The sequence below is a fragment of the Strix aluco genome, chromosome 35 (assembly GCF_031877795.1).
Source record: "Strix aluco isolate bStrAlu1 chromosome 35, bStrAlu1.hap1, whole genome shotgun sequence".
In the NCBI taxonomy this organism is placed as follows: domain Eukaryota; kingdom Metazoa; phylum Chordata; class Aves; order Strigiformes; family Strigidae; genus Strix; species Strix aluco.
Genome location: NC_133965.1, coordinates 811,759 through 881,302, shown reverse-complemented (window position 1 = coordinate 881,302; position 69,544 = coordinate 811,759).

Below are 69,544 nucleotides of genomic sequence, written 5' to 3'. Positions count from 1 at the left end.
ACATTGCTTCGCAGAATCGCTTTTGTGCAGAAAACAGTAACACTTGTTCAGAACGAAAGAAGGCACAGAGCCCCAGATTCTATGTTGTCCTGGAGAGCTTGCAGAGCACTGGGATAAGGCAGGCAGAGAATTCCCTGCTAGCACCTTCTCTGTGCCTGGGAAGCAGAAGTGTTCACATTGCTTCGCAGAATCGCTTTTGTGCAGAAAACAGTAACACTTGTTCAGAACGAAAGAAAGCAGAGAGCCCCAGATTCTATGTTGTCCTGGAGAGCTTGCAGAGCACTGGGGAAAGGGTGGCAGAGAATTCCTTGCTAGCACCTTCTCTGTGCCTGGGAAGCAGAAGTGTTCACATTGCTTCGCAGAATCGCTTTTGTGCAGAAAACAGTAACACTTGTTCAGAACGAAAGAAAGCAGAGAGCCCCAGATTCTATGTTGTCCTGGAGAGCTTGCAGAGCACTGGGGAAAGGCAGGCATAGAATTCCTTGCTAGCACCTTCTCTGTGCCTGGGAAGCAGAAGTGTTCACATAGCTTCGCAAGAATCGCTTTTGTGCAGAAAACAGTAACACTTGTTCAGAACGAAAGAAAGCACAGAGCCCCAGATTCTATGTTGTCCTGGAGAGCTTGCAGAGCACTGGGGAAGGCAGGCAGAGAATTCCTTGCTAGCACCTTCTCTGTGCCTGGGAAGCAGAAGTGTTCACATTGCTTCGCAGAATCGCTTTTGTGCAGAAATCAGTAACACTTGTTCAGAAGGAAAGAAAGCACAGAGCCCCAGATTTTATGTTGTCCTGGAGAGCTTGCAGAGCACTGGGGAAAGGCAGGCAGAGAATTCCTTGCTAGCACCTTTTCTGTGCCTGGGAAGCAGAAGTGTTCACATTGCTTCGCAGAATCGCTTTTGTGCAGAAAACAGTAACACTTGTTCAGAACGAAAGAAAGCAGAGAGCCCCAGATTTTATGTTGTCCTGGAGAGCTTGCAGAGCACTGGGGAAAGGCAGGCAGAGAATTCCCTGCTAGCACCTTCTCTGTGCCTGGGAAGCAGAAGTGTTCACATTGCTTCGCAGAATCGCTTTTGTGCAGAAAAGAGTAACACTTGTTCAGAAGGAAAGAAAGCACAGAGCCCCAGATTTTATGTTGTCCTGGAGAGCTTGCAGAGCACTGGGGAAAGGCAGGCAGAGAATTCCCTGCTAGCACTTTCTCTGTGCCTGGGAAGCAGATGTGTTACATTGCTTCGCAGAATCGCTTTTGTGCAGGAAACATTAACACTTGTTCAGAACGAAAGAAAGCAGAGAGCCCCAGATTCTATGTTGTCCTGGAGAGCTTGCAGAGCACTGGGGAAAGGCAGGCAGAGAATTCCCTGCTAGCACCTTCTCTGTGCCTGGGAAGCAGAAGTGTTCACATTGCTTCGCAGAATCGCTTTTGTGCAGAAAACAGTAACACTTGTTCAGAACGAAAGAAAGCAGAGAGCCCCAGATTCTATGTTGTCCTGGAGAGCTTGCAGAGCACTGGGGAAAGGCAGGCAGAGAATTCCCTGCTAGCACCTTCTCTGTGCCTGGGAAGCAGAAGTGTTCACATTGCTTCGCAGAATCGCTTTTGTGCAGAAAACAGTAACACTTGTTCAGAAGGAAAGAAAGCACAGAGCCCCAGATTTTATGTTGTCCTGGAGAGCTTGCAGAGCACTGGGGAAAGGCAGGCAGAGAATTCCTTGCTAGCACCTTCTCTGTGCCTGTTCACATTGCTTCGCAGAATCGCTTTTGTGCAGAAAACAGTAACACTTGTTCAGAAGGAAAGAAGGCACAGAGCCCCAGATTCTATGTTGTCCTGGAGAGCTTGCAGAGCACTGGGGAAAGGCAGGCAGAGAATTCCCTGCTAGCACCTTCTCTGTGCCTGGGAAGCAGAAGTGTTCACATTGCTTCGCAGAATCGCTTTTGTGCAGAAAACAGTAACACTTGTTCAGAACGAAAGAAAGCAGAGAGCCCCAGATTCTATGTTGTCCTGGAGAGCTTGCAGAGCACTGGGGAAAGGGTGGCAGAGAATTCCTTGCTAGCACCTTCTCTGTGCCTGGGAAGCAGAAGTGTTCACATTGCTTCGCAGAATCGCTTTTGTGCAGAAAACAGTAACACTTGTTCAGAACGAAAGAAAGCAGAGAGCCCCAGATTCTATGTTGTCCTGGAGAGCTTGCAGAGCACTGGGGAAAGGCTGGCAGAGAATTCCTTGCTAGCACCTTCTCTGTGCCTGGGAAGCAGAAGTGTTCACATTGCTTCGCAAGAATCGCTTTTGTGCAGAAAACAGTAACACTTCTTCAGAACGAAAGAAAGCACAGAGCCCCAGATTTTATGTTGTCCTGGAGAGCTTGCAGAGCACTGGGGAAAGGCAGGCAGAGAATTCCCTGATAGCACCTTCTCTGTGCCTGTTCACATTGCTTCGCAGAATCGCTTTTGTGCAGAAAACACTAACACTTGTTCAGAACGAAAGAAAGCACAGAGCCCCAGATTCTATGTTGTCCTGGAGAGCTTGCAGAGCACTGGGGAAAGGCAGGCAGAGAATTCCTTGCTAGCACCTTCTCTGTGCCTGGGAAGCAGAAGTGTTCACATTGCTTCGCAGAATCGCTTTTGTGCAGAAAACAGTAACACTTGTTCAGAACGAAAGAAAGCACAGAGCCCCAGATTTTATGTTGTCCTGGAGAGCTTGCAGAGCACTGGGGAAAGGCAGGCATAGAATTCCTTGCTAGCACCTTCTCTGTGCCTGGGAAGCAGAAATGTTCACATTGCTTTGCAAGAATCGCTTTTGTGCAGAAAACAGTAACACTTGTTCAGAACGAAAGAAAGCACAGAGCCCCAGATTCTATGTTGTCCTGGAGAGCTTGCAGAGCACTGGGGAAGGCAGGCAGAGAATTCCCTGCTAGCACCTTCTCTGTGCCTGGGAAGCAGAAGTGTTCACATTGCTTCGCAGAATCGCTTTTGTGCAGAAATCAGTAACACTTGTTCAGAAGGAAAGAAAGCACAGAGCCCCAGATTTTATGTTGTCCTGGAGAGCTTGCAGAGCACTGGGGAAAGGCAGGCAGAGAATTCCTTGCTAGCACCTTTTCTGTGCCTGGGAAGCAGAAGTGTTCACATTGCTTCGCAGAATCGCTTTTGTGCAGAAAACAGTAACACTTGTTCAGAACGAAAGAAAGCAGAGAGCCCCAGATTCTATGTTGTCCTGGAGAGCTTGCAGAGCACTGGGGAAAGGCAGGCAGAGAATTCCCTGCTAGCACTTTCTCTGTGCCTGGGAAGCAGATGTGTTACATTGCTTCGCAGAATCGCTTTTGTGCAGGAAACATTAACACTTGTTCAGAACGAAAGAAAGCAGAGAGCCCCAGATTCTATGTTGTCCTGGAGAGCTTGCAGAGCACTGGGGAAAGGCAGGCAGAGAATTCCCTGCTAGCACCTTCTCTGTGCCTGGGAAGCAGAAGTGTTCACATTGCTTCGCAGAATCGCTTTTGTGCAGAAAACAGTAACACTTGTTCAGAACGAAAGAAAGCAGAGAGCCCCAGATTCTATGTTGTCCTGGAGAGCTTGCAGAGCACTGGGGAAAGGCAGGCAGAGAATTCCCTGCTAGCACCTTCTCTGTGCCTGGGAAGCAGAAGTGTTCACATTGCTTCGCAGAATCGCTTTTGTGCAGAAAACAGTAACACTTGTTCAGAAGGAAAGAAAGCACAGAGCCCCAGATTTTATGTTGTCCTGGAGAGCTTGCAGAGCACTGGGGAAAGGCAGGCAGAGAATTCCTTGCTAGCACCTTCTCTGTGCCTGGGAAGCAGAAGTGTTCACATTGCTTCGCAAGAATCGCTTTTGTGCAGAAAACAGTAACAATTGTTCAGAACGAAAGAAAGCACAGAGTCCCAGATTCTATGTTGTCCTGGAGAGCTTGCAGAGCACTGGGGAAGGCAGGCAGAGAATTCCCTGCTAGCACCTTCTCTGTGCCTGGGAAGCAGAAGTGTTCACATTGCTTCGCAAGAATCGCTTTTGTGCAGAAAACAGTAACACTTGTTCAGAAGGAAAGAAAGCACAGAGCCCCAGATTTTATGTTGTCCTGGAGAGCTTGCAGAGCACTGGGGAAAGGCAGGCAGAGAATTCCTTGCTAGCACCTTCTCTGTGCCTGTTCACATTGCTTCGCAGAATCGCTTTTGTGCAGAAAACAGTAACACTTGTTCAGAACGAAAGAAGGCACAGAGCCCCAGATTCTATGTTGTCCTGGAGAGCTTGCAGAGCACTGGGATAAGGCAGGCAGAGAATTCCCTGCTAGCACCTTCTCTGTGCCTGGGAAGCAGAAGTGTTCACATTGCTTCGCAGAATCGCTTTTGTGCAGTAAACAGTAACACTTGTTCAGAACGAAAGAAAGCAGAGAGCCCCAGATTCTATGTTGTCCTGGAGAGCTTGCAGAGCACTGGGGAAAGGGTGGCAGAGAATTCCTTGCTAGCACCTTCTCTGTGCCTGGGAAGCAGAAGTGTTCACATTGCTTCGCAGAATCGCTTTTGTGCAGAAAACAGTAACACTTGTTCAGAACGAAAGAAAGCAGAGAGCCCCAGATTCTATGTTGTCCTGGAGAGCTTGCAGAGCACTGGGGAAAGGCTGGCAGAGAATTCCTTGCTAGCACCTTCTCTGTGCCTGGGAAGCAGAAGTGTTCACATTGCTTCGCAAGAATCGCTTTTGTGCAGAAAACAGTAACACTTCTTCAGAACGAAAGAAAGCACAGAGCCCCAGATTTTATGTTGTCCTGGAGAGCTTGCAGAGCACTGGGGAAAGGCAGGCAGAGAATTCCCTGATAGCACCTTCTCTGTGCCTGTTCACATTGCTTCGCAGAATCGCTTTTGTGCAGAAAACACTAACACTTGTTCAGAACGAAAGAAAGCACAGAGCCCCAGATTCTATGTTGTCCTGGAGAGCTTGCAGAGCACTGGGGAAAGGCAGGCAGAGAATTCCTTGCTAGCACCTTCTCTGTGCCTGGGAAGCAGAAGTGTTCACATTGCTTCGCAGAATCGCTTTTGTGCAGAAAACAGTAACACTTGTTCAGAACGAAAGAAAGCACAGAGCCCCAGATTTTATGTTGTCCTGGAGAGCTTGCAGAGCACTGGGGAAAGGCAGGCATAGAATTCCTTGCTAGCACCTTCTCTGTGCCTGGGAAGCAGAAATGTTCACATTGCTTCGCAAGAATCGCTTTTGTGCAGAAAACAGTAACACTTGTTCAGAACGAAAGAAAGCACAGAGCCCCAGATTCTATGTTGTCCTGGAGAGCTTGCAGAGCACTGGGGAAGGCAGGCAGAGAATTCCCTGCTAGCACCTTCTCTGTGCCTGGGAAGCAGAAGTGTTCACATTGCTTCGCAGAATCGCTTTTGTGCAGAAATCAGTAACACTTGTTCAGAAGGAAAGAAAGCACAGAGCCCCAGATTTTATGTTGTCCTGGAGAGCTTGCAGAGCACTGGGGAAAGGCAGGCAGAGAATTCCTTGCTAGCACCTTTTCTGTGCCTGGGAAGCAGAAGTGTTCACATTGCTTCGCAGAATCGCTTTTGTGCAGAAAACAGTAACACTTGTTCAGAACGAAAGAAAGCAGAGAGCCCCAGATTCTATGTTGTCCTGGAGAGCTTGCAGAGCACTGGGGAAAGGCAGGCAGAGAATTCCCTGCTAGCACCTTCTCTGTGCCTGGGAAGCAGAAGTGTTCACATTGCTTTGCAGAATCGCTTTTGTGCAGAAAACACTAACACTTGTTCAGAACGAAAGAAAGCAGAGAGCCCCAGATTTTATGTTGTCCTGGAGAGCTTGCAGAGCACTGGGGAAAGGCAGGCAGAGAATTCCTTGCTAGCACCTTCTCTGTGCCTGGGAAGCAGAAGTGTTCACATTGCTTCGCAGAATCGCTTTTGTGCAGAAAACAGTAACACTTGTTCAGAAGGAAAGAAAGCACAGAGCCCCAGATTTTATGTTGTCCTGGAGAGCTTGCAGAGCACTGGGGAAAGGCAGGCAGAGAATTCCTTGCTAGCACCTTTTCTGTGCCTGGGAAGCAGAAGTGTTCACATTGCTTCGCAAGAATCGCTTTTGTGCAGAAAACAGTAACACTTGTTCAGAAGGAAAGAAAGCACAGAGCCCCAGATTTTATGTTGTCCTGGAGAGCTTGCAGAGCACTGGGGAAAGGCAGGCAGAGAATTCCCTGCTAGCACCTTCTCTGTGCCTGGGAAGCAGAAGTGTTCACATTGCTTCGCAGAATCGCTTTTGTGCAGAAAACAGTAACACTTGTTCAGAACGAAAGAAAGCAGAGAGCCCCAGATTTTATGTTGTCCTGGAGAGCTTGCAGAGCACTGGGGAAAGGCAGGCATAGAATTCCTTGCTAGCACCTTCTCTGTGCCTGGGAAGCAGAAGTGTTCACATTGCTTCGCAAGAATCGCTTCTGTGCAGAAAACAGTAACACTTGTTCAGAAGGAAAGAAAGCACAGAGCCCCAGATTTTATGTTGTCCTGGAGAGCTTGCAGAGCACTGGGGAAAGGCAGGCAGAGAATTCCTTGCTAGCACCTTCTCTGTGCCTGTTCACATTGCTTCGCAGAATCGCTTTTGTGCAGAAAACAGTAACACTTGTTCAGAACGAAAGAAGGCACAGAGCCCCAGATTCTATGTTGTCCTGGAGAGCTTGCAGAGCACTGGGATAAGGCAGGCAGAGAATTCCCTGCTAGCACCTTCTCTGTGCCTGGGAAGCAGAAGTGTTCACATTGCTTCGCAGAATCGCTTTTGTGCAGAAAACAGTAACACTTGTTCAGAACGAAAGAAAGCAGAGAGCCCCAGATTCTATGTTGTCCTGGAGAGCTTGCAGAGCACTGGGGAAAGGGTGGCAGAGAATTCCTTGCTAGCACCTTCTCTGTGCCTGGGAAGCAGAAGTGTTCACATTGCTTCGCAGAATCGCTTTTGTGCAGAAAACAGTAACACTTGTTCAGAACGAAAGAAAGCAGAGAGCCCCAGATTCTATGTTGTCCTGGAGAGCTTGCAGAGCACTGGGGAAGGCAGGCAGAGAATTCCCTGCTAGCACCTTCTCTGTGCCTGGGAAGCAGAAGTGTTCACATTGCTTCGCAAGAATCGCTTTTGTGCAGAAAACAGTAACACTTGTTCAGAAGGAAAGAAAGCACAGAGCCCCAGATTTTATGTTGTCCTGGAGAGCTTGCAGAGCACTGGGGAAAGGCAGGCAGAGAATTCCTTGCTAGCACCTTCTCTGTGCCTGTTCACATTGCTTCGCAGAATCGCTTTTGTGCAGAAAACAGTAACACTTGTTCAGAAGGAAAGAAGGCACAGAGCCCCAGATTCTATGTTGTCCTGGAGAGCTTGCAGAGCACTGGGGAAAGGCAGGCAGAGAATTCCCTGCTAGCACCTTCTCTGTGCCTGGGAAGCAGAAGTGTTCACATTGCTTCGCAGAATCGCTTTTGTGCAGAAAACAGTAACACTTGTTCAGAACGAAAGAAAGCAGAGAGCCCCAGATTCTATGTTGTCCTGGAGAGCTTGCAGAGCACTGGGGAAAGGGTGGCAGAGAATTCCTTGCTAGCACCTTCTCTGTGCCTGGGAAGCAGAAGTGTTCACATTGCTTCGCAGAATCGCTTTTGTGCAGAAAACAGTAACACTTGTTCAGAACGAAAGAAAGCAGAGAGCCCCAGATTCTATGTTGTCCTGGAGAGCTTGCAGAGCACTGGGGAAAGGCTGGCAGAGAATTCCTTGCTAGCACCTTCTCTGTGCCTGGGAAGCAGAAGTGTTCACATTGCTTCGCAAGAATCGCTTTTGTGCAGAAAACAGAAACACTTCTTCAGAACGAAAGAAAGCACAGAGCCCCAGATTTTATGTTGTCCTGGAGAGCTTGCAGAGCACTGGGGAAAGGCAGGCAGAGAATTCCCTGATAGCACCTTCTCTGTGCCTGTTCACATTGCTTCGCAGAATCGCTTTTGTGCAGAAAACACTAACACTTGTTCAGAACGAAAGAAAGCAGAGAGCCCCAGATTTTATGTTGTCCTGGAGAGCTTGCAGAGCACTGGGGAAAGGCAGGCAGAGAATTCCCTGCTAGCACCTTCTCTGTGCCTGGGAAGCAGAAGTGTTCACATTGCTTCGCAGAATCGCTTTTGTGCAGAAAAGAGTAACACTTGTTCAGAAGGAAAGAAAGCACAGAGCCCCAGATTTTATGTTGTCCTGGAGAGCTTGCAGAGCACTGGGGAAAGGCAGGCAGAGAATTCCCTGCTAGCACTTTCTCTGTGCCTGGGAAGCAGATGTGTTACATTGCTTCGCAGAATCGCTTTAGTGCAGGAAACATTAACACTTGTTCAGAACGAAAGAAAGCAGAGAGCCCCAGATTCTATGTTGTCCTGGAGAGCTTGCAGAGCACTGGGGAAAGGCAGGCAGAGAATTCCCTGCTAGCACCTTCTCTGTGCCTGGGAAGCAGAAGTGTTCACATTGCTTCGCAGAATCGCTTTTGTGCAGAAAACAGTAACACTTGTTCAGAACGAAAGAAAGCAGAGAGCCCCAGATTCTATGTTGTCCTGGAGAGCTTGCAGAGCACTGGGGAAAGGCAGGCAGAGAATTCCCTGCTAGCACCTTCTCTGTGCCTGGGAAGCAGAAGTGTTCACATTGCTTCGCAGAATCGCTTTTGTGCAGAAAACAGTAACACTTGTTCAGAAGGAAAGAAAGCACAGAGCCCCAGATTTTATGTTGTCCTGGAGAGCTTGCAGAGCACTGGGGAAAGGCAGGCAGAGAATTCCTTGCTAGCACCTTCTCTGTGCCTGGGAAGCAGAAGTGTTCACATTGCTTCGCAAGAATCGCTTTTGTGCAGAAAACAGTAACAATTGTTCAGAACGAAAGAAAGCACAGAGTCCCAGATTCTATGTTGTCCTGGAGAGCTTGCAGAGCACTGGGGAAGGCAGGCAGAGAATTCCCTGCTAGCACCTTCTCTGTGCCTGGGAAGCAGAAGTGTTCACATTGCTTCGCAAGAATCGCTTTTGTGCAGAAAACAGTAACACTTGTTCAGAAGGAAAGAAAGCACAGAGCCCCAGATTTTATGTTGTCCTGGAGAGCTTGCAGAGCACTGGGGAAAGGCAGGCAGAGAATTCCTTGCTAGCACCTTCTCTGTGCCTGTTCACATTGCTTCGCAGAATCGCTTTTGTGCAGAAAACAGTAACACTTGTTCAGAAGGAAAGAAGGCACAGAGCCCCAGATTCTATGTTGTCCTGGAGAGCTTGCAGAGCACTGGGGAAAGGCAGGCAGAGAATTCCCTGCTAGCACCTTCTCTGTGCCTGGGAAGCAGAAGTGTTCACATTGCTTCGCAGAATCGCTTTTGTGCAGAAAACAGTAACACTTGTTCAGAACGAAAGAAAGCAGAGAGCCCCAGATTCTATGTTGTCCTGGAGAGCTTGCAGAGCACTGGGGAAAGGGTGGCAGAGAATTCCTTGCTAGCACCTTCTCTGTGCCTGGGAAGCAGAAGTGTTCACATTGCTTCGCAGAATCGCTTTTGTGCAGAAAACAGTAACACTTGTTCAGAACGAAAGAAAGCAGAGAGCCCCAGATTCTATGTTGTCCTGGAGAGCTTGCAGAGCACTGGGGAAAGGCAGGCATAGAATTCCTTGCTAGCACCTTCTCTGTGCCTGGGAAGCAGAAATGTTCACATTGCTTCGCAAGAATCGCTTTTGTGCAGAAAACAGTAACACTTGTTCAGAACGAAAGAAAGCACAGAGCCCCAGATTCTATGTTGTCCTGGAGAGCTTGCAGAGCACTGGGGAAGGCAGGCAGAGAATTCCCTGCTAGCACCTTCTCTGTGCCTGGGAAGCAGAAGTGTTCACATTGCTTCGCAGAATCGCTTTTGTGCAGAAATCAGTAACACTTGTTCAGAAGGAAAGAAAGCACAGAGCCCCAGATTTTATGTTGTCCTGGAGAGCTTGCAGAGCACTGGGGAAAGGCAGGCAGAGAATTCCTTGCTAGCACCTTTTCTGTGCCTGGGAAGCAGAAGTGTTCACATTGCTTCGCAGAATCGCTTTTGTGCAGAAAACAGTAACACTTGTTCAGAACGAAAGAAAGCAGAGAGCCCCAGATTCTATGTTGTCCTGGAGAGCTTGCAGAGCACTGGGGAAAGGCAGGCAGAGAATTCCCTGCTAGCACCTTCTCTGTGCCTGGGAAGCAGAAGTGTTCACATTGCTTTGCAGAATCGCTTTTGTGCAGAAAACACTAACACTTGTTCAGAACGAAAGAAAGCAGAGAGCCCCAGATTTTATGTTGTCCTGGAGAGCTTGCAGAGCACTGGGGAAAGGCAGGCAGAGAATTCCTTGCTAGCACCTTTTCTGTGCCTGGGAAGCAGAAGTGTTCACATTGCTTCGCAGAATCGCTTTTGTGCAGAAAACAGTAACACTTGTTCAGAACGAAAGAAAGCAGAGAGCCCCAGATTTTATGTTGTCCTGGAGAGCTTGCAGAGCACTGGGGAAAGGCAGGCAGAGAATTCCCTGCTAGCACCTTCTCTGTGCCTGGGAAGCAGAAGTGTTCACATTGCTTCGCAGAATCGCTTTTGTGCAGAAAAGAGTAACACTTGTTCAGAAGGAAAGAAAGCACAGAGCCCCAGATTTTATGTTGTCCTGGAGAGCTTGCAGAGCACTGGGGAAAGGCAGGCAGAGAATTCCCTGCTAGCACTTTCTCTGTGCCTGGGAAGCAGATGTGTTACATTGCTTCGCAGAATCGCTTTTGTGCAGGAAACATTAACACTTGTTCAGAACGAAAGAAAGCAGAGAGCCCCAGATTCTATGTTGTCCTGGAGAGCTTGCAGAGCACTGGGGAAAGGCAGGCAGAGAATTCCCTGCTAGCACCTTCTCTGTGCCTGGGAAGCAGAAGTGTTCACATTGCTTCGCAGAATCGCTTTTGTGCAGAAAACAGTAACACTTGTTCAGAACGAAAGAAAGCAGAGAGCCCCAGATTCTATGTTGTCCTGGAGAGCTTGCAGAGCACTGGGGAAAGGCAGGCAGAGAATTCCCTGCTAGCACCTTCTCTGTGCCTGGGAAGCAGAAGTGTTCACATTGCTTCGCAGAATCGCTTTTGTGCAGAAAAGAGTAACACTTGTTCAGAAGGAAAGAAAGCACAGAGCCCCAGATTTTATGTTGTCCTGGAGAGCTTGCAGAGCACTGGGGAAAGGCAGGCAGAGAATTCCTTGCTAGCACCTTCTCTGTGCCTGGGAAGCAGAAGTGTTCACATTGCTTCGCAAGAATCGCTTTTGTGCAGAAAACAGTAACAATTGTTCAGAACGAAAGAAAGCACAGAGTCCCAGATTCTATGTTGTCCTGGAGAGCTTGCAGAGCACTGGGGAAGGCAGGCAGAGAATTCCCTGCTAGCACCTTCTCTGTGCCTGGGAAGCAGAAGTGTTCACATTGCTTCGCAAGAATCGCTTTTGTGCAGAAAACAGTAACACTTGTTCAGAAGGAAAGAAAGCACAGAGCCCCAGATTTTATGTTGTCCTGGAGAGCTTGCAGAGCACTGGGGAAAGGCAGGCAGAGAATTCCTTGCTAGCACCTTCTCTGTGCCTGTTCACATTGCTTCGCAGAATCGCTTTTGTGCAGAAAACAGTAACACTTGTTCAGAAGGAAAGAAGGCACAGAGCCCCAGATTCTATGTTGTCCTGGAGAGCTTGCAGAGCACTGGGGAAAGGCAGGCAGAGAATTCCCTGCTAGCACCTTCTCTGTGCCTGGGAAGCAGAAGTGTTCACATTGCTTCGCAGAATCGCTTTTGTGCAGAAAACAGTAACACTTGTTCAGAACGAAAGAAAGCAGAGAGCCCCAGATTCTATGTTGTCCTGGAGAGCTTGCAGAGCACTGGGGAAAGGCAGGCAGAGAATTCCTTGCTAGCACCTTCTCTGTGCCTGGGAAGCAGAAGTGTTCACATTGCTTCGCAGAATCGCTTTTGTGCAGAAAACAGTAACACTTGTTCAGAACGAAAGAAAGCAGAGAGCCCCAGATTCTATGTTGTCCTGGAGAGCTTGCAGAGCACTGGGGAAAGGCTGGCAGAGAATTCCTTGCTAGCACCTTCTCTGTGCCTGGGAAGCAGAAGTGTTCACATTGCTTCGCAAGAATCGCTTTTGTGCAGAAAACAGTAACACTTCTTCAGAACGAAAGAAAGCACAGAGCCCCAGATTTTATGTTGTCCTGGAGAGCTTGCAGAGCACTGGGGAAAGGCAGGCAGAGAATTCCCTGATAGCACCTTCTCTGTGCCTGTTCACATTGCTTCGCAGAATCGCTTTTGTGCAGAAAACACTAACACTTGTTCAGAACGAAAGAAAGCACAGAGCCCCAGATTCTATGTTGTCCTGGAGAGCTTGCAGAGCACTGGGGAAAGGCAGGCAGAGAATTCCTTGCTAGCACCTTCTCTGTGCCTGGGAAGCAGAAGTGTTCACATTGCTTCGCAGAATCGCTTTTGTGCAGAAAACAGTAACACTTGTTCAGAACGAAAGAAAGCACAGAGCCCCAGATTTTATGTTGTCCTGGAGAGCTTGCAGAGCACTGGGGAAAGGCAGGCATAGAATTCCTTGCTAGCACCTTCTCTGTGCCTGGGAAGCAGAAATGTTCACATTGCTTCGCAAGAATCGCTTTTGTGCAGAAAACAGTAACACTTGTTCAGAACGAAAGAAAGCACAGAGCCCCAGATTCTATGTTGTCCTGGAGAGCTTGCAGAGCACTGGGGAAGGCAGGCAGAGAATTCCCTGCTAGCACCTTCTCTGTGCCTGGGAAGCAGAAGTGTTCACATTGCTTCGCAGAATCGCTTTTGTGCAGAAATCAGTAACACTTGTTCAGAAGGAAAGAAAGCACAGAGCCCCAGATTTTATGTTGTCCTGGAGAGCTTGCAGAGCACTGGGGAAAGGCAGGCAGAGAATTCCTTGCTAGCACCTTTTCTGTGCCTGGGAAGCAGAAGTGTTCACATTGCTTCGCAGAATCGCTTTTGTGCAGAAAACAGTAACACTTGTTCAGAACGAAAGAAAGCAGAGAGCCCCAGATTCTATGTTGTCCTGGAGAGCTTGCAGAGCACTGGGGAAAGGCAGGCAGAGAATTCCCTGCTAGCACCTTCTCTGTGCCTGGGAAGCAGAAGTGTTCACATTGCTTTGCAGAATCGCTTTTGTGCAGAAAACACTAACACTTGTTCAGAACGAAAGAAAGCAGAGAGCCCCAGATTTTATGTTGTCCTGGAGAGCTTGCAGAGCACTGGGGAAAGGCAGGCAGAGAATTCCTTGCTAGCACCTTCTCTGTGCCTGGGAAGCAGAAGTGTTCACATTGCTTCGCAGAATCGCTTTTGTGCAGAAAACAGTAACACTTGTTCAGAAGGAAAGAAAGCACAGAGCCCCAGATTCTATGTTGTCCTGGAGAGCTTGCAGAGCACTGGGGAAAGGCAGGCAGAGAATTCCTTGCTAGCACCTTTTCTGTGCCTGGGAAGCAGAAGTGTTCACATTGCTTCGCAAGAATCGCTTTTGTGCAGAAAACAGTAACACTTGTTCAGAAGGAAAGAAAGCACAGAGCCCCAGATTTTATGTTGTCCTGGAGAGCTTGCAGAGCACTGGGGAAAGGCAGGCAGAGAATTCCCTGCTAGCACCTTCTCTGTGCCTGGGAAGCAGAAGTGTTCACATTGCTTCGCAGAATCGCTTTTGTGCAGAAAACAGTAACACTTGTTCAGAACGAAAGAAAGCAGAGAGCCCCAGATTTTATGTTGTCCTGGAGAGCTTGCAGAGCACTGGGGAAAGGCAGGCATAGAATTCCTTGCTAGCACCTTCTCTGTGCCTGGGAAGCAGAAGTGTTCACATTGCTTCGCAAGAATCGCTTCTGTGCAGAAAACAGTAACACTTGTTCAGAAGGAAAGAAAGCACAGAGCCCCAGATTTTATGTTGTCCTGGAGAGCTTGCAGAGCACTGGGGAAAGGCAGGCAGAGAATTCCTTGCTAGCACCTTCTCTGTGCCTGTTCACATTGCTTCGCAGAATCGCTTTTGTGCAGAAAACAGTAACACTTGTTCAGAACGAAAGAAGGCACAGAGCCCCAGATTCTATGTTGTCCTGGAGAGCTTGCAGAGCACTGGGATAAGGCAGGCAGAGAATTCCCTGCTAGCACCTTCTCTGTGCCTGGGAAGCAGAAGTGTTCACATTGCTTCGCAGAATCGCTTTTGTGCAGAAAACAGTAACACTTGTTCAGAACGAAAGAAAGCAGAGAGCCCCAGATTCTATGTTGTCCTGGAGAGCTTGAAGAGCACTGGGGAAAGGCAGGCAGAGAATTCCTTGCTAGCACCTTCTCTGTGCCTGGGAAGCAGAAGTGTTCACATTGCTTCGCAGAATCGCTTTTGTGCAGAAAACAGTAACACTTGTTCAGAACGAAAGAAAGCAGAGAGCCCCAGATTCTATGTTGTCCTGGAGAGCTTGCAGAGCACTGGGGAAGGCAGGCAGAGAATTCCCTGCTAGCACCTTCTCTGTGCCTGGGAAGCAGAAGTGTTCACATTGCTTCGCAAGAATCGCTTTTGTGCAGAAAACAGTAACACTTGTTCAGAAGGAAAGAAAGCACAGAGCCCCAGATTTTATGTTGTCCTGGAGAGCTTGCAGAGCACTGGGGAAAGGCAGGCAGAGAATTCCTTGCTAGCACCTTCTCTGTGCCTGTTCACATTGCTTCGCAGAATCGCTTTTGTGCAGAAAACAGTAACACTTGTTCAGAAGGAAAGAAGGCACAGAGCCCCAGATTCTATGTTGTCCTGGAGAGCTTGCAGAGCACTGGGGAAAGGCAGGCAGAGAATTCCCTGCTAGCACCTTCTCTGTGCCTGGGAAGCAGAAGTGTTCACATTGCTTCGCAGAATCGCTTTTGTGCAGAAAACAGTAACACTTGTTCAGAACGAAAGAAAGCAGAGAGCCCCAGATTCTATGTTGTCCTGGAGAGCTTGCAGAGCACTGGGGAAAGGGTGGCAGAGAATTCCTTGCTAGCACCTTCTCTGTGCCTGGGAAGCAGAAGTGTTCACATTGCTTCGCAGAATCGCTTTTGTGCAGAAAACAGTAACACTTGTTCAGAACGAAAGAAAGCAGAGAGCCCCAGATTCTATGTTGTCCTGGAGAGCTTGCAGAGCACTGGGGAAAGGCTGGCAGAGAATTCCTTGCTAGCACCTTCTCTGTGCCTGGGAAGCAGAAGTGTTCACATTGCTTCGCAAGAATCGCTTTTGTGCAGAAAACAGTAACACTTCTTCAGAACGAAAGAAAGCACAGAGCCCCAGATTTTATGTTGTCCTGGAGAGCTTGCAGAGCACTGGGGAAAGGCAGGCAGAGAATTCCCTGATAGCACCTTCTCTGTGCCTGTTCACATTGCTTCGCAGAATCGCTTTTGTGCAGAAAACACTAACACTTGTTCAGAACGAAAGAAAGCACAGAGCCCCAGATTCTATGTTGTCCTGGAGAGCTTGCAGAGCACTGGGGAAAGGCAGGCAGAGAATTCCTTGCTAGCACCTTCTCTGTGCCTGGGAAGCAGAAGTGTTCACATTGCTTCGCAGAATCGCTTTTGTGCAGAAAACAGTAACACTTGTTCAGAACGAAAGAAAGCACAGAGCCCCAGATTTTATGTTGTCCTGGAGAGCTTGCAGAGCACTGGGGAAAGGCAGGCATAGAATTCCTTGCTAGCACCTTCTCTGTGCCTGGGAAGCAGAAATGTTCACATTGCTTCGCAAGAATCGCTTTTGTGCAGAAAACAGTAACACTTGTTCAGAACGAAAGAAAGCACAGAGCCCCAGATTCTATGTTGTCCTGGAGAGCTTGCAGAGCACTGGGGAAGGCAGGCAGAGAATTCCCTGCTAGCACCTTCTCTGTGCCTGGGAAGCAGAAGTGTTCACATTGCTTCGCAGAATCGCTTTTGTGCAGAAATCAGTAACACTTGTTCAGAAGGAAAGAAAGCACAGAGCCCCAGATTTTATGTTGTCCTGGAGAGCTTGCAGAGCACTGGGGAAAGGCAGGCAGAGAATTCCTTGCTAGCACCTTTTCTGTGCCTGGGAAGCAGAAGTGTTCACATTGCTTCGCAGAATCGCTTTTGTGCAGAAAACAGTAACACTTGTTCAGAACGAAAGAAAGCAGAGAGCCCCAGATTCTATGTTGTCCTGGAGAGCTTGCAGAGCACTGGGGAAAGGCAGGCAGAGAATTCCTTGCTAGCACCTTCTCTGTGCCTGGGAAGCAGAAGTGTTCACATTGCTTCGCAGAATCGCTTTTGTGCAGAAAACAGTAACACTTGTTCAGAACGAAAGAAAGCAGAGAGCCCCAGATTCTATGTTGTCCTGGAGAGCTTGCAGAGCACTGGGGAAAGGCTGGCAGAGAATTCCTTGCTAGCACCTTCTCTGTGCCTGGGAAGCAGAAGTGTTCACATTGCTTCGCAAGAATCGCTTTTGTGCAGAAAACAGTAACACTTCTTCAGAACGAAAGAAAGCACAGAGCCCCAGATTTTATGTTGTCCTGGAGAGCTTGCAGAGCACTGGGGAAAGGCAGGCAGAGAATTCCCTGATAGCACCTTCTCTGTGCCTGTTCACATTGCTTCGCAGAATCGCTTTTGTGCAGAAAACACTAACACTTGTTCAGAACGAAAGAAAGCACAGAGCCCCAGATTCTATGTTGTCCTGGAGAGCTTGCAGAGCACTGGGGAAAGGCAGGCAGAGAATTCCTTGCTAGCACCTTCTCTGTGCCTGGGAAGCAGAAGTGTTCACATTGCTTCGCAGAATCGCTTTTGTGCAGAAAACAGTAACACTTGTTCAGAACGAAAGAAAGCACAGAGCCCCAGATTTTATGTTGTCCTGGAGAGCTTGCAGAGCACTGGGGAAAGGCAGGCATAGAATTCCTTGCTAGCACCTTCTCTGTGCCTGGGAAGCAGAAATGTTCACATTGCTTCGCAAGAATCGCTTTTGTGCAGAAAACAGTAACACTTGTTCAGAACGAAAGAAAGCACAGAGCCCCAGATTCTATGTTGTCCTGGAGAGCTTGCAGAGCACTGGGGAAGGCAGGCAGAGAATTCCCTGCTAGCACCTTCTCTGTGCCTGGGAAGCAGAAGTGTTCACATTGCTTCGCAGAATCGCTTTTGTGCAGAAATCAGTAACACTTGTTCAGAAGGAAAGAAAGCACAGAGCCCCAGATTTTATGTTGTCCTGGAGAGCTTGCAGAGCACTGGGGAAAGGCAGGCAGAGAATTCCTTGCTAGCACCTTTTCTGTGCCTGGGAAGCAGAAGTGTTCACATTGCTTCGCAGAATCGCTTTTGTGCAGAAAACAGTAACACTTGTTCAGAACGAAAGAAAGCAGAGAGCCCCAGATTCTATGTTGTCCTGGAGAGCTTGCAGAGCACTGGGGAAAGGCAGGCAGAGAATTCCCTGCTAGCACCTTCTCTGTGCCTGGGAAGCAGAAGTGTTCACATTGCTTTGCAGAATCGCTTTTGTGCAGAAAACACTAACACTTGTTCAGAACGAAAGAAAGCAGAGAGCCCCAGATTTTATGTTGTCCTGGAGAGCTTGCAGAGCACTGGGGAAAGGCAGGCAGAGAATTCCTTGCTAGCACCTTCTCTGTGCCTGGGAAGCAGAAGTGTTCACATTGCTTCGCAGAATCGCTTTTGTGCAGAAAACAGTAACACTTGTTCAGAAGGAAAGAAAGCACAGAGCCCCAGATTCTATGTTGTCCTGGAGAGCTTGCAGAGCACTGGGGAAAGGCAGGCAGAGAATTCCTTGCTAGCACCTTTTCTGTGCCTGGGAAGCAGAAGTGTTCACATTGCTTCGCAAGAATCGCTTTTGTGCAGAAAACAGTAACACTTGTTCAGAAGGAAAGAAAGCACAGAGCCCCAGATTTTATGTTGTCCTGGAGAGCTTGCAGAGCACTGGGGAAAGGCAGGCAGAGAATTCCCTGCTAGCACCTTCTCTGTGCCTGGGAAGCAGAAGTGTTCACATTGCTTCGCAGAATCGCTTTTGTGCAGAAAACAGTAACACTTGTTCAGAACGAAAGAAAGCAGAGAGCCCCAGATTTTATGTTGTCCTGGAGAGCTTGCAGAGCACTGGGGAAAGGCAGGCATAGAATTCCTTGCTAGCACCTTCTCTGTGCCTGGGAAGCAGAAGTGTTCACATTGCTTCGCAAGAATCGCTTCTGTGCAGAAAACAGTAACACTTGTTCAGAAGGAAAGAAAGCACAGAGCCCCAGATTTTATGTTGTCCTGGAGAGCTTGCAGAGCACTGGGGAAAGGCAGGCAGAGAATTCCTTGCTAGCACCTTCTCTGTGCCTGTTCACATTGCTTCGCAGAATCGCTTTTGTGCAGAAAACAGTAACACTTGTTCAGAACGAAAGAAGGCACAGAGCCCCAGATTCTATGTTGTCCTGGAGAGCTTGCAGAGCACTGGGATAAGGCAGGCAGAGAATTCCCTGCTAGCACCTTCTCTGTGCCTGGGAAGCAGAAGTGTTCACATTGCTTCGCAGAATCGCTTTTGTGCAGAAAACAGTAACACTTGTTCAGAACGAAAGAAAGCAGAGAGCCCCAGATTCTATGTTGTCCTGGAGAGCTTGAAGAGCACTGGGGAAAGGCAGGCAGAGAATTCCTTGCTAGCACCTTCTCTGTGCCTGGGAAGCAGAAGTGTTCACATTGCTTCGCAGAATCGCTTTTGTGCAGAAAACAGTAACACTTGTTCAGAACGAAAGAAAGCAGAGAGCCCCAGATTCTATGTTGTCCTGGAGAGCTTGCAGAGCACTGGGGAAGGCAGGCAGAGAATTCCCTGCTAGCACCTTCTCTGTGCCTGGGAAGCAGAAGTGTTCACATTGCTTCGCAAGAATCGCTTTTGTGCAGAAAACAGTAACACTTGTTCAGAAGGAAAGAAAGCACAGAGCCCCAGATTTTATGTTGTCCTGGAGAGCTTGCAGAGCACTGGGGAAAGGCAGGCAGAGAATTCCTTGCTAGCACCTTCTCTGTGCCTGTTCACATTGCTTCGCAGAATCGCTTTTGTGCAGAAAACAGTAACACTTGTTCAGAAGGAAAGAAGGCACAGAGCCCCAGATTCTATGTTGTCCTGGAGAGCTTGCAGAGCACTGGGGAAAGGCAGGCAGAGAATTCCCTGCTAGCACCTTCTCTGTGCCTGGGAAGCAGAAGTGTTCACATTGCTTCGCAGAATCGCTTTTGTGCAGAAAACAGTAACACTTGTTCAGAACGAAAGAAAGCAGAGAGCCCCAGATTCTATGTTGTCCTGGAGAGCTTGCAGAGCACTGGGGAAAGGGTGGCAGAGAATTCCTTGCTAGCACCTTCTCTGTGCCTGGGAAGCAGAAGTGTTCACATTGCTTCGCAGAATCGCTTTTGTGCAGAAAACAGTAACACTTGTTCAGAACGAAAGAAAGCAGAGAGCCCCAGATTCTATGTTGTCCTGGAGAGCTTGCAGAGCACTGGGGAAAGGCTGGCAGAGAATTCCTTGCTAGCACCTTCTCTGTGCCTGGGAAGCAGAAGTGTTCACATTGCTTCGCAAGAATCGCTTTTGTGCAGAAAACAGTAACACTTCTTCAGAACGAAAGAAAGCACAGAGCCCCAGATTTTATGTTGTCCTGGAGAGCTTGCAGAGCACTGGGGAAAGGCAGGCAGAGAATTCCCTGATAGCACCTTCTCTGTGCCTGTTCACATTGCTTCGCAGAATCGCTTTTGTGCAGAAAACACTAACACTTGTTCAGAACGAAAGAAAGCACAGAGCCCCAGATTCTATGTTGTCCTGGAGAGCTTGCAGAGCACTGGGGAAAGGCAGGCAGAGAATTCCTTGCTAGCACCTTCTCTGTGCCTGGGAAGCAGAAGTGTTCACATTGCTTCGCAGAATCGCTTTTGTGCAGAAAACAGTAACACTTGTTCAGAACGAAAGAAAGCACAGAGCCCCAGATTTTATGTTGTCCTGGAGAGCTTGCAGAGCACTGGGGAAAGGCAGGCATAGAATTCCTTGCTAGCACCTTCTCTGTGCCTGGGAAGCAGAAATGTTCACATTGCTTCGCAAGAATCGCTTTTGTGCAGAAAACAGTAACACTTGTTCAGAACGAAAGAAAGCACAGAGCCCCAGATTCTATGTTGTCCTGGAGAGCTTGCAGAGCACTGGGGAAGGCAGGCAGAGAATTCCCTGCTAGCACCTTCTCTGTGCCTGGGAAGCAGAAGTGTTCACATTGCTTCGCAGAATCGCTTTTGTGCAGAAATCAGTAACACTTGTTCAGAAGGAAAGAAAGCACAGAGCCCCAGATTTTATGTTGTCCTGGAGAGCTTGCAGAGCACTGGGGAAAGGCAGGCAGAGAATTCCTTGCTAGCACCTTTTCTGTGCCTGGGAAGCAGAAGTGTTCACATTGCTTCGCAGAATCGCTTTTGTGCAGAAAACAGTAACACTTGTTCAGAACGAAAGAAAGCAGAGAGCCCCAGATTCTATGTTGTCCTGGAGAGCTTGCAGAGCACTGGGGAAAGGCAGGCAGAGAATTCCCTGCTAGCACCTTCTCTGTGCCTGGGAAGCAGAAGTGTTCACATTGCTTTGCAGAATCGCTTTTGTGCAGAAAACACTAACACTTGTTCAGAACGAAAGAAAGCAGAGAGCCCCAGATTTTATGTTGTCCTGGAGAGCTTGCAGAGCACTGGGGAAAGGCAGGCAGAGAATTCCTTGCTAGCACCTTCTCTGTGCCTGGGAAGCAGAAGTGTTCACATTGCTTCGCAGAATCGCTTTTGTGCAGAAAACAGTAACACTTGTTCAGAAGGAAAGAAAGCACAGAGCCCCAGATTTTATGTTGTCCTGGAGAGCTTGCAGAGCACTGGGGAAAGGCAGGCAGAGAATTCCTTGCTAGCACCTTTTCTGTGCCTGGGAAGCAGAAGTGTTCACATTGCTTCGCAAGAATCGCTTTTGTGCAGAAAACAGTAACACTTGTTCAGAAGGAAAGAAAGCACAGAGCCCCAGATTTTATGTTGTCCTGGAGAGCTTGCAGAGCACTGGGGAAAGGCAGGCAGAGAATTCCCTGCTAGCACCTTCTCTGTGCCTGGGAAGCAGAAGTGTTCACATTGCTTCGCAGAATCGCTTTTGTGCAGAAAACAGTAACACTTGTTCAGAACGAAAGAAAGCAGAGAGCCCCAGATTTTATGTTGTCCTGGAGAGCTTGCAGAGCACTGGGGAAAGGCAGGCATAGAATTCCTTGCTAGCACCTTCTCTGTGCCTGGGAAGCAGAAGTGTTCACATTGCTTCGCAAGAATCGCTTCTGTGCAGAAAACAGTAACACTTGTTCAGAAGGAAAGAAAGCACAGAGCCCCAGATTTTATGTTGTCCTGGAGAGCTTGCAGAGCACTGGGGAAAGGCAGGCAGAGAATTCCTTGCTAGCACCTTCTCTGTGCCTGTTCACATTGCTTCGCAGAATCGCTTTTGTGCAGAAAACAGTAACACTTGTTCAGAACGAAAGAAGGCACAGAGCCCCAGATTCTATGTTGTCCTGGAGAGCTTGCAGAGCACTGGGATAAGGCAGGCAGAGAATTCCCTGCTAGCACCTTCTCTGTGCCTGGGAAGCAGAAGTGTTCACATTGCTTCGCAGAATCGCTTTTGTGCAGAAAACAGTAACACTTGTTCAGAACGAAAGAAAGCAGAGAGCCCCAGATTCTATGTTGTCCTGGAGAGCTTGCAGAGCACTGGGGAAAGGGTGGCAGAGAATTCCTTGCTAGCACCTTCTCTGTGCCTGGGAAGCAGAAGTGTTCACATTGCTTCGCAGAATCGCTTTTGTGCAGAAAACAGTAACACTTGTTCAGAACGAAAGAAAGCAGAGAGCCCCAGATTCTATGTTGTCCTGGAGAGCTTGCAGAGCACTGGGGAAAGGCAGGCAGAGAATTCCCTGCTAGCACCTTCTCTGTGCCTGGGAAGCAGAAGTGTTCACATTGCTTCGCAAGAATCGCTTTTGTGCAGAAAACACTAACACTTGTTCAGAAGGAAAGAAAGCACAGAGCCCCAGATTTTATGTTGTCCTGGAGAGCTTGCAGAGCACTGGGGAAAGGCAGGCAGAGAATTCCCTGCTAGCACCTTCTCTGTGCCTGGGAAGCAGATGTGTTCACATTGCTTTGCAGAATCGCTTTTGTGCAGAAAACAGTAAGACTTGTTCAGAACGAAAGAAAGCAGAGAGCCCCAGATTTTATGTTGTCCTGGAGAGCTTGCAGAGCACTGGGGAAAGGCAGGCAGAGAATTCCTTGCTAGCACCTTCTCTGTGCCTGGGAAGCAGAAGTGTTCACATTGCTTCGCAGAATCGCTTTTGTGCAGAAAAGAGTAACACTTGTTCAGAAGGAAAGAAAGCACAGAGCCCCAGATTTTATGTTGTCCTGGAGAGCTTGCAGAGCACTGGGGAAAGGCAGGCAGAGAATTCCCTGCTAGCACTTTCTCTGTGCCTGGGAAGCAGATGTGTTACATTGCTTCGCAGAATCGCTTTTGTGCAGGAAACATTAACACTTGTTCAGAACGAAAGAAAGCAGAGAGCCCCAGATTCTATGTTGTCCTGGAGAGCTTGCAGAGCACTGGGGAAAGGCAGGCAGAGAATTCCCTGCTAGCACCTTCTCTGTGCCTGGGAAGCAGAAGTGTTCACATTGCTTCGCAGAATCGCTTTTGTGCAGAAAACAGTAACACTTGTTCAGAACGAAAGAAAGCAGAGAGCCCCAGATTCTATGTTGTCCTGGAGATCTTGCAGAGCACTGGGGAAAGGCAGGCAGAGAATTCCTTGCTAGCACCTTCTCTGTGCCTGGGAAGCAGAAGTGTTCACATTGCTTCGCAAGAATCGCTTTTGTGCAGAAAACACTAACACTTGTTCAGAAGGAAAGAAAGCACAGAGCCCCAGATTTTATGTTGTCCTGGAGATCTTGCAGAGCACTGGGGAAAGGCAGGCAGAGAATTCCCTGCTAGCACCTTCTCTGTGCCTGTTCACATTGCTTCGCAGAATCGCTTTTGTGCAGAAAACAGTAACACTTGTTCAGAACGAAAGAAAGCAGAGAGCCCCAGATTTTATGTTGTCCTGGAGAGCTTGCAGAGCACTGGGGAAAGGCTGGCAGAGAATTCCTTGCTAGCACCTTCTCTGTGCCTGGGAAGCAGAAGTGTTCACATTGCTTCGCAGAATCGCTTTTGTGCAGAAAACAGTAACACTTGTTCAGAACGAAATAAAGCACAGAGCCCCAGATTTTATGTTGTCCTGGAGAGCTTGCAGAGCACTGGGGAAAGGCAGGCAGAGAATTCCCTGCTAGCACCTTCTCTGTGCCTGGGAAGCAGAAGTGTTCACATTGCTTCGCAAGAATCGCTTTTGTGCAGAAAACAGTAACACTTGTTCAGAAGGAAAGAAAGCACAGAGCCCCAGATTTTATGTTGTCCTGGAGAGCTTGCAGAGCACTGGGGAAAGGCAGGCAGAGAATTCCCTGCTAGCACCTTCTCTGTGCCTGTTCACATTGCTTCGCAGAATCGCTTTTGTGCAGAAAACAGTAACACTTGTTCAGAACGAAAGAAAGCACAGAGCCCCAGATTCTATGTTGTCCTGGAGAGCTTGCAGAGCACTGGGGAAAGGCAGGCAGAGAATTCCTTGCTAGCACTTTCTCCGTGCCTGGGAAGCAGAAGTGTTCACATTGCTTCGCAAGAATCGCTTTTGTGCAGAAAACAGTAACACTTGTTCAGAACGAAAGAAAGCACAGAGCCCCAGATTTTATGTTGTCCTGGAGAGCTTGCAGAGCACTGGGGAAAGGCAGGCAGAGAATTCCCTGATAGCACCTTCTCTGTGCCTGTTCACATTGCTTCGCAGAATCGCTTTTGTGCAGAAAACACTAACACTTGTTCAGAACGAAAGAAAGCACAGAGCCCCAGATTCTATGTTGTCCTGGAGAGCTTGCAGAGCACTGGGGAAAGGCAGGCAGAGAATTCCCTGCTAGCACCTTCTCTGTGCCTGGGAAGCAGAAGTGTTCACATTGCTTCGCAGAATCGCTTTTGTGCAGAAAACAGTAACACTTGTTCAGAAGGAAAGAAAGCACAGAGCCCCAGATTTTATGTTGTCCTGGAGAGCTTGCAGAGCACTGGGGAAAGGCAGGCATAGAATTCCTTGCTAGCACCTTCTCTGTGCCTGGGAAGCAGAAGTGTTCACATTGCTTCGCAAGAATCGCTTTTGTGCAGAAAACAGTAACAATTGTTCAGAACGAAAGAAAGCACAGAGTCCCAGATTCTATGTTGTCCTGGAGAGCTTGCAGAGCACTGGGGAAGGCAGGCAGAGAATTCCCTGCTAGCACCTTCTCTGTGCCTGGGAAGCAGAAGTGTTCACATTGCTTCGCAGAATCGCTTTTGTGCAGAAAACAGTAACACTTGTTCAGAACGAAAGAAAGCACAGAGCCCCAGATTTTATGTTGTCCTGGAGAGCTTGCAGAGCACTGGGGAAAGGCAGGCAGAGAATTCCCTGCTAGCACCTTCTCTGTGCCTGTTCACATTGCTTCGCAGAATCGCTTTTGTGCAGAAAACAGTAACACTTGTTCAGAACGAAAGAAAGCAGAGAGCCCCAGATTCTATGTTGTCCTGGAGATCTTGCAGAGCACTGGGGAAAGGCAGGCAGAGAATTCCCTGCTAGCACCTTCTCTGTGCCTGGGAGGCAGAAGTGTTCACATTGCTTCACAAGAATCGCTTTTGTGCAGAAAACAGTAACACTTGTTCAGAAGGAAAGAAAGCACAGAGCCCCAGATTTGCTGTTGTCCTGGAGAGCTTGCAGAGCACTGGGGAAAGGCAGGCAGAGAATTCCCTGCTAGCACCTTCTCTGTGCCTGTTCACATTGCTTCGCAGAATCGCTTTTGTGCAGAAAACACTAACACTTGTTCAGAACGAAAGAAAGCAGAGAGCCCCAGATTCTATGTTGTCCTGGAGAGCTTGCAGAGCACTGGGGAAAGGCAGGCAGAGAATTCCTTGCTAGCACCTTCTCTGTGCCTGGGAAGCAGAAGTGTTCACATTGCTTCGCAGAATCGCTTTTGTGCAGAAAACAGTAACACTTGTTCAGAACGAAAGAAAGCACAGAGCCCCAGATTCTATGTTGTCCTGGAGAGCTTGCAGAGCACTGGGGAAAGGCAGGCAGAGAATTCCCTGCTAGCACCTTCTCTGTGCCTGGGAAGCAGATGTGTTCACATTGCTTCGCAAGAATCGCTTTTGTGCAGAAAACAGTAACACTTGTTCAGAAGGAAAGAAAGCACAGAGCCCCAGATTTTATGTTGTCCTGGAGAGCTTGCAGAGCACTGGGGAAAGGCAGGCAGAGAATTCCCTGCTAGCACCTTCTCTGTGCCTGGGAAGCAGAAGTGTTCACATTGCTTTGCAGAATCGCTTTTGTGCAGAAAACAGTAAGACTTGTTCAGAACGAAAGAAAGCACAGAGCCCCAGATTTTATGTTGTCCTGGAGAGCTTGCAGAGCACTGGGGAAAGGCAGGCATAGAATTCCTTGCTAGCACCTTCTCTGTGCCTGGGAAGCAGAAGTGTTCACATTGCTTCGCAAGAATCGCTTCTGTGCAGAAAACAGTAACACTTGTTCAGAAGGAAAGAAAGCACAGAGCCCCAGATTTTATGTTGTCCTGGAGAGCTTGCAGAGCACTGGGGAAAGGCAGGCAGAGAATTCCTTGCTAGCACCTTCTCTGTGCCTGTTCACATTGCTTCGCAGAATCGCTTTTGTGCAGAAAACAGTAACACTTGTTCAGAACGAAAGAAGGCACAGAGCCCCAGATTCTATGTTGTCCTGGAGAGCTTGCAGAGCACTGGGGAAAGGCAGGCAGAGAATTCCCTGCTAGCACCTTCTCTGTGCCTGGGAAGCAGAAGTGTTCACATTGCTTCGCAGAATCGCTTTTGTGCAGAAAACAGTAACACTTGTTCAGAACGAAAGAAAGCAGAGAGCCCCAGATTCTATGTTGTCCTGGAGAGCTTGCAGAGCACTGGGGAAAGGGTGGCAGAGAATTCCTTGCTAGCACCTTCTCTGTGCCTGGGAAGCAGAAGTGTTCACATTGCTTCGCAGAATCGCTTTTGTGCAGAAAACAGTAACACTTGTTCAGAAGGAAAGAAAGCACAGAGCCCCAGATTTTATGTTGTCCTGGAGAGCTTGCAGAGCACTGGGGAAAGGCAGGCAGAGAATTCCCTGCTAGCACCTTCTCTGTGCCTGGGAAGCAGATGTGTTCACATTGCTTTGCAGAATCGCTTTTGTGCAGAAAACAGTAACACTTGTTCAGAACGAAAGAAAGCAGAGAGCCCCAGATTTTATGTTGTCCTGGAGAGCTTGCAGAGCACTGGGGAACGCAGGCAGAGAATTCCCCGCTAGCACCTTCTCTGTGCCTGGGAAGCAGAAGTGTTCACATTGCTTCGCAGAATCGCTTTTGTGCAGAAAACAGTAACACTTGTTCAGAAGGAAAGAAAGCACAGAGCCCCAGATTTTATGTTGTCCTGGAGAGCTTGCAGAGCACTGGGGAAAGGCAGGCAGAGAATTCCTTGCTAGCACTTTCTCTGTGCCTGGGAAGCAGATGTGTTACATTGCTTCGCAGAATCGCTTTTGTGCAGGAAACATTAACACTTGTTCAGAAGGAAAGAAAGCACAGAGCCCCAGATTTGCTGTTGTCCTGGAGAGCTTGCAGAGCACTGGGGAAAGGCAGGCAGAGAATTCCCTGCTAGCACCTTCTCTGTGCCTGGGAAGCAGAAGTGTTCACATTGCTTCGCAAGAATCGCTTTTGTGCAGAAAACAGTAACACTTGTTCAGAAGGAAAGAAAGCACAGAGCCCCAGATTTTATGTTGTCCTGGAGAGCTTGCAGAGCACTGGGGAAAGGCAGGCAGAGAATTCCCTGCTAGCACCTTCTCTGTGCCTGTTCACATTGCTTCGCAGAATCGCTTTTGTGCAGAAAACAGTAACACTTGTTCAGAACGAAAGAAAGCAGAGAGCCCCAGATTTTATGTTGTCCTGGAGAGCTTGCAGAGCACTGGGGAAAGGCTGGCAGAGAATTCCTTGCTAGCACCTTCTCTGTGCCTGGGAAGCAGAAGTGTTCACATTGCTTCGCAGAATCGCTTTTGTGCAGAAAACAGTAACACTTGTTCAGAACGAAAGAAAGCACAGAGCCCCAGATTTTATGTTGTCCTGGAGAGCTTGCAGAGCACTGGGGAAAGGCAGGCAGAGAATTCCCTGCTAGCACCTTCTCTGTGCCTGGGAAGCAGAAATGTTCACATTGCTTCGCAAGAATCGCTTTTGTGCAGAAAACAGTAACACTTGTTCAGAAGGAAAGAAAGCACAGAGCCCCAGATTTTATGTTGTCCTGGAGAGCTTGCAGAGCACTGGGGAAAGGCAGGCAGAGAATTCCCTGCTAGCACCTTCTCTGTGCCTGTTCACATTGCTTCGCAGAATCGCTTTTGTGCAGAAAACACTAACACTTGTTCAGAACGAAAGAAAGCAGAGAGCCCCAGATTCTATGTTGTCCTGGAGAGCTTGCAGAGCACTGGGGAAAGGCAGGCAGAGAATTCCCTGCTAGCACCTTCTCTGTGCCTGGGAAGCAGAAGTGTTCACATTGCTTCGCAGAATCGCTTTTTTGCGGAAAACAGTAACACTTGTTCATAACGAAAGAAAGCAGAGAGCCCCAGATTCTATGTTGTCCTGGAGAGCTTGCAGAGCACTGGGGAAAGGCAGGCAGAGAATTCCCTGATAGCACCTTCTCTGTGCCTGTTCACATTGCTTTGCAGAATCGCTTTTGTGCAGAAAACAGTAACACTTGTTCAGAACGAAAGAAAGCACAGAGCCCCAGATTTTATGTTGTCCTGGAGAGCTTGCAGAGCACTGGGGAAAGGCAGGCATAGAATTCCTTGCTAGCACCTTCTCTGTGCCTGGGAAGCAGATGTGTTCACGTTGCTTCGCAAGAATCGCTTTTGTGCAGAAAACAGTAACACTTGTTCAGAACGAAAGAAAGCACAGAGCCCCAGATTCTATGTTGTCCTGGAGAGCTTGCAGAGCACTGGGGAAGGCAGGCAGAGAATTCCCTGCTAGCACCTTCTCTGTGCCTGGGAAGCAGAAGTGTTCACATTGCTTCGCAGAATCGCTTTTGTGCAGAAAACAGTAACACTTGTTCAGAAGGAAAGAAAGCACAGAGCCCCAGATTTTATGTTGTCCTGGAGAGCTTGCAGAGCACTGGGGAAAGGCAGGCAGAGAATTCCCTGCTAGCACCTTCTCTGTGCCTGGGAAGCAGATGTGTTCACATTGCTTCGCAGAATCGCTTTTGTGCAGAAAACAGTAAGACTTGTTCAGAACGAAAGAAAGCAGAGAGCCCCAGATTTTATGTTGTCCTGGAGAGCTTGCAGAGCACTGGGGAAAGGCAGGCAGAGAATTCCTTGCTAGCACCTTCTCTGTGCCTGGGAAGCAGAAGTGTTCACATTGCTTCGCAGAATCGCTTTTGTGCAGAAAACAGTAACACTTGTTCAGAAGGAAAGAAAGCACAGAGCCCCAGATTTTATGTTGTCCTGGAGAGCTTGCAGAGCACTGGGGAAAGGCAGGCAGAGAATTCCCTGCTAGCACCTTCTCTGTGCCTGGGAAGCAGATGTGTTACATTGCTTCGCAGAATCGCTTTTGTGCAGGAAACATTAACACTTGTTCAGAACGAAAGAAAGCAGAGAGCCCCAGATTCTATGTTGTCCTGGAGAGCTTGCAGAGCACTGGGGAAAGGCAGGCAGAGAATTCCTTGCTAGCACCTTCTCTGTGCCTGGGAAGCAGATGTGTTCACATTGCTTCGCAGAATCGCTTTTGTGCAGAAAACAGTAACACTTGTTCAGAAGGAAAGAAAGCAGAGAGCCCCAGATTTTATGTTGTCCTGGAGAGCTTGCAGAGCACTGGGGAAAGGCAGGCAGAGAATTCCCTGCTAGCACCTTCTCTGTGCCTGTTCACTTTGCTTCGCAGAATCGCTTTTGTGCAGAAAACAGTAACACTTGTTCAGAACGAAAGAAAGCAGAGAGCCCCAGATTCTATGTTGTCCTGGAGAGCTTGCAGAGCACTGGGGAAAGGCAGGCAGAGAATTCCTTGCTAGCACCTTCTCTGTGCCTGGGAAGCAGAAGTGTTCACATTGCTTCGCAGAATCGCTTTTGTGCAGAAAACAGTAACACTTGTTCAGAACGAAAGAAAGCAGAGAGCCCCAGATTCTATGTTGTCCTGGAGAGCTTGCAGAGCACTGGGGAAAGGCAGGCAGAGAATTCCCTGCTAGCACCTTCTCTGTGCCTGGGAAGCAGAAGTGTTCACATTGCTTCGCAAGAATCGCTTTTGTGCAGAAAACACTAACACTTGTTCAGAAGGAAAGAAAGCACAGAGCCCCAGATTTTATGTTGTCCTGGAGATCTTGCAGAGCACTGGGGAAAGGCAGGCAGAGAATTCCCTGCTAGCACCTTCTCTGTGCCTGGGAAGCAGATGTGTTCACATTGCTTTGCAGAATCGCTTTTGTGCAGAAAACAGTAAGACTTGTTCAGAACGAAAGAAAGCAGAGAGCCCCAGATTTTATGTTGTCCTGGAGAGCTTGCAGAGCACTGGGGAAAGGCAGGCAGAGAATTCCTTGCTAGCACCTTCTCTGTGCCTGGGAAGCAGAAGTGTTCACATTGCTTCGCAGAATCGCTTTTGTGCAGAAAACAGTAACACTTGTTCAGAAGGAAAGAAAGCACAGAGCCCCAGATTTTATGTTGTCCTGGAGAGCTTGCAGAGCACTGGGGAAAGGCAGGCAGAGAATTCCCTGCTAGCACTTTCTCTGTGCCTGTTCACATTGCTTCGCAGAATCGCTTTTGTGCAGAAAACAGTAACACTTGTTCAGAATGAAAGAAAGCACAGAGCCCCAGATTCTATGTTGTCCTGGAGAGCTTGCAGAGCACTGGGGAAAGGCAGGCAGAGAATTCCTTGCTAGCACCTTCTCTGTGCCTGGGAAGCAGAAGTGTTCACATTGCTTCGCAAGAATCGCTTTTGTGCAGAAAACAGTAACACTTGTTCAGAAGGAAAGAAAGCACAGAGCCCCAGATTTTATGTTGTCCTGGAGAGCTTGCAGAGCACTGGGGAAAGGCAGGCAGAGAATTCCCTGATAGCACCTTCTCTGTGCCTGTTCACATTACTTCGCAGAATCGCTTTTGTGCAGAAAACACTAACACTTGTTCAGAACGAAAGAAAGCAGAGAGCCCCAGATTCTATGTTGTCCTGGAGAGCTTGCAGAGCACTGGGGAAAGGGTGGCAGAGAATTCCTTGCTAGCACCTTCTCTGTGCCTGGGAAGCAGAAGTGTTCACATTGCTTCGCAGAATCGCTTTTGTGCAGAAAACAGTAACACTTGTTCAGAACGAAAGAAAGCAGAGAGCCCCAGATTCTATGTTGTCCTGGAGAGCTTGCAGAGCACTGGGGAAAGGCAGGCAGAGAATTCCCTGATAGCACCTTCTCTGTGCCTGTTCACATTGCTTCGCAGAATCGCTTTTGTGCAGAAAACACTAACACTTGTTCAGAACGAAAGAAAGCACAGAGCCCCAGATTCTATGTTGTCCTGGAGAGCTTGCAGAGCACTGGGGAAAGGCAGGCAGAGAATTCCCTGCTAGCACCTTCTCTGTGCCTGGGAAGCAGAAGTGTTCACATTGCTTCGCAGAATCGCTTTTGTGCAGAAAACAGTAACACTTGTTCAGAACGAAAGAAAGCATAGAGCCCCAGATTTTATGTTGTCCTGGAGAGCTTGCAGAGCACTGGGGAAAGGCAGGCATAGAATTCCTTGCTAGCACCTTCTCTGTGCCTGGGAAGCAGAAGTGTTCACATTGCTTCGCAAGAATCGCTTTTGTGCAGAAAACAGTAACACTTGTTCAGAACGAAAGAAAGCACAGAGCCCCAGATTTGCTGTTGTCCTGGAGAGCTTGCAGAGCACTGGGGAAAGGCAGGCAGAGAATTCCCTGCTAGCACCTTCTCTGTGCCTGTTCACATTGCTTCGCAGAATCGCTTTTGTGCAGAAAACACTAACACTTGTTCAGAACGAAAGAAAGCAGAGAGCCCCAGATTTTATGTTGTCCTGGAGAGCTTGCAGAGCACTGGGGAAAGGCAGGCAGAGAATTCCTTGCTAGCACCTTCTCTGTGCCTGGGAAGCAGATGTGTTCACATTGCTTTGCAGAATCGCTTTTGTGCAGAAAACAGTAACACTTGTTCAGAACGAAAGAAAGCAGAGAGCCCCAGATTTTATATTGTCCTGGAGAGCTTGCAGAGCACTGGGGAAAGGCAGGTAGAGAATTCCTTGCTAGCACCTTCTCTGTGCCTGGGAAGCAGATGTGTTCACATTGCTTCGCAGAATCGCTTTTGTGCAGAAAACAGTAAGACTTGTTCAGAACGAAAGAAAGCAGAGAGCCCCAGATTTTATGTTGTCCTGGAGAGCTTGCAGAGCACTGGGGAAAGGCAGGCAGAGAATTCCTTGCTAGCACCTTCTCTGTGCCTGGGAAGCAGAAGTGTTCACATTGCTTCGCAGAATCGCTTTTGTGCAGAAAACAGTAACACTTGTTTAGAAGGAAAGAAAGCACAGAGCCCCAGATTTTATGTTGTCCTGGAGAGCTTGCAGAGCACTGGGGAAAGGCAGGCAGAGAATTCCCTGCTAGCACCTTCTCTGTGCCTGGGAAGCAGATGTGTTACATTGCTTCGCAGAATCGCTTTTGTGCAGGAAACATTAACACTTGTTCAGAACGAAAGAAAGCAGAGAGCCCCAGATTCTATGTTGTCCTGGAGAGCTTGCAGAGCACTGGGGAAAGGCTGGCAGAGAATTCCTTGCTAGCACCTTCTCTGTGCCTGGGAAGCAGATGTGTTCACATTGCTTCGCAGAATCGCTTTTGTGCAGAAAACACTAACACTTGTTCAGAACGAAAGAAAGCACAGAGCCCCAGATATGCTGTTGTCCTGGAGAGCTTGCAGAGCACTGGGGAAAGGCAGGCATAGAGTTCCCTGCTAGCACCTTCTCTGTGCCTGTTCACATTGCTTCGCAGAATCGCTTTTGTGCAGAAAACAGTAACACTTTTTCAGAACGAAAGAAAGCAGAGAGCCCCAGATTCTATGTTGTCCTGGAGAGCTTGCAGAGCACTGGGGAAAGGCAGGCAGAGAATTCCCTGCTAGCACCTTCTCTGTGCCTGGGAAGCAGAAGTGTTCACATTGCTTCGCAAGAATCGCTTTTGTGCAGAAAACAGTAACACTTGTTCAGAACGAAAGAAAGCACAGAGCCCCAGATTCTATGTTGTCCTGGAGAGCTTGCAGAGCACTGGGGAAAGGCAGGCAGAGAATTCCCTGCTAGCACCTTCTCTGTGCCTGGGAAGCAGAAGTGTTCACATTGCTTCGCAGAATCGCTTTTGTGCAGAAAACACTAACACTTGTTCAGAAGGAAAGAAAGCAGAGAGCCCCAGATTTGATGTTGTCCTGGAGAGCTTGCAGAGCACTGGGGAAAGGCAGGCAGAGAATTCCCTGCTAGCACCTTCTCTGTGCCTGGGAAGCAGAAGTGTTCACATTGCTTCGCAGAATCGCTTTTGTGCAGAAAACAGTAACACTTGTTCAGAACGAAAGAAAGCACAGAGCCCCAGATTTTATGTTGTCCTGGAGAGCTTGCAGAGCACTGGGGAAAGGCAGGCAGAGAATTCCTTGCTAGCACCTTCTCTGTGCCTGGGAAGCAGAAGTGTTCACATTGCTTCGCAAGAATCGCTTTTGTGCAGAAAACAGTAACACTTGTTCAGAACGAAAGAAAGCAGAGAGCCCCAGATTCTATGTTGTCCTGGAGAGCTTGCAGAGCACTGGGGAAGGCAGGCAGAGAATTCCCTGCTAGCACCTTCTCTGTGCCTGGGAAGCAGAAGTGTTCACATTGCTTCGCAGAATTGCTTTTGTGCAGAAATCAGTAACACTTGTTCAGAAAGAAAGAAAGCACAGAGCCCCAGATTTTATGTTGTCCTGGAGAGCTTGCAGAGCACTGGGGAAAGGCAGGCAGAGAATTCCCTGCTAGCACCTTCTCTGTGCCTGTTCACATTGCTTCGCAGAATCGCTTTTGTGCAGAAAACAGTAACACTTGTTCAGAAGGAAAGAAAGCAGAGAGCCCCAGATTTTATGTTGTCCTGGAGAGCTTGCAGAGCACTGGGGAAAGGCAGGCAGAGAATTCCTTGCTAGCACCTTTTCTGTGCCTGGGAAGCAGAAGTGTTCACATTGCTTCGCAGAATCGCTTTTGTGCAGAAAACATTAACACTTGTTCAGAACGAAAGAAAGCAGAGAGCCCCAGATTCTATGTTGTCCTGGAGAGCTTGCAGAGCACTGGGGAAAGGCAGGCAGAGAATTCCCTGCTAGCACCTTCTCTGTGCCTGGGAAGCAGAAGTGTTCACATTGCTTCGCAAGAATCGCTTTTGTGCAGAAAACAGTAACACTTGTTCAGAAGGAAAGAAAGCACAGAGCCCCAGATTTGCTGTTGTCCTGGAGAGCTTGCAGAGCACTGGGGAAAGGCAGGCAGAGAATTCCCTGCTAGCACCTTCTCTGTGCCTGTTCACATTGCTTCGCAGAATCGCTTTTGTGCAGAAAACACTAACACTTGTTCAGAACGAAAGAAAGCAGAGAGCCCCAGATTCTATGTTGTCCTGGAGAGCTTGCAGAGCACTGGGGAAAGGCAGGCAGAGAATTCCTTGCTAGCACCTTCTCTGTGCCTGGGAAGCAGATGTGTTCACGTTGCTTTGCAGAATCGCTTTTGTGCAGAAAACAGTAACACTTGTTCAGAACGAAAGAAAGCAGAGAGCCCCAGATTTTATGTTGTCCTGGAGAGCTTGCAGAGCACTGGGGAAAGGCAGGTAGAGAATTCCTTGCTAGCACCTTCTCTGTGCCTGGGAAGCAGAAGTGTTCACATTGCTTCGCAAGAATCGCTTTTGTGCAGAAAACAGTAACACTTGTTCAGAAGGAAAGAAAGCACAGAGCCCCAGATTTTATGTTGTCCTGGAGAGCTTGCAGAGCACTGGGGAAAGGCAGGCAGAGAATTCCCTGCTAGCACCTTCTCTGTGCCTGGGAAGCAGATGTGTTCACATTGCTTCGCAGAATCGCTTTTGTGCAGAAAACACTAACACTTGTTCAGAACGAAAGAAAGCACAGAGCCCCAGATTTTATGTTGTCCTGGAGAGCTTGCAGAGCACTGGGGAAAGGCAGGCAGAGAATTCCTTGCTAGCACCTTCTCTGTGCCTGGGAAGCAGAAGTGTTCACATTGCTTCGCAGAATCGCTTTTGTGCAGAAAACAGTAACACTTGTTCAGAAGGAAAGAAAGCACAGAGCCCCAGATTTTATGTTGTCCTGGAGAGCTTGCAGAGCACTGGGGAAAGGCAGGCAGAGAATTCCCTGCTAGCACCTTCTCTGTGCCTGGGAAGCAGAATTGTTCACATTGCTTCGCAGAATCGCTTTTGTGCAGGAAACATTAACACTTGTTCAGAACGAAAGAAAGCAGAGAGCCCCAGATTCTATGTTGTCCTGGAGAGCTTGCAGAGCACTGGGGAAAGGCAGGCAGAGAATTCCCTGCTAGCACCTTCTCTGTGCCTGGGAAGCAGAAGTGTTCACATTGCTTCGCAAGAATCGCTTTTGTGCAGAAAACAGTAACACTTGTTCAGAAGGAAAGAAAGCACAGAGCCCCAGATTTGCTGTTGTCCTGGAGAGCTTGCAGAGCACTGGGGAAAGGCAGGCAGAGAATTCCCTGCTAGCACCTTCTCTGTGCCTGGGAAGCAGAAGTGTTCACATTGCTTCGCAAGAATCGCTTTTGTGCAGAAAACAGTAACACTTGTTCAGAAGGAAAGAAAGCACAGAGCCCCAGATTTTATGTTGTCCTGGAGAGCTTGCAGAGCACTGGGGAAAGGCAGGCAGAGAATTCCCTGCTAGCACCTTCTCTGTGCCTGTTCACATTGCTTCGCAGAATCGCTTTTGTGCAGAAAACAGTAACACTTGTTCAGAACGAAAGAAAGCAGAGAGCCCCAGATTTTATGTTGTCCTGGAGAGCTTGCAGAGCACTGGGGAAAGGCTGGCAGAGAATTCCTTGCTAGCACCTTCTCTGTGCCTGGGAAGCAGAAGTGTTCACATTGCTTTGCAGAATCGCTTTTGTGCAGAAAACAGTAACACTTGTTCAGAACGAAAGAAAGCAGAGAGCCCCAGATTTTATGTTGTCCTGGAGAGCTTGCAGAGCACTGGGGAAAGGCAGGCAGAGAATTCCCTGCTAGCACCTTCTCTGTGCCTGGGAAGCAGAAGTGTTCACATTGCTTCGCAAGAATCGCTTTTGTGCAGAAAACAGTAACACTTGTTCAGAACGAAAGAAAGCAGAGAGCCCCAGATTTTATGTTGTCCTGGAGAGCTTGCAGAGCACTGGGGAAAGGCAGGCAGAGAATTCCCTGCTAGCACCTTCTCTGTGCCTGTTCACATTGCTTCGCAGAATCGCTTTTGTGCAGAAAACACTAACACTTGTTCAGAACGAAAGAAAGCACAGAGCCCCAGATTCTATGTTGTCCTGGAGAGCTTGCAGAGCACTGGGGAAAGGCAGGCAGAGAATTCCTTGCTAGCACCTTCTCTGTGCCTGGGAAGCAGAAGTGTTCACATTGCTTCGCAAGAATCGCTTTTGTGCAGAAAACAGTAACACTTGTTCAGAAAGAAAGAAAGCACAGAGCCCCAGATTTGCTGTTGTCCTGGAGAGCTTGCAGAGCACTGGGGAAAGGCAGGCAGAGAATTCCCTGCTAGCACCTTCTCTGTGCCTGGGAAGCAGAAGTGTTCACATTGCTTCGCAAGAATCGCTTTTGTGCAGAAAACAGTAACACTTGTTCAGAAGGAAAGAAAGCACAGAGCCCCAGATTTTATGTTGTCCTGGAGAGCTTGCAGAGCACTGGGGAAAGGCAGGCAGAGAATTCCCTGCTAGCACCTTCTCTGTGCCTGTTCACATTGCTTCGCAGAATCGCTTTTGTGCAGAAAACAGTAACACTTGTTCAGAACGAAAGAAAGCACAGAGCCCCAGATTCTATGTTGTCCTGGAGAGCTTGCAGAGCACTGGGGAAAGGCAGGCAGAGAATTCCTTGCTAGCACCTTCTCTGTGCCTGGGAAGCAGAAGTGTTCACATTGCTTCGCAAGAATCGCTTTTGTGCAGAAAACAGTAACACTTGTTCAGAAGGAAAGAAAGCAGAGAGCCCCAGATTTTATGTTGTCCTGGAGAGCTTGCAGAGCACTGGGGAAAGGCAGGCAGAGAATTCCCTGATAGCACCTTCTCTGTGCCTGTTCACATTACTTCGCAGAATCGCTTTTGTGCAGAAAACACTAACACTTGTTCAGAACGAAAGAAAGCAGAGAGCCCCAGATTCTATGTTGTCCTGGAGAGCTTGCAGAGCACTGGGGAAAGGGTGGCAGAGAATTCCTTGCTAGCACCTTCTCTGTGCCTGGGAAGCAGAAGTGTTCACATTGCTTCGCAGAATCGCTTTTGTGCAGAAAACAGTAACACTTGTTCAGAACGAAAGAAAGCAGAGAGCCCCAGATTCTATGTTGTCCTGGAGAGCTTGCAGAGCACTGGGGAAAGGCAGGCAGAGAATTCCCTGATAGCACCTTCTCTGTGCCTGTTCACATTGCTTCGCAGAATCACTTTTGTGCAGAAAACACTAACACTTGTTCAGAACGAAAGAAAGCACAGAGCCCCAGATTCTATGTTGTCCTGGAGAGCTTGCAGAGCACTGGGGAAAGGCAGGCAGAGAATTCCTTGCTAGCACCTTCTCTGTGCCTGGGAAGCAGAAGTGTTCACATTGCTTCGCAAGAATCGCTTTTGTGCAGAAAACAGTAACACTTGTTCAGAACGAAAGAAAGCACAGAGCCCCAGATTCTATGTTGTCCTGGAGAGCTTGCAGAGCACTGGGGAAGGCAGGCAGAGAATTCCCTGCTAGCACATTCTCTGTGCCTGGGAAGCAGAAGTGTTCACATTGCTTCGCAGAATTGCTTTTGTGCAGAAATCAGTAACACTTGTTCAGAAAGAAAGAAAGCACAGAGCCCCAGATTTTATGTTGTCCTGGAGAGCTTGCAGAGCACTGGGGAAAGGCAGGCAGAGAATTCCCTGCTAGCACCTTCTCTGTGCCTGTTCACATTGCTTCGCAGAATCGCTTTTGTGCAGAAAACAGTAACACTTGTTCAGAATGAAAGAAAGCAGAGAGCCCCAGATTTTATGTTGTCCTGGAGAGCTTGCAGAGCACTGGGGAAAGGCAGGCAGAGAATTCCTTGCTAGCACCTTCTCTGTGCCTGGGAAGCAGAAGTGTTCACATTGCTTCGCAAGAATCGCTTTTGTGCAGAAAACAGTAACACTTGTTCAGAAAGAAAGAAAGCACAGAGCCCCAGATTTGCTGTTGTCCTGGAGAGCTTGCAGAGCACTGGGGAAAGGCAGGCAGAGAATTCCCTGCTAGCACCTTCTCTGTGCCTGGGAAGCAGAAGTGTTCACATTGCTTCGCAAGAATCGCTTTTGTGCAGAAAACAGTAACACTTGTTCAGAACGAAAGAAAGCACAGAGCCCCAGATTTTATGTTGTCCTGGAGAGCTTGCAGAGCACTGGGGAAAGGCAGGCAGAGAATTCCCTGCTAGCACCTTCTCTGTGCCTGTTCACATTGCTTCGCAGAATCGCTTTTGTGCAGAAAACACTAACACTTGTTCAGAACGAAAGAAAGCACAGAGCCCCAGATTCTATGTTGTCCTGGAGAGCTTGCAGAGCACTGGGGAAAGGCAGGCAGAGAATTCCTTGCTAGCACCTTCTCTGTGCCTGGGAAGCAGAAGTGTTCACATTGCTTCGCAAGAATCGCTTTTGTGCAGAAAACAGTAACACTTGTTCAGAAAGAAAGAAAGCACAGAGCCCCAGATTTGCTGTTGTCCTGGAGAGCTTGCAGAGCACTGGGGAAAGGCAGGCAGAGAATTCCCTGCTAGCACCTTCTCTGTGCCTGGGAAGCAGAAGTGTTCACATTGCTTCGCAAGAATCGCTTTTGTGCAGAAAACAGTAACACTTGTTCAGAAGGAAAGAAAGCACAGAGCCCCAGATTTTATGTTGTCCTGGAGAGCTTGCAGAGCACTGGGGAAAGGCAGGCAGAGAATTCCCTGCTAGCACCTTCTCTGTGCCTGTTCACATTGCTTCGCAGAATCGCTTTTGTGCAGAAAACAGTAACACTTGTTCAGAACGAAAGAAAGCACAGAGCCCCAGATTCTATGTTGTCCTGGAGAGCTTGCAGAGCACTGGGGAAAGGCAGGCAGAGAATTCCTTGCTAGCACCTTCTCTGTGCCTGGGAAGCAGAAGTGTTCACATTGCTTCGCAAGAATCGCTTTTGTGCAGAAAACAGTAACACTTGTTCAGAAGGAAAGAAAGCAGAGAGCCCCAGATTTTATGTTGTCCTGGAGAGCTTGCAGAGCACTGGGGAAAGGCAGGCAGAGAATTCCCTGATAGCACCTTCTCTGTGCCTGTTCACATTACTTCGCAGAATCGCTTTTGTGCAGAAAACACTAACACTTGTTCAGAACGAAAGAAAGCAGAGAGCCCCAGATTCTATGTTGTCCTGGAGAGCTTGCAGAGCACTGGGGAAAGGGTGGCAGAGAATTCCTTGCTAGCACCTTCTCTGTGCCTGGGAAGCAGAAGTGTTCACATTGCTTCGCAGAATCGCTTTTGTGCAGAAAACAGTAACACTTGTTCAGAACGAAAGAAAGCAGAGAGCCCCAGATTCTATGTTGTCCTGGAGAGCTTGCAGAGCACTGGGGAAAGGCAGGCAGAGAATTCCCTGCTAGCACCTTCTCTGTGCCTGTTCACATTGCTTCGCAGAATCGCTTTTGTGCAGAAAACACTAACACTTGTTCAGAACGAAAGAAAGCACAGAGCCCCAGATTCTATGTTGTCCTGGAGAGCTTGCAGAGCACTGGGGAAAGGCAGGCAGAGAATTCCTTGCTAGCACCTTCTCTGTGCCTGGGAAGCAGAAGTGTTCACATTGCTTCGCAAGAATCGCTTTTGTGCAGAAAACAGTAACACTTGTTCAGAACGAAAGAAAGCACAGAGCCCCAGATTCTATGTTGTCCTGGAGAGCTTGCAGAGCACTGGGGAAGGCAGGCAGAGAATTCCCTGCTAGCACCTTCTCTGTGCCTGGGAAGCAGAAGTGTTCACATTGCTTCGCAGAATTGCTTTTGTGCAGAAATCAGTAACACTTGTTCAGAAAGAAAGAAAGCACAGAGCCCCAGATTTTATGTTGTCCTGGAGAGCTTGCAGAGCACTGGGGAAAGGCAGGCAGAGAATTCCCTGCTAGCACCTTCTCTGTGCCTGTTCACATTGCTTCGCAGAATCGCTTTTGTGCAGAAAACAGTAACACTTGTTCAGAATGAAAGAAAGCAGAGAGCCCCAGATTTTATGTTGTCCTGGAGAGCTTGCAGAGCACTGGGGAAAGGCAGGCAGAGAATTCCTTGCTAGCACCTTTTCTGTGCCTGGGAAGCAGAAGTGTTCACATTGCTTCGCAGAATCGCTTTTGTGCAGAAAACAGTAACACTTGTTCAGAACGAAAGAAAGCACAGAGCCCCAGATTCTATGTTGTCCTGGAGAGCTTGCAGAGCACTGGGGAAAGGCAGGCAGAGAATTCCCTGCTAGCACCTTCTCTGTGCCTGTTCACATTGCTTCGCAGAATCGCTTTTGTGCAGAAAACAGTAACACTTGTTCAGAACGAAAGAAAGCACAGAGCCCCAGATTCTATGTTGTCCTGGAGAGCTTGCAGAGCACTGGGGAAAGGCAGGCAGAGAATTCCTTGCTAGCACCTTCTCTGTGCCTGGGAAGCAGAAGTGTTCACATTGCTTCGCAAGAATCGCTTTTGTGCAGAAAACAGTAACACTTGTTCAGAAAGAAAGAAAGCACAGAGCCCCAGATTTGCTGTTGTCCTGGAGAGCTTGCAGAGCACTGGGGAAAGGCAGGCAGAGAATTCCCTGCTAGCACCTTCTCTGTGCCTGGGAAGCAGAAGTGTTCACATTGCTTCGCAAGAATCGCTTTTGTGCAGAAAACAGTAACACTTGTTCAGAAGGAAAGAAAGCACAGAGCCCCAGATTTTATGTTGTCCTGGAGAGCTTGCAGAGCACTGGGGAAAGGCAGGCAGAGAATTCCCTGATAGCACCTTCTCTGTGCCTGTTCACATTACTTCGCAGAATCGCTTTTGTGCAGAAAACACTAACACTTGTTCAGAACGAAAGAAAGCAGAGAGCCCCAGATTCTATGTTGTCCTGGAGAGCTTGCAGAGCACTGGGGAAAGGGTGGCAGAGAATTCCTTGCTAGCACCTTCTCTGTGCCTGGGAAGCAGAAGTGTTCACATTGCTTCGCAGAATCGCTTTTGTGCAGAAAACAGTAACACTTGTTCAGAACGAAAGAAAGCAGAGAGCCCCAGATTCTATGTTGTCCTGGAGAGCTTGCAGAGCACTGGGGAAAGGCAGGCAGAGAATTCCCTGATAGCACCTTCTCTGTGCCTGTTCACATTGCTTCGCAGAATCGCTTTTGTGCAGAAAACACTAACACTTGTTCAGAACGAAAGAAAGCACAGAGCCCCAGATTCTATGTTGTCCTGGAGAGCTTGCAGAGCACTGGGGAAAGGCAGGCAGAGAATTCCCTGCTAGCACCTTCTCTGTGCCTGGGAAGCAGAAGTGTTCACATTGCTTCGCAGAATCGCTTTTGTGCAGAAAACAGTAACACTTGTTCAGAACGAAAGAAAGCACAGAGCCCCAGATTTTATGTTGTCCTGGAGAGCTTGCAGAGCACTGGGGAAAGGCAGGCATAGAATTCCTTGCTAGTACCTTCTCTGTGCCTGGGAAGCAGAAGTGTTCACATTGCTTCGCAAGAATCGCTTTTGTGCAGAAAACAGTAACACTTGTTCAGAACGAAAGAAAGCACAGAGCCCCAGATTCTATGTTGTCCTGGAGAGCTTGCAGAGCACTGGGGAAGGCAGGCAGAGAATTCCCTGCTAGTACCTTTTCTGTGCCTGGGAAGCAGAAGTGTTCACATTGCTTCGCAGAATCGCTTTTGTGCAGAAAACAGTAACACTTGTTCAGAAAGAAAGAAAGCACAGAGCCCCAGATTTTATGTTGTCCTGGAGAGCTTGCAGAGCACTGGGGAAAGGCAGGCAGAGAATTCCCTGCTAGCACCTTCTCTGTGCCTGTTCACATTGCTTCGCAGAATCGCTTTTGTGCAGAAAACAGTAACACTTGTTCAGAATGAAAGAAAGCAGAGAGCCCCAGATTTTATGTTGTCCTGGAGAGCTTGCAGAGCACTGGGGAAAGGCAGGCAGAGAATTCCTTGCTAGCACCTTTTCTGTGCCTGGGAAGCAGAAGTGTTCACATTGCTTCGCAGAATCGCTTTTGTGCAGAAAACAGTAACACTTGTTCAGAACGAAAGAAAGCAGAGAGCCCCAGATTCTATGTTGTCCTGGAGAGCTTGCAGAGCACTGGGGAAAGGCAGGCAGAGAATTCCCTGCTAGCACCTTCTCTGTGCCTGGGAAGCAGAAGTGTTCACATTGCTTCGCAAGAATCGCTTTTGTGCAGAAAACACTAACACTTGTTCAGAAGGAAAGAAAGCACAGAGCCCCAGATTTGCTGTTGTCCTGGAGAGCTTGCAGAGCACTGGGGAAAGGCAGGCAGAGAATTCCCTGCTAGCACCTTCTCTGTGCCTGTTCACTTTGCTTCGCAGAATCGCTTTTGTGCAGAAAACACTAACACTTGTTCAGAACGAAAGAAAGCAGAGAGCCCCAGATTCTATGTTGTCCTGGAGAGCTTGCAGAGCACTGGGGAAAGGCAGGCAGAGAATTCCCTGATAGCACCTTCTCTGTGCCTGTTCACATTACTTCGCAGAATCGCTTTTGTGCAGAAAACACTAACACTTGTTCAGAACGAAAGAAAGCAGAGAGCCCCAGATTCTATGTTGTCCTGGAGAGCTTGCAGAGCACTGGGGAAAGGGTGGCAGAGAATTCCCTGCTAGCACCTTCTCTGTGCCTGGGAAGCAGAAGTGTTCACATTGCTTCGCAGAATCGCTTTTGTGCAGAAAACAGTAACACTTGTTCAGAACGAAAGAAAGCAGAGAGCCCCAGATTCTATGTTGTCCTGGAGAGCTTGCAGAGCACTGGGGAAAGGCAGGCAGAGAATTCCTTGCTAGCACCTTCTCTGTGCCTGTTCACATTGCTTCGCAGAATCGCTTTTGTGCAGAAAACACTAACACTTGTTCAGAACGAAAGAAAGCACAGAGCCCCAGATTCTATGTTGTCCTGGAGAGCTTGCAGAGCACTGGGGAAAGGCAGGCAGAGAATTCCTTGCTAGCACCTTCTCTGTGCCTGGGAAGCAGAAGTGTTCACATTGCTTCGCAAGAATCGCTTTTGTGCAGAAAACAGTAACACTTGTTCAGAACGAAAGAAAGCACAGAGCCCCAGATTCTATGTTGTCCTGGAGAGCTTGCAGAGCACTGGGGAAGGCAGGCAGAGAATTCCCTGCTAGCACCTTCTCTGTGCCTGGGAAGCAGAAGTGTTCACATTGCTTCGCAGAATTGCTTTTGTGCAGAAATCAGTAACACTTGTTCAGAAAGAAAGAAAGCACAGAGCCCCAGATTTTATGTTGTCCTGGAGAGCTTGCAGAGCACTGGGGAAAGGCAGGCAGAGAATTCCCTGCTAGCACCTTCTCTGTGCCTGTTCACATTGCTTCGCAGAATCGCTTTTGTGCAGAAAACAGTAACACTTGTTCAGAATGAAAGAAAGCAGAGAGCCCCAGATTTTATGTTGTCCTGGAGAGCTTGCAGAGCACTGGGGAAAGGCAGGCAGAGAATTCCTTGCTAGCACCTTTTCTGTGCCTGGGAAGCAGAAGTGTTCACATTGCTTCGCAGAATCGCTTTTGTGCAGAAAACAGTAACACTTGTTCAGAACGAAAGAAAGCACAGAGCCCCAGATTCTATGTTGTCCTGGAGAGCTTGCAGAGCACTGGGGAAAGGCAGGCAGAGAATTCCCTGCTAGCACCTTCTCTGTGCCTGTTCACATTGCTTCGCAGAATCGCTTTTGTGCAGAAAACAGTAACACTTGTTCAGAACGAAAGAAAGCACAGAGCCCCAGATTCTATGTTGTCCTGGAGAGCTTGCAGAGCACTGGGGAAAGGCAGGCAGAGAATTCCTTGCTAGCACCTTCTCTGTGCCTGGGAAGCAGATGTGTTCACATTGCTTCGCAAGAATCGCTTTTGTGCAGAAAACAGTAACACTTGTTCAGAAAGAAAGAAAGCACAGAGCCCCAGATTTGCTGTTGTCCTGGAGAGCTTGCAGAGCACTGGGGAAAGGCAGGCAGAGAATTCCCTGCTAGCACCTTCTCTGTGCCTGGGAAGCAGAAGTGTTCACATTGCTTCGCAAGAATCGCTTTTGTGCAGAAAACAGTAACACTTGTTCAGAAGGAAAGAAAGCACAGAGCCCCAGATTTTATGTTGTCCTGGAGAGCTTGCAGAGCACTGGGGAAAGGCAGGCAGAGAATTCCCTGATAGCACCTTCTCTGTGCCTGTTCACATTACTTCGCAGAATCGCTTTTGTGCAGAAAACACTAACACTTGTTCAGAACGAAAGAAAGCAGAGAGCCCCAGATTCTATGTTGTCCTGGAGAGCTTGCAGAGCACTGGGGAAAGGCAGGCAGAGAATTCCTTGCTAGCACCTTCTCTGTGCCTGGGAAGCAGATGTGTTCACATTGCTTCGCAAGAATCGCTTTTGTGCAGAAAACAGTAACACTTGTTCAGAACGAAAGAAAGCACAGAGCCCCAGATTCTATGTTGTCCTGGAGAGCTTGCAGAGCACTGGGGAAGGCAGGCAGAGAATTCCCTGCTAGCACCTTTTCTGTGCCTGGGAAGCAGAAGTGTTCACATTGCTTCGCAGAATTGCTTTTGTGCAGGAAACATTAACACTTGTTCAGAAAGAAAGAAAGCACAGAGCCCCAGATTTTATGTTGTCCTGGAGAGCTTGCAGAGCACTGGGGAAAGGCAGGCAGAGAATTCCCTGCTAGCACCTTCTCTGTGCCTGTTCACATTGCTTCGCAGAATCGCTTTTGTGCAGAAAACAGTAACACTTGTTCAGAATGAAAGAAAGCAGAGAGCCCCAGATTTTATGTTGTCCTGGAGAGCTTGCAGAGCACTGGGGAAAGGCAGGCAGAGAATTCCTTGCTAGCACCTTTTCTGTGCCTGGGAAGCAGAAGTGTTCACATTGCTTCGCAGAATCGCTTTTGTGCAGAAAACAGTAACACTTGTTCAGAACGAAAGAAAGCAGAGAGCCCCAGATTCTATGTTGTCCTGGAGAGCTTGCAGAGCACTGGGGAAAGGCAGGCAGAGAATTCCCTGCTAGCACCTTCTCTGTGCCTGGGAAGCAGAAGTGTTCACATTGCTTCGCAAGAATCGCTTTTGTGCAGAAAACACTAACACTTGTTCAGAAGGAAAGAAAGCACAGAGCCCCAGATTTGCTGTTGTCCTGGAGAGCTTGCAGAGCACTGGGGAAAGGCAGGCAGAGAATTCCCTGCTAGCACCTTCTCTGTGCCTGTTCACATTGCTTCGCAGAATCGCTTTTGTGCAGAAAACACTAACACTTGTTCAGAACGAAAGAAAGCAGAGAGCCCCAGATTCTATGTTGTCCTGGAGAGCTTGCAGAGCACTGGGGAAAGGCAGGCAGAGAATTCCTTGCTAGCACCTTCTCTGTGCCTGGGAAGCAGATGTGTTCACATTGCTTCGCAGAATCGCTTTTGTGCAGAAAACAGTAACACTTGTTCAGAACGAAAGAAAGCAGAGAGCCCCAGATTTTATGTTGTCCTGGAGAGCTTGCAGAGCACTGGGGAAAGGCAGGTAGAGAATTCCTTGCTAGCACCTTCTCTGTGCCTGGGAAGCAGAAGTGTTCACATTGCTTCGCAGAATCGCTTTTGTGCAGAAAACAGTAACACTTGTTCAGAAGGAAAGAAAGCACAGAGCCCCAGATTTTATGTTGTCCTGGAGAGCTTCCAGAGCACTGGGGAAAGGCAGGCAGAGAATTCCCTGCTAGCACCTTCTCTGTGCCTGGGAAGCAGATGTGTTCACATTGCTTCGCAGAATCGCTTTTGTGCAGAAAACAGTAAGACTTGTTCAGAACGAAAGAAAGCAGAGAGCCCCAGATTTTATGTTGTCCTGGAGAGCTTGCAGAGCACTGGGGAAAGGCAGGCAGAGAATTCCTTGCTAGCACCTTCTCTGTGCCTGGGAAGCAGAAGTGTTCACATTGCTTCGCAGAATCGCTTTTGTGCAGAAAACAGTAACACTTGTTCAGAAGGAAAGAAAGCACAGAGCCCCAGATTTTATGTTGTCCTGGAGAGCTTGCAGAGCACTGGGGAAAGGCAGGCAGAGAATTCCCTGCTAGCACCTTCTCTGTGCCTGGGAAGCAGATGTGTTACATTGCTTCGCAGAATCGCTTTTGTGCAGGAAACATTAACACTTGTTCAGAACGAAAGAAAGCAGAGAGCCCCAGATTTTATGTTGTCCTGGAGAGCTTGCAGAGCACTGGGGAAAGGCAGGCATAGAATTCCCTGCTAGCACCTTCTCTGTGCCTGTTCACATTGCTTCGCAGAATCGCTTTTGTGCAGAAAACAGTAACACTTGTTCAGAACGAAAGAAAGCAGAGAGCCCCAGATTCTATGTTGTCCTGGAGAGCTTGCAGAGCACTGGGGAAAGGCAGGCAGAGAATTCCCTGCTAGCACCTTCTCTGTGCCTGGGAAGCAGAAGTGTTCACATTGCTTCGCAAGAATCGCTTTTGTGCAGAAAACAGTAACACTTGTTCAGAAGGAAAGAAAGCACAGAGCCCCAGATTTGATGTTGTCCTGGAGAGCTTGCAGAGCACTGGGGAAAGGCAGGCAGAGAATTCCCTGCTAGCACCTTCTCTGTGCCTGTTCACATTGCTTCGCAGAATCGCTTTTGTGCAGAAAACACTAACACTTGTTCAGAACGAAAGAAAGCAGAGAGCCCCAGATTCTATGTTGTCCTGGAGAGCTTGCAGAGCACTGGGGAAAGGCAGGAAGAGAATTCCTTGCTAGCACCTTCTCTGTGCCTGGGAAGCAGATGTGTTCACATTGCTTTGCAGAATCGCTTTTGTGCAGAAAACAGTAAGACTTGTTCAGAACGAAAGAAAGCGGAGAGCCCCAGATTTTATGTTGTCCTGAAGAGCTTGCAGAGCACTGGGGAAAGGCAGGCAGAGAATTCCTTGCTAGCACCTTCTCTGTGCCTGGGAAGCAGAAGTGTTCACATTGCTTCGCAGAATCGCTTTTGTGCAGAAAACAGTAACACTTGTTCAGAAGGAAAGAAAGCACAGAGCCCCAGATTTTATGTTGTCCTGGAGAGCTTGCAGAGCACTGGGGAAAGGCAGGCAGAGAATTCCTTGCTAGCACCTTTTCTGTGCCTGGGAAGCAGAAGTGTTCACATTGCTTCGCAGAATCGCTTTTGTGCAGAAAACAGTAACACTTGTTCAGAAGGAAAGAAAGCACAGAGCCCCAGATTTTATGTTGTCCTGGAGAGCTTGCAGAGCACTGGGGAAAGGCAGGCAGAGAATTCCCTGCTAGCACCTTCTCTGTGCCTGGGAAGCAGAAGTGTTCACATTGCTTCGCAAGAATCGCTTTTGTGCAGAAAACACTAACACTTGTTCAGAAGGAAAGAAAGCACAGAGCCCCAGATTCGCTGTTGTCCTGGAGAGCTTGCAGAGCACTGGGGAAAGGCAGGCAGAGAATTCCCTGCTAGCACCTTCTCTGTGCCTGTTCACATTGCTTCGCAGAATCGCTTTTGTGCAGAAAACACTAACACTTGTTCAGAACGAAAGAAAGCAGAGAGCCCCAGATTCTATGTTGTCCTGGAGAGCTTGCAGAGCACTGGGGAAAGGCAGGCAGAGAATTCCTTGCTAGCACCTTCTCTGTGCCTGGGAAGCAGAAGTGTTCACATTGCTTCGCAAGAATCGCTTTTGTGCAGAAAACAGTAACACTTGTTCAGAACGAAAGAAAGCACAGAGCCCCAGATTCTATGTTGTCCTGGAGAGCTTGCAGAGCACTGGGGAAGGCAGGCAGAGAATTCCCTGCTAGCACCTTCTCTGTGCCTGGGAAGCAGAAGTGTTCACATTGCTTCGCAGAATTGCTTTTGTGCAGAAATCAGTAACACTTGTTCAGAAAGAAAGAAAGCACAGAGCCCCAGATTTTATGTTGTCCTGGAGAGCTTGCAGAGCACTGGGGAAAGGCAGGCAGAGAATTCCCTGCTAGCACCTTCTCTGTGCCTGTTCACATTGCTTCGCAGAATCGCTTTTGTGCAGAAAACAGTAACACTTGTTCAGAACGAAAGAAAGCACAGAGCCCCAGATTCTATGTTGTCCTGGAGAGCTTGCAGAGCACTGGGGAAAGGCAGGCAGAGAATTCCTTGCTAGCACCTTCTCTGTGCCTGGGAAGCAGAAGTGTTCACATTGCTTCGCAAGAATCGCTTTTGTGCAGAAAACAGTAACACTTGTTCAGAAAGAAAGAAAGCACAGAGCCCCAGATTTGCTGTTGTCCTGGAGAGCTTGCAGAGCACTGGGGAAAGGCAGGCAGAGAATTCCCTGCTAGCACCTTCTCTGTGCCTGGGAAGCAGAAGTGTTCACATTGCTTCGCAAGAATCGCTTTTGTGCAGAAAACAGTAACACTTGTTCAGAAGGAAAGAAAGCAGAGAGCCCCAGATTTTATGTTGTCCTGGAGAGCTTGCAGAGCACTGGGGAAAGGCAGGCAGAGAATTCCCTGATAGCACCTTCTCTGTGCCTGTTCACATTACTTCGCAGAATCGCTTTTGTGCAGAAAACACTAACACTTGTTCAGAACGAAAGAAAGCAGAGAGCCCCAGATTCTATGTTGTCCTGGAGAGCTTGCAGAGCACTGGGGAAAGGGTGGCAGAGAATTCCTTGCTAGCACCTTCTCTGTGCCTGGGAAGCAGAAGTGTTCACATTGCTTCGCAGAATCGCTTTTGTGCAGAAAACAGTAACACTTGTTCAGAACGAAAGAAAGCAGAGAGCCCCAGATTCTATGTTGTCCTGGAGAGCTTGCAGAGCACTGGGGAAAGGCAGGCAGAGAATTCCCTGATAGCACCTTCTCTGTGCCTGTTCACATTGCTTCGCAGAATCGCTTTTGTGCAGAAAACACTAACACTTGTTCAGAACGAAAGAAAGCACAGAGCCCCAGACTTTATGTTGTCCTGGAGAGCTTGCAGAGCACTGGGGAAAGGCAGGCAGAGAATTCCCTGCTAGCACCTTCTCTGTGCCTGGGAAGCAGAAGTGTTCACATTGCTTCGCAGAATCGCTTTTGTGCAGAAAACAGTAACACTTGTTCAGAACGAAAGAAAGCACAGAGCCCCAGATTTTATGTTGTCCTGGAGAGCTTGCAGAGCACTGGGGAAAGGCAGGCATAGAATTCCTTGCTAGCACCTTCTCTGTGCCTGGGAAGCAGAAGTGTTCACATTGCTTCGCAAGAATCGCTTTTGTGCAGAAAACAGTAACACTTGTTCAGAACGAAAGAAAGCACAGAGCCCCAGATTCTATGTTGTCCTGGAGAGCTTGCAGAGCACTGGGGAAGGCAGGCAGAGAATTCCCTGCTAGCACCTTTTCTGTGCCTGGGAAGCAGAAGTGTTCACATTGCTTCGCAGAATTGCTTTTGTGCAGGAAACATTAACACTTGTTCAGAAAGAAAGAAAGCACAGAGCCCCAGATTTTATGTTGTCCTGGAGAGCTTGCAGAGCACTGGGGAAAGGCAGGCAGAGAATTCCCTGCTAGCACCTTCTCTGTGCCTGTTCACATTGCTTCGCAGAATCGCTTTTGTGCAGAAAACAGTAACACTTGTTCAGAATGAAAGAAAGCAGAGAGCCCCAGATTTTATGTTGTCCTGGAGAGCTTGCAGAGCACTGGGGAAAGGCAGGCAGAGAATTCCTTGCTAGCACCTTTTCTGTGCCTGGGAAGCAGAAGTGTTCACATTGCTTCGCAGAATCGCTTTTGTGCAGAAAACAGTAACACTTGTTCAGAACGAAAGAAAGCAGAGAGCCCCAGATTCTATGTTGTCCTGGAGAGCTTGCAGAGCACTGGGGAAAGGCAGGCAGAGAATTCCCTGCTAGCACCTTCTCTGTGCCTGGGAAGCAGAAGTGTTCACATTGCTTCGCAAGAATCGCTTTTGTGCAGAAAACACTAACACTTGTTCAGAAGGAAAGAAAGCACAGAGCCCCAGATTTGCTGTTGTCCTGGAGAGCTTGCAGAGCACTGGGGAAAGGCAGGCAGAGAATTCCCTGCTAGCACCTTCTCTGTGCCTGTTCACATTGCTTCGCAGAATCGCTTTTGTGCAGAAAACACTAACACTTGTTCAGAACGAAAGAAAGCAGAGAGCCCCAGATTCTATGTTGTCCTGGAGAGCTTGCAGAGCACTGGGGAAAGGCAGGCAGAGAATTCCTTGCTAGCACCTTCTCTGTGCCTGGGAAGCAGATGTGTTCACATTGCTTTGCAGAATCGCTTTTGTGCAGAAAACAGTAACACTTGTTCAGAACGAAAGAAAGCAGAGAGCCCCAGATTTTATGTTGTCCTGGAGAGCTTGCAGAGCACTGGGGAAAGGCAGGTAGAGAATTCCTTGCTAGCACCTTCTCTGTGCCTGGGAAGCAGAAGTGTTCACATTGCTTCGCAGAATCGCTTTTGTGCAGAAAACAGTAACACTTGTTCAGAAGGAAAGAAAGCACAGAGCCCCAGATTTTATGTTGTCCTGGAGAGCTTGCAGAGCACTGGGGAAAGGCAGGCAGAGAATTCCCTGCTAGCACCTTCTCTGTGCCTGGGAAGCAGATGTGTTCACATTGCTTCGCAGAATCGCTTTTGTGCAGAAAACAGTAAGACTTGTTCAGAACGAAAGAAAGCAGAGAGCCCCAGATTTTATGTTGTCCTGGAGAGCTTGCAGAGCACTGGGGAAAGGCAGGCAGAGAATTCCTTGCTAGCACCTTCTCTGTGCCTGGGAAGCAGAAGTGTTCACATTGCTTCGCAGAATCGCTTTTGTGCAGAAAACAGTAACACTTGTTCAGAAGGAAAGAAAGCACAGAGCCCCAGATTTTATGTTGTCCTGGAGAGCTTGCAGAGCACTGGGGAAAGGCAGGCAGAGAATTCCCTGCTAGCACCTTCTCTGTGCCTGGGAAGCAGAAGTGTTCACATTGCTTCGCAAGAATCGCTTTTGTGCAGAAAACACTAACACTTGTTCAGAAGGAAAGAAAGCACAGAGCCCCAGATTCGCTGTTGTCCTGGAGAGCTTGCAGAGCACTGGGGAAAGGCAGGCAGAGAATTCCCTGCTAGCACCTTCTCTGTGCCTGGGAAGCAGATGTGTTCACATTGCTTCGCAGAATCGCTTTTGTGCAGAAAACAGTAAGACTTGTTCAGAACGAAAGAAAGCAGAGAGCCCCAGATTTTATGTTGTCCTGGAGAGCTTGCAGAGCACTGGGGAAAGGCAGGCAGAGAATTCCTTGCTAGCACCTTCTCTGTGCCTGGGAAGCAGAAGTGTTCACATTGCTTCGCAGAATCGCTTTTGTGCAGAAAACAGTAACACTTGTTCAGAAGGAAAGAAAGCACAGAGCCCCAGATTTTATGTTGTCCTGGAGAGCTTGCAGAGCACTGGGGAAAGGCAGGCAGAGAATTCCCTGCTAGCACCTTCTCTGTGCCTGGGAAGCAGAAGTGTTCACATTGCTTCGCAAGAATCGCTTTTGTGCAGAAAACACTAACACTTGTTCAGAAGGAAAGAAAGCACAGAGCCCCAGATTCGCTGTTGTCCTGGAGAGCTTGCAGAGCACTGGGGAAAGGCAGGCAGAGAATTCCCTGCTAGCACCTTCTCTGTGCCTGTTCACATTGCTTCGCAGAATCGCTTTTGTGCAGAAAACACTAACACTTGTTCAGAACGAAAGAAAGCAGAGAGCCCCAGATTCTATGTTGTCCTGGAGAGCTTGCAGAGCACTGGGGAAAGGCAGGCAGAGAATTCCTTGCTAGCACCTTCTCTGTGCCTGGGAAGCAGAAGTGTTCACATTGCTTCGCAAGAATCGCTTTTGTGCAGAAAACAGTAACACTTGTTCAGAACGAAAGAAAGCACAGAGCCCCAGATTCTATGTTGTCCTGGAGAGCTTGCAGAGCACTGGGGAAGGCAGGCAGAGAATTCCCTGCTAGCACCTTCTCTGTGCCTGGGAAGCAGAAGTGTTCACATTGCTTCGCAGAATTGCTTTTGTGCAGAAATCAGTAACACTTGTTCAGAAAGAAAGAAAGCACAGAGCCCCAGATTTTATGTTGTCCTGGAGAGCTTGCAGAGCACTGGGGAAAGGCAGGCAGAGAATTCCCTGCTAGCACCTTCTCTGTGCCTGTTCACATTGCTTCGCAGAATCGCTTTTGTGCAGAAAACAGTAACACTTGTTCAGAACGAAAGAAAGCACAGAGCCCCAGATTCTATGTTGTCCTGGAGAGCTTGCAGAGCACTGGGGAAAGGCAGGCAGAGAATTCCTTGCTAGCACCTTCTCTGTGCCTGGGAAGCAGAAGTGTTCACATTGCTTCGCAAGAATCGCTTTTGTGCAGAAAACAGTAACACTTGTTCAGAAAGAAAGAAAGCACAGAGCCCCAGATTTGCTGTTGTCCTGGAGAGCTTGCAGAGCACTGGGGAAAGGCAGGCAGAGAATTCCCTGCTAGCACCTTCTCTGTGCCTGGGAAGCAGAAGTGTTCACATTGCTTCGCAAGAATCGCTTTTGTGCAGAAAACAGTAACACTTGTTCAGAAGGAAAGAAAGCAGAGAGCCCCAGATTTTATGTTGTCCTGGAGAGCTTGCAGAGCACTGGGGAAAGGCAGGCAGAGAATTCCCTGATAGCACCTTCTCTGTGCCTGTTCACATTACTTCGCAGAATCGCTTTTGTGCAGAAAACACTAACACTTGTTCAGAACGAAAGAAAGCAGAGAGCCCCAGATTCTATGTTGTCCTGGAGAGCTTGCAGAGCACTGGGGAAAGGGTGGCAGAGAATTCCTTGCTAGCACCTTCTCTGTGCCTGGGAAGCAGAAGTGTTCACATTGCTTCGCAGAATCGCTTTTGTGCAGAAAACAGTAACACTTGTTCAGAACGAAAGAAAGCAGAGAGCCCCAGATTCTATGTTGTCCTGGAGAGCTTGCAGAGCACTGGGGAAAGGCAGGCAGAGAATTCCCTGATAGCACCTTCTCTGTGCCTGTTCACATTGCTTCGCAGAATCGCTTTTGTGCAGAAAACACTAACACTTGTTCAGAACGAAAGAAAGCACAGAGCCCCAGACTTTATGTTGTCCTGGAGAGCTTGCAGAGCACTGGGGAAAGGCAGGCAGAGAATTCCCTGCTAGCACCTTCTCTGTGCCTGGGAAGCAGAAGTGTTCACATTGCTTCGCAGAATCGCTTTTGTGCAGAAAACAGTAACACTTGTTCAGAACGAAAGAAAGCACAGAGCCCCAGATTTTATGTTGTCCTGGAGAGCTTGCAGAGCACTGGGGAAAGGCAGGCATAGAATTCCTTGCTAGCACCTTCTCTGTGCCTGGGAAGCAGAAGTGTTCACATTGCTTCGCAAGAATCGCTTTTGTGCAGAAAACAGTAACACTTGTTCAGAACGAAAGAAAGCACAGAGCCCCAGATTCTATGTTGTCCTGGAGAGCTTGCAGAGCACTGGGGAAGGCAGGCAGAGAATTCCCTGCTAGCACCTTTTCTGTGCCTGGGAAGCAGAAGTGTTCACATTGCTTCGCAGAATTGCTTTTGTGCAGGAAACATTAACACTTGTTCAGAAAGAAAGAAAGCACAGAGCCCCAGATTTTATGTTGTCCTGGAGAGCTTGCAGAGCACTGGGGAAAGGCAGGCAGAGAATTCCCTGCTAGCACCTTCTCTGTGCCTGTTCACATTGCTTCGCAGAATCGCTTTTGTGCAGAAAACAGTAACACTTGTTCAGAATGAAAGAAAGCAGAGAGCCCCAGATTTTATGTTGTCCTGGAGAGCTTGCAGAGCACTGGGGAAAGGCAGGCAGAGAATTCCTTGCTAGCACCTTTTCTGTGCCTGGGAAGCAGAAGTGTTCACATTGCTTCGCAGAATCGCTTTTGTGCAGAAAACAGTAACACTTGTTCAGAACGAAAGAAAGCAGAGAGCCCCAGATTCTATGTTGTCCTGGAGAGCTTGCAGAGCACTGGGGAAAGGCAGGCAGAGAATTCCCTGCTAGCACCTTCTCTGTGCCTGGGAAGCAGAAGTGTTCACATTGCTTCGCAAGAATCGCTTTTGTGCAGAAAACACTAACACTTGTTCAGAAGGAAAGAAAGCACAGAGCCCCAGATTTGCTGTTGTCCTGGAGAGCTTGCAGAGCACTGGGGAAAGGCAGGCAGAGAATTCCCTGCTAGCACCTTCTCTGTGCCTGTTCACATTGCTTCGCAGAATCGCTTTTGTGCAGAAAACACTAACACTTGTTCAGAACGAAAGAAAGCAGAGAGCCCCAGATTCTATGTTGTCCTGGAGAGCTTGCAGAGCACTGGGGAAAGGCAGGCAGAGAATTCCTTGCTAGCACCTTCTCTGTGCCTGGGAAGCAGATGTGTTCACATTGCTTTGCAGAATCGCTTTTGTGCAGAAAACAGTAACACTTGTTCAGAACGAAAGAAAGCAGAGAGCCCCAGATTTTATGTTGTCCTGGAGAGCTTGCAGAGCACTGGGGAAAGGCAGGTAGAGAATTCCTTGCTAGCACCTTCTCTGTGCCTGGGAAGCAGAAGTGTTCACATTGCTTCGCAGAATCGCTTTTGTGCAGAAAACAGTAACACTTGTTCAGAAGGAAAGAAAGCACAGAGCCCCAGATTTTATGTTGTCCTGGAGAGCTTGCAGAGCACTGGGGAAAGGCAGGCAGAGAATTCCCTGCTAGCACCTTCTCTGTGCCTGGGAAGCAGATGTGTTCACATTGCTTCGCAGAATCGCTTTTGTGCAGAAAACAGTAAGACTTGTTCAGAACGAAAGAAAGCAGAGAGCCCCAGATTTTATGTTGTCCTGGAGAGCTTGCAGAGCACTGGGGAAAGGCAGGCAGAGAATTCCTTGCTAGCACCTTCTCTGTGCCTGGGAAGCAGAAGTGTTCACATTGCTTCGCAGAATCGCTTTTGTGCAGAAAACAGTAACACTTGTTCAGAAGGAAAGAAAGCACAGAGCCCCAGATTTTATGTTGTCCTGGAGAGCTTGCAGAGCACTGGGGAAAGGCAGGCAGAGAATTCCCTGCTAGCACCTTCTCTGTGCCTGGGAAGCAGATGTGTTACATTGCTTCGCAGAATCGCTTTTGTGCAGGAAACATTAACACTTGTTCAGAACGAAAGAAAGCAGAGAGCCCCAGATTTTATGTTGTCCTGGAGAGCTTGCAGAGCACTGGGGAAAGGCAGGCATAGAATTCCCTGCTAGCACCTTCTCTGTGCCTGTTCACATTGCTTCGCAGAATCGCTTTTGTGCAGAAAACAGTAACACTTGTTCAGAACGAAAGAAAGCAGAGAGCCCCAGATTCTATGTTGTCCTGGAGAGCTTGCAGAGCACTGGGGAAAGGCAGGCAGAGAATTCCCTGCTAGCACCTTCTCTGTGCCTGGGAAGCAGAAGTGTTCACATTGCTTCGCAAGAATCGCTTTTGTGCAGAAAACAGTAACACTTGTTCAGAAGGAAAGAAAGCACAGAGCCCCAGATTTGCTGTTGTCCTGGAGAGCTTGCAGAGCACTGGGGAAAGGCAGGCAGAGAATTCCCTGCTAGCACCTTCTCTGTGCCTGTTCACATTGCTTCGCAGAATCGCTTTTGTGCAGAAAAAACTAACACTTGTTCAGAACGAAAGAAAGCAGAGAGCCCCAGATTCTATGTTGTCCTGGAGAGCTTGCAGAGCACTGGGGAAAGGCAGGCAGAGAATTCCTTGCTAGCACCTTCTCTGTGCCTGGGAAGCAGATGTGTTCACATTGCTTTGCAGAATCGCTTTTGTGCAGAAAACAGTAACACTTGTTCAGAACGAAAGAAAGCAGAGAGCCCCAGATTTTATGTTGTCCTGGAGAGCTTGCAGAGCACTGGGGAAAGGCAGGCAGAGAATTCCTTGCTAGCACCTTCTCTGTGCCTGGGAAGCAGAAGTGTTCACATTGCTTCGCAGAATCGCTTTTGTGCAGAAAACAGTAACACTTGTTCAGAAGGAAAGAAAGCACAGAGCCCCAGATTTTATGTTGTCCTGGAGAGCTTGCAGAGCACTGGGGAAAGGCAGGCAGAGAATTCCCTGCTAGCACCTTCTCTGTGCCTGGGAAGCAGAAGTGTTCACATTGCTTCGCAAGAATCGCTTTTGTGCAGAAAACACTAACACTTGTTCAGAAGGAAAGAAAGCACAGAGCCCCAGATTCGCTGTTGTCCTGGAGAGCTTGCAGAGCACTGGGGAAAGGCAGGCAGAGAATTCCCTGCTAGCACCTTCTCTGTGCCTGTTCACATTGCTTCGCAGAATCGCTTTTGTGCAGAAAACACTAACACTTGTTCAGAACGAAAGAAAGCAGAGAGCCCCAGATTCTATGTTGTCCTGGAGAGCTTGCAGAGCACTGGGGAAAGGCAGGCAGAGAATTCCTTGCTAGCACCTTCTCTGTGCCTGGGAAGCAGATGTGTTCACATTGCTTTGCAGAATCGCTTTTGTGCAGAAAACAGTAACACTTGTTCAGAACGAAAGAAAGCAGAGAGCCCCAGATTTTATGTTGTCCTGGAGAGCTTGCAGAGCACTGGGGAAAGGCAGGTAGAGAATTCCTTGCTAGCACCTTCTCTGTGCCTGGGAAGCAGAAGTGTTCACATTGCTTCGCAGAATCGCTTTTGTGCAGAAAACAGTAACACTTGTTCAGAAGGAAAGAAAGCACAGAGCCCCAGATTTTATGTTGTCCTGGAGAGCTTGCAGAGCACTGGGGAAAGGCAGGCAGAGAATTCCCTGCTAGCACCTTCTCTGTGCCTGGGAAGCAGATGTGTTCACATTGCTTCGCAGAATCGCTTTTGTGCAGAAAACAGTAAGACTTGTTCAGAAGGAAAGAAAGCAGAGAGCCCCAGATTTTATGTTGTCCTGGAGAGCTTGCAGAGCACTGGGGAAAGGCAGGCAGAGAATTCCTTGCTAGCACCTTCTCTGTGCCTGGGAAGCAGAAGTGTTCACATTGCTTCGCAGAATCGCTTTTGTGCAGAAAACAGTAACACTTGTTCAGAAGGAAAGAAAGCACAGAGCCCCAGATTTTATGTTGTCCTGGAGAGCTTGCAGAGCACTGGGGAAAGGCAGGCAGAGAATTCCCTGCTAGCACCTTCTCTGTGCCTGGGAAGCAGATGTGTTACATTGCTTCGCAGAATCGCTTTTGTGCAGGAAACATTAACACTTGTTCAGAACGAAAGAAAGCAGAGAGCCCCAGATTCTATGTTGTCCTGGAGAGCTTGCAGAGCACTGGGGAAAGGCAGGCAGAGAATTCCCTGCTAGCACCTTCTCTGTGCCTGGGAAGCAGAAGTGTTCACATTGCTTCGCAGAATCGCTTTTGTGCAGAAAACAGTAACACTTGTTCAGAACGAAAGAAAGCAGAGAGCCCCAGATTCTATGTTGTCCTGGAGAGCTTGCAGAGCACTGGGGAAAGGCAGGCAGAGAATTCCCTGCTAGCACCTTCTCTGTGCCTGTTCACATTGCTTCGCAGAATCGCTTTTGTGCAGAAAACAGTAACACTTGTTCAGAACGAAAGAAAGCAGAGAGCCCCAGATTTTATGTTGTCCTGGAGAGCTTGCAGAGCACTGGGGAAAGGCTGGCAGAGAATTCCTTGCTAGCACCTTCTCTGTGCCTGGGAAGCAGAAGTGTTCACATTGCTTCGCAGAATCGCTTTTGTGCAGAAAACAGTAACACTTGTTCAGAATGAAAGAAAGCAGAGAGCCCCAGATTTTATGTTGTCCTGGAGAGCTTGCAGAGCACTGGGGAAAGGCAGGCAGAGAATTCCCTGCTAGCACCTTCTCTGTGCCTGGGAAGCAGAAGTGTTCACATTGCTTCGCAGAATCGCTTTTGTGCAGAAAACAGTAACACTTGTTCAGAAGGAAAGAAAGCACAGAGCCCCAGATTTTATGTTGTCCTGGAGAGCTTGCAGAGCACTGGGGAAAGGCAGGCAGAGAATTCCCTGCTAGCACCTTCTCTGTGCCTGTTCACATTGCTTCGCAGAATCGCTTTTGTGCAGAAAACAGTAACACTTGTTCAGAATGAAAGAAAGCAGAGAGCCCCAGATTTTATGTTGTCCTGGAGAGCTTGCAGAGCACTGGGGAAAGGCAGGCAGAGAATTCCTTGCTAGCACCTTTTCTGTGCCTGGGAAGCAGAAGTGTTCACATTGCTTCGCAGAATCGCTTTTGTGCAGAAAACAGTAACACTTGTTCAGAACGAAAGAAAGCAGAGAGCCCCAGATTCTATGTTGTCCTGGAGAGCTTGCAGAGCACTGGGGAAAGGCAGGCAGAGAATTCCCTGCTAGCACCTTCTCTGTGCCTGGGAAGCAGAAGTGTTCACATTGCTTCGCAAGAATCGCTTTTGTGCAGAAAACACTAACACTTGTTCAGAAGGAAAGAAAGCACAGAGCCCCAGATTTGCTGTTGTCCTGGAGAGCTTGCAGAGCACTGGGGAAAGGCAGGCAGAGAATTCCCTGCTAGCACCTTCTCTGTGCCTGTTCACATTGCTTCGCAGAATCGCTTTTGTGCAGAAAACACTAACACTTGTTCAGAACGAAAGAAAGCAGAGAGCCCCAGATTCTATGTTGTCCTGGAGAGCTTGCAGAGCACTGGGGAAAGGCAGGCAGAGAATTCCTTGCTAGCACCTTCTCTGTGCCTGGGAAGCAGAAGTGTTCACATTGCTTCGCAGAATCGCTTTTGTGCAGAAAACAGTAACACTTGTTCAGAAGGAAAGAAAGCACAGAGCCCCAGATTTTATGTTGTCCTGGAGAGCTTGCAGAGCACTGGGGAAAGGCAGGCAGAGAATTCCCTGCTAGCACCTTCTCTGTGCCTGGGAAGCAGAAGTGTTCACATTGCTTCGCAGAATCGCTTTTGTGCAGAAAACATTAACACTTGTTCAGAACGAAAGAAAGCAGAGAGCCCCAGATTTTATGTTGTCCTGGAGAGCTTGCAGAGCACTGGGGAAAGGCAGGCAGAGAATTCCTTGCTAGCACCTTCTCTGTGCCTGGGAAGCAGAAGTGTTCACATTGCTTCGCAGAATCGCTTTTGTGCAGAAAACAGTAACACTTGTTCAGAAGGAAAGAAAGCACAGAGCCCCAGATTTTATGTTGTCCTGGAGAGCTTGCAGAGCACTGGGGAAAGGCAGGCAGAGAATTCCCTGCTAGCACCTTCTCTGTGCCTGGGAAGCAGATGTGTTACATTGCTTCGCAGAATCGCTTTTGTGCAGGAAACATTAACACTTGTTCAGAACGAAAGAAAGCAGAGAGCCCCAGATTTTATGTTGTCCTGGAGAGCTTGCAGAGCACTGGGGAAAGGCAGGCATAGAATTCCCTGCTAGCACCTTCTCTGTGCCTGTTCACATTGCTTCGCAGAATCGCTTTTGTGCAGAAAACAGTAACACTTGTTCAGAACGAAAGAAAGCAGAGAGCCCCAGATTCTATGTTGTCCTGGAGAGCTTGCAGAGCACTGGGGAAAGGCAGGCAGAGAATTCCCTGCTAGCACCTTCTCTGTGCCTGGGAAGCAGAAGTGTTCACATTGCTTCGCAAGAATCGCTTTTGTGCAGAAAACAGTAACACTTGTTCAGAAGGAAAGAAAGCACAGAGCCCCAGATATGCTGTTGTCCTGGAGAGCTTGCAGAGCACTGGGGAAAGGCAGGCAGAGAATTCCCTGCTAGCACCTTCTCTGTGCCTGTTCACATTGCTTCGCAGAATCGCTTTTGTGCAGAAAACACTAACACTTGTTCAGAACGAAAGAAAGCAGAGAGCCCCGGATTCTATGTTGTCCTGGAGAGCTTGCAGAGCACTGGGGAAAGGCAGGCAGAGAATTCCTTGCTAGCACCTTCTCTGTGCCTGGGAAGCAGATGTGTTCACATTGCTTTGCAGAATCGCTTTTGTGCAGAAAACAGTAACACTTGTTCAGAACGAAAGAAAGCACAGAGCCCCAGATTTTATGTTGTCCTGGAGAGCTTGCAGAGCACTGGGGAAAGGCAGGCAGAGAATTCCTTGCTAGCACCTTCTCTGTGCCTGGGAAGCAGAAGTGTTCACATTGCTTCGCAGAATCGCTTTTGTGCAGAAAACAGTAACACTTGTTCAGAAGGAAAGAAAGCACAGAGCCCCAGATTTTATGTTGTCCTGGAGAGCTTGCAGAGCACTGGGGAAAGGCAGGCAGAGAATTCCTTGCTAGCACCTTTTCTGTGCCTGGGAAGCAGAAGTGTTCACATTGCTTCGCAAGAATCGCTTTTGTGCAGAAAACAGTAACACTTGTTCAGAAGGAAAGAAAGCACAGAGCCCCAGATTTTATGTTGTCCTGGAGAGCTTGCAGAGCACTGGGGAAAGGCAGGCAGAGAATTCCCTGCTAGCACCTTCTCTGTGCCTGGGAAGCAGAAGTGTTCACATTGCTTCGCAAGAATCGCTTTTGTGCAGAAAACAGTAACACTTGTTCAGAAGGAAAGAAAGCACAGAGCCCCAGATTTGCTGTTGTCCTGGAGAGCTTGCAGAGCACTGGGGAAAGGCAGGCAGAGAATTCCCTGCTAGCACCTTCTCTGTGCCTGTTCACATTGCTTCGCAGAATCGCTTTTGTGCAGAAAACACTAACACTTGTTCAGAACGAAAGAAAGCAGAGAGCCCCAGATTCTATGTTGTCCTGGAGAGCTTGCAGAGCACTGGGGAAAGGCAGGCAGAGAATTCCTTGCTAGCACCTTCTCTGTGCCTGGGAAGCAGAAGTGTTCACATTGCTTCGCAGAATCGCTTTTGTGCAGAAAACAGTAACACTTGTTCAGAACGAAAGAAAGCAGAGAGCCCCAGATTTTATGTTGTCCTGGAGAGCTTGCAGAGCACTGGGGAAAGGCAGGTAGAGAATTCCTTGCTAGCACCTTCTCTGTGCCTGGGAAGCAGAAGTGTTCACATTGCTTCGCAGAATCGCTTTTGTGCAGAAAACAGTAACACTTGTTCAGAAGGAAAGAAAGCACAGAGCCCCAGATTTTATGTTGTCCTGGAGAGCTTGCAGAGCACTGGGGAAAGGCAGGCAGAGAATTCCTTGCTAGCACCTTCTCTGTGCCTGGGAAGCAGATGTGTTCACATTGCTTCGCAGAATCGCTTTTGTGCAGAAAACAGTAAGACTTGTTCAGAACGAAAGAAAGCAGAGAGCCCCAGATTTTATGTTGTCCTGGAGAGCTTGCAGAGCACTGGGGAAAGGCAGGCAGAGAATTCCTTGCTAGCACCTTCTCTGTGCCTGGGAAGCAGAAGTGTTCACATTGCTTCGCAGAATCGCTTTTGTGCAGAAAACAGTAACACTTGTTCAGAAGGAAAGAAAGCACAGAGCCCCAGATTTTATGTTGTCCTGGAGAGCTTGCAGAGCACTGGGGAAAGGCAGGCAGAGAATTCCCTGCTAGCACCTTCTCTGTGCCTGGGAAGCAGGTGTGTTACATTGCTTCGCAGAATCGCTTTTGTGCAGGAAACATTAACACTTGTTCAGAACGACAGAAAGCAGAGAGCCCCAGATTCTATGTTGTCCTGGAGAGCTTGCAGAGCACTGGGGAAAGGCAGGCAGAGAATTCCCTGCTAGCACCTTCTCTGTGCCTGGGAAGCAGAAGTGTTCACATTGCTTCGCAGAATCGCTTTTGTGCAGAAAACAGTAACACTTGTTCAGAACGAAAGAAAGCAGAGAGCCCCAGATTCTATGTTGTCCTGGAGAGCTTGCAGAGCACTGGGGAAAGGCAGGCAGAGAATTCCCTGCTAGCACCTTCTCTGTGCCTGGGAAGCAGAAGTGTTCACATTGCTTCGCAGAATCGCTTTTGTGCAGAAATCAGTAACACTTGTTCAGAAGGAAAGAAAGCACAGAGCCCCAGATTTTATGTTGTCCTGGAGAGCTTGCAGAGCACTGGGGAAAGGCAGGCAGAGAATTCCCTGCTAGCACCTTCTCTGTGCCTGTTCACATTGCTTCGCAGAATCGCTTTTGTGCAGAAAACAGTAACACTTGTTCAGAATGAAAGAAAGCAGAGAGCCCCAGATTTTATGTTGTCCTGGAGAGCTTGCAGAGCACTGGGGAAAGGCAGGCAGAGAATTCCTTGCTAGCACCTTTTCTGTGCCTGGGAAGCAGAAGTGTTCACATTGCTTCGCAGAATCGCTTTTGTGCAGAAAACAGTAACACTTGTTCAGAACGAAAGAAAGCAGAGAGCCCCAGATTCTATGTTGTCCTGGAGAGCTTGCAGAGCACTGGGGAAAGGCAGGCAGAGAATTCCCTGCTAGCACCTTCTCTGTGCCTGGGAAGCAGAAGTGTTCACATTGCTTCGCAAGAATCGCTTTTGTGCAGAAAACACTAACACTTGTTCAGAAGGAAAGAAAGCACAGAGCCCCAGATTTGCTGTTGTCCTGGAGAGCTTGCAGAGCACTGGGGAAAGGCAGGCAGAGAATTCCCTGCTAGCACCTTCTCTGTGCCTGTTCACATTGCTTCGCAGAATCGCTTTTGTGCAGAAAACACTAACACTTGTTCAGAACGAAAGAAAGCAGAGAGCCCCAGATTCTATGTTGTCCTGGAGAGCTTGCAGAGCACTGGGGAAAGGCAGGCAGAGAATTCCTTGCTAGCACCTTCTCTGTGCCTGGGAAGCAGAAGTGTTCACATTGCTTCGCAGAATCGCTTTTGTGCAGAAAACAGTAACACTTGTTCAGAAGGAAAGAAAGCACAGAGCCCCAGATTTTATGTTGTCCTGGAGAGCTTGCAGAGCACTGGGGAAAGGCAGGCAGAGAATTCCCTGCTAGCAGCTTCTCTGTGCCTGGGAAGCAGAAGTGTTCACATTGCTTCGCAGAATCGCTTTTGTGCAGAAAACAGTAAGACTTGTTCAGAACGAAAGAAAGCAGAGAGCCCCAGATTTTATGTTGTCCTGGAGAGCTTGCAGAGCACTGGGGAAAGGCAGGCAGAGAATTCCTTGCTAGCACCTTCTCTGTGCCTGGGAAGCAGAAGTGTTCACATTGCTTCGCAGAATCGCTTTTGTGCAGAAAACAGTAACACTTGTTCAGAAGGAAAGAAAGCACAGAGCCCCAGATTTTATGTTGTCCTGGAGAGCTTGCAGAGCACTGGGGAAAGGCAGGCAGAGAATTCCCTGCTAGCACCTTCTCTGTGCCTGGGAAGCAGATGTGTTACATTGCTTCGCAGAATCGCTTTTGTGCAGGAAACATTAACACTTGTTCAGAACGAAAGAAAGCAGAGAGCCCCAGATTTTATGTTGTCCTGGAGAGCTTGCAGAGCACTGGGGAAAGGCAGGCATAGAATTCCCTGCTAGCACCTTCTCTGTGCCTGTTCACATTGCTTCGCAGAATCGCTTTTGTGCAGAAAACAGTAACACTTGTTCAGAACGAAAGAAAGCAGAGAGCCCCAGATTCTATGTTGTCCTGGAGAGCTTGCAGAGCACTGGGGAAAGGCAGGCAGAGAATTCCCTGCTAGCACCTTCTCTGTGCCTGGGAAGCAGAAGTGTTCACATTGCTTCGCAAGAATCGCTTTTGTGCAGAAAACAGTAACACTTGTTCAGAAGGAAAGAAAGCACAGAGCCCCAGATTTTATGTTGTCCTGGAGAGCTTGCAGAGCACTGGGGAAAGGCAGGCAGAGAATTCCTTGCTAGCACCTTTTCTGTGCCTGGGAAGCAGAAGTGTTCACATTGCTTCGCAAGAATCGCTTTTGTGCAGAAAACAGTAACACTTGTTCAGAAGGAAAGAAAGCACAGAGCCCCAGATTTGCTGTTGTCCTGGAGAGCTTGCAGAGCACTGGGGAAAGGCAGGCAGAGAATTCCCTGCTAGCACCTTCTCTGTGCCTGGGAAGCAGAAGTGTTCACATTGCTTCGCAAGAATCGCTTTTGTGCAGAAAACAGTAACACTTGTTCAGAAGGAAAGAAAGCACAGAGCCCCAGATTTGCTGTTGTCCTGGAGAGCTTGCAGAGCACTGGGGAAAGGCAGGCAGAGAATTCCCTGCTAGCACCTTCTCTGTGCCTGTTCACATTGCTTCGCAGAATCGCTTTTGTGCAGAAAACACTAACACTTGTTCAGAACGAAAGAAAGCAGAGAGCCCCAGATTCTATGTTGTCCTGGAGAGCTTGCAGAGCACTGGGGAAAGGCAGGCAGAGAATTCCTTGCTAGCACCTTCTCTGTGCCTGGGAAGCAGAAGTGTTCACATTGCTTCGCAGAATCGCTTTTGTGCAGAAAACAGTAACACTTGTTCAGAACGAAAGAAAGCAGAGAGCCCCAGATTTTATGTTGTCCTGGAGAGCTTGCAGAGCACTGGGGAAAGGCAGGTAGAGAATTCCTTGCTAGCACCTTCTCTGTGCCTGGGAAGCAGAAGTGTTCACATTGCTTCGCAGAATCGCTTTTGTGCAGAAAACAGTAACACTTGTTCAGAAGGAAAGAAAGCACAGAGCCCCAGATTTTATGTTGTCCTGGAGAGCTTGCAGAGCACTGGGGAAAGGCAGGCAGAGAATTCCTTGCTAGCACCTTCTCTGTGCCTGGGAAGCAGATGTGTTCACATTGCTTCGCAGAATCGCTTTTGTGCAGAAAACAGTAAGACTTGTTCAGAACGAAAGAAAGCAGAGAGCCCCAGATTTTATGTTGTCCTGGAGAGCTTGCAGAGCACTGGGGAAAGGCAGGCAGAGAATTCCTTGCTAGCACCTTCTCTGTGCCTGGGAAGCAGAAGTGTTCACATTGCTTCGCAGAATCGCTTTTGTGCAGAAAACAGTAACACTTGTTCAGAAGGAAAGAAAGCACAGAGCCCCAGATTTTATGTTGTCCTGGAGAGCTTGCAGAGCACTGGGGAAAGGCAGGCAGAGAATTCCCTGCTAGCACCTTCTCTGTGCCTGGGAAGCAGGTGTGTTACATTGCTTCGCAGAATCGCTTTTGTGCAGGAAACATTAACACTTGTTCAGAACGACAGAAAGCAGAGAGCCCCAGATTCTATGTTGTCCTGGAGAGCTTGCAGAGCACTGGGGAAAGGCAGGCAGAGAATTCCCTGCTAGCACCTTCTCTGTGCCTGGGAAGCAGAAGTGTTCACATTGCTTCGCAGAATCGCTTTTGTGCAGAAAACAGTAACACTTGTTCAGAACGAAAGAAAGCAGAGAGCCCCAGATTCTATGTTGTCCTGGAGAGCTTGCAGAGCACTGGGGAAAGGCAGGCAGAGAATTCCCTGCTAGCACCTTCTCTGTGCCTGGGAAGCAGAAGTGTTCACATTGCTTCGCAAGAATCGCTTTTGTGCAGAAAACAGTAACACTTGTTCAGAAGGAAAGAAAGCACAGAGCCCCAGATTTGCTGTTGTCCTGGAGAGCTTGCAGAGCACTGGGGAAAGGCAGGTAGAGAATTCCTTGCTAGCACCTTCTCTGTGCCTGGGAAGCAGAAGTGTTCACATTGCTTCGCAGAATCGCTTTTGTGCAGAAAACAGTAACACTTGTTCAGAAGGAAAGAAAGCACAGAGCCCCAGATTTTATGTTGTCCTGGAGAGCTTGCAGAGCACTGGGGAAAGGCAGGCAGAGAATTCTCTGCTAGCACCTTCTCTGTGCCTGTTCACATTGCTTCGCAGAATCGCTTTTGTGCAGAAAACAGTAACACTTGTTCAGAAGGAAAGAAAGCAGAGAGCCCCAGATTTTATGTTGTCCTGGAGAGCTTGCAGAGCACTGGGGAAAGGCAGGCAGAGAATTCCTTGCTAGCACCTTCTCTGTGCCTGGGAAGCAGAAGTGTTCACATTGCTTCGCAGAATCGCTTTTGTGCAGAAAACAGTAACACTTGTTCAGAACGAAAGAAAGCAGAGAGCCCCAGATTCTATGTTGTCCTGGAGAGCTTGCAGAGCACTGGGGAAAGGCAGGCAGAGAATTCCCTGCTAGCACCTTCTCTGTGCCTGGGAAGCAGAAGTGTTCACATTGCTTCGCAAGAATCGCTTTTGTGCAGAAAACAGTAACACTTGTTCAGAAGGAAAGAAAGCACAGAGCCCCAGATTTGCTGTTGTCCTGGAGAGCTTGCAGAGCACTGGGGAAAGGCAGGCAGAGAATTCCCTGCTAGCACCTTCTCTGTGCCTGTTCACATTGCTTCGCAGAATCGCTTTTGTGCAGAAAACACTAACACTTGTTCAGAACGAAAGAAAGCAGAGAGCCCCAGATTCTATGTTGTCCTGGAGAGCTTGCAGAGCACTGGGGAAAGGCAGGCAGAGAATTCCTTGCTAGCACCTTCTCTGTGCCTGGGAAGCAGATGTGTTCACATTGCTTTGCAGGATCGCTTTTGTGCAGAAAACAGTAACACTTGTTCAGAACGAAAGAAAGCAGAGAGCCCCAGATTTTATGTTGTCCTGGAGAGCTTGCAGAGCACTGGGGAAAGGCAGGTAGAGAATTCCTTGCTAGCACCTTCTCTGTGCCTGGGAAGCAGAAGTGTTCACATTGCTTCGCAGAATCGCTTTTGTGCAGAAAACACTAACACTTGTTCAGAACGAAAGAAAGCAGAGAGCCCCAGATTCTATGTTGTCCTGGAGAGCTTGCAGAGCACTGGGGAAAGGCAGGCAGAGAATTCCTTGCTAGCACCTTCTCTGTGCCTGGGAAGCAGAAGTGTTCACATTGCTTCGCAGAATCGCTTTTGTGCAGAAAACAGTAACACTTGTTCAGAAGGAAAGAAAGCACAGAGCCCCAGATTTTATGTTGTCCTGGAGAGCTTGCAGAGCACTGGGGAAAGGCAGGCAGAGAATTCCCTGCTAGCAGCTTCTCTGTGCCTGGGAAGCAGAAGTGTTCACATTGCTTCGCAGAATCGCTTTTGTGCAGAAAACAGTAAGACTTGTTCAGAACGAAAGAAAGCAGAGAGCCCCAGATTTTATGTTGTCCTGGAGAGCTTGCAGAGCACTGGGGAAAGGCAGGCAGAGAATTCCTTGCTAGCACCTTCTCTGTGCCTGGGAAGCAGAAGTGTTCACATTGCTTCGCAGAATCGCTTTTGTGCAGAAAACAGTAACACTTGTTCAGAAGGAAAGAAAGCACAGAGCCCCAGATTTTATGTTGTCCTGGAGAGCTTGCAGAGCACTGGGGAAAGGCAGGCAGAGAATTCCCTGCTAGCACCTTCTCTGTGCCTGGGAAGCAGATGTGTTACATTGCTTCGCAGAATCGCTTTTGTGCAGGAAACATTAACACTTGTTCAGAACGAAAGAAAGCAGAGAGCCCCAGATTTTATGTTGTCCTGGAGAGCTTGCAGAGCACTGGGGAAAGGCAGGCATAGAATTCCCTGCTAGCACCTTCTCTGTGCCTGTTCACATTGCTTCGCAGAATCGCTTTTGTGCAGAAAACAGTAACACTTGTTCAGAACGAAAGAAAGCAGAGAGCCCCAGATTCTATGTTGTCCTGGAGAGCTTGCAGAGCACTGGGGAAAGGCAGGCAGAGAATTCCCTGCTAGCACCTTCTCTGTGCCTGGGAAGCAGAAGTGTTCACATTGCTTCGCAAGAATCGCTTTTGTGCAGAAAACAGTAACACTTGTTCAGAAGGAAAGAAAGCACAGAGCCCCAGATTTTATGTTGTCCTGGAGAGCTTGCAGAGCACTGGGGAAAGGCAGGCAGAGAATTCCTTGCTAGCACCTTTTCTGTGCCTGGGAAGCAGAAGTGTTCACATTGCTTCGCAAGAATCGCTTTTGTGCAGAAAACAGTAACACTTGTTCAGAAGGAAAGAAAGCACAGAGCCCCAGATTTGCTGTTGTCCTGGAGAGCTTGCAGAGCACTGGGGAAAGGCAGGCAGAGAATTCCCTGCTAGCACCTTCTCTGTGCCTGGGAAGCAGAAGTGTTCACATTGCTTCGCAAGAATCGCTTTTGTGCAGAAAACAGTAACACTTGTTCAGAAGGAAAGAAAGCACAGAGCCCCAGATTTGCTGTTGTCCTGGAGAGCTTGCAGAGCACTGGGGAAAGGCAGGCAGAGAATTCCCTGCTAGCACCTTCTCTGTGCCTGTTCACATTGCTTCGCAGAATCGCTTTTGTGCAGAAAACACTAACACTTGTTCAGAACGAAAGAAAGCAGAGAGCCCCAGATTCTATGTTGTCCTGGAGAGCTTGCAGAGCACTGGGGAAAGGCAGGCAGAGAATTCCTTGCTAGCACCTTCTCTGTGCCTGGGAAGCAGAAGTGTTCACATTGCTTCGCAGAATCGCTTTTGTGCAGAAAACAGTAACACTTGTTCAGAACGAAAGAAAGCAGAGAGCCCCAGATTTTATGTTGTCCTGGAGAGCTTGCAGAGCACTGGGGAAAGGCAGGTAGAGAATTCCTTGCTAGCACCTTCTCTGTGCCTGGGAAGCAGAAGTGTTCACATTGCTTCGCAGAATCGCTTTTGTGCAGAAAACAGTAACACTTGTTCAGAAGGAAAGAAAGCACAGAGCCCCAGATTTTATGTTGTCCTGGAGAGCTTGCAGAGCACTGGGGAAAGGCAGGCAGAGAATTCCTTGCTAGCACCTTCTCTGTGCCTGGGAAGCAGATGTGTTCACATTGCTTCGCAGAATCGCTTTTGTGCAGAAAACAGTAAGACTTGTTCAGAACGAAAGAAAGCAGAGAGCCCCAGATTTTATGTTGTCCTGGAGAGCTTGCAGAGCACTGGGGAAAGGCAGGCAGAGAATTCCTTGCTAGCACCTTCTCTGTGCCTGGGAAGCAGAAGTGTTCACATTGCTTCGCAGAATCGCTTTTGTGCAGAAAACAGTAACACTTGTTCAGAAGGAAAGAAAGCACAGAGCCCCAGATTTTATGTTGTCCTGGAGAGCTTGCAGAGCACTGGGGAAAGGCAGGCAGAGAATTCCCTGCTAGCACCTTCTCTGTGCCTGGGAAGCAGGTGTGTTACATTGCTTCGCAGAATCGCTTTTGTGCAGGAAACATTAACACTTGTTCAGAACGACAGAAAGCAGAGAGCCCCAGATTCTATGTTGTCCTGGAGAGCTTGCAGAGCACTGGGGAAAGGCAGGCAGAGAATTCCCTGCTAGCACCTTCTCTGTGCCTGGGAAGCAGAAGTGTTCACATTGCTTCGCAGAATCGCTTTTGTGCAGAAAACAGTAACACTTGTTCAGAACGAAAGAAAGCAGAGAGCCCCAGATTCTATGTTGTCCTGGAGAGCTTGCAGAGCACTGGGGAAAGGCAGGCAGAGAATTCCCTGCTAGCACCTTCTCTGTGCCTGGGAAGCAGAAGTGTTCACATTGCTTCGCAAGAATCGCTTTTGTGCAGAAAACAGTAACACTTGTTCAGAAGGAAAGAAAGCACAGAGCCCCAGATTTGCTGTTGTCCTGGAGAGCTTGCAGAGCACTGGGGAAAGGCAGGTAGAGAATTCCTTGCTAGCACCTTCTCTGTGCCTGGGAAGCAGAAGTGTTCACATTGCTTCGCAGAATCGCTTTTGTGCAGAAAACAGTAACACTTGTTCAGAAGGAAAGAAAGCACAGAGCCCCAGATTTTATGTTGTCCTGGAGAGCTTGCAGAGCACTGGGGAAAGGCAGGCAGAGAATTCTCTGCTAGCACCTTCTCTGTGCCTGTTCACATTGCTTCGCAGAATCGCTTTTGTGCAGAAAACAGTAACACTTGTTCAGAAGGAAAGAAAGCAGAGAGCCCCAGATTTTATGTTGTCCTGGAGAGCTTGCAGAGCACTGGGGAAAGGCAGGCAGAGAATTCCTTGCTAGCACCTTCTCTGTGCCTGGGAAGCAGAAGTGTTCACATTGCTTCGCAGAATCGCTTTTGTGCAGAAAACAGTAACACTTGTTCAGAACGAAAGAAAGCAGAGAGCCCCAGATTCTATGTTGTCCTGGAGAGCTTGCAGAGCACTGGGGAAAGGCAGGCAGAGAATTCCCTGCTAGCACCTTCTCTGTGCCTGGGAAGCAGAAGTGTTCACATTGCTTCGCAAGAATCGCTTTTGTGCAGAAAACAGTAACACTTGTTCAGAAGGAAAGAAAGCACAGAGCCCCAGATTTGCTGTTGTCCTGGAGAGCTTGCAGAGCACTGGGGAAAGGCAGGCAGAGAATTCCCTGCTAGCACCTTCTCTGTGCCTGTTCACATTGCTTCGCAGAATCGCTTTTGTGCAGAAAACACTAACACTTGTTCAGAACGAAAGAAAGCAGAGAGCCCCAGATTCTATGTTGTCCTGGAGAGCTTGCAGAGCACTGGGGAAAGGCAGGCAGAGAATTCCTTGCTAGCACCTTCTCTGTGCCTGGGAAGCAGATGTGTTCACATTGCTTTGCAGGATCGCTTTTGTGCAGAAAACAGTAACACTTGTTCAGAACGAAAGAAAGCAGAGAGCCCCAGATTTTATGTTGTCCTGGAGAGCTTGCAGAGCACTGGGGAAAGGCAGGTAGAGAATTCCTTGCTAGCACCTTCTCTGTGCCTGGGAAGCAGAAGTGTTCACATTGCTTCGCAGAATCGCTTTT